Source organism: Tachyglossus aculeatus, chromosome 17 (genome assembly GCF_015852505.1).
Source record: "Tachyglossus aculeatus isolate mTacAcu1 chromosome 17, mTacAcu1.pri, whole genome shotgun sequence".
NCBI lineage: Eukaryota > Metazoa > Chordata > Mammalia > Monotremata > Tachyglossidae > Tachyglossus > Tachyglossus aculeatus.
In genome coordinates, this window is record NC_052082.1 from 44,638,598 (window position 1) to 44,708,578 (window position 69,981).

At 52.4% G+C, this 69,981-nt stretch overlaps 3 protein-coding genes across 10 annotated transcripts in view; 2 read left to right on the forward strand and 1 right to left on the reverse strand.

The window, feature by feature from the left end:
- The window catches only part of BCAS3 (BCAS3 microtubule associated cell migration factor), a 718,088-nt gene extending 704,387 nt beyond the window's left edge, over positions 1-13,701 (forward strand). For 4 of the 7 annotated variants that reach the window (XM_038758926.1, XM_038758925.1, XM_038758928.1 and 1 more), the window contains one exon: positions 12,574-13,701. In XM_038758926.1, the coding sequence (XP_038614854.1) occupies positions 12,574-12,722 (149 nt within the window). In that variant the 3' untranslated portion in view covers positions 12,723-13,701. Of the gene's footprint in view, positions 1-7,681; positions 7,776-12,573 lie in introns of all 7 variants that reach the window. The other 3 variants (XM_038758927.1, XM_038758930.1, XM_038758931.1) reach the window with 1 other exon arrangement.
- Positions 13,702-25,810: 12,109 nt separating this feature from the next.
- Positions 25,811-33,609, reverse strand: LOC119939403 (translation initiation factor IF-2-like). Of its 2 annotated transcripts, none has more exons than XM_038759412.1 (3): positions 33,206-33,609; positions 32,859-33,023; positions 25,811-26,060 (listed from the first exon to the last, which is right to left on the reverse strand). In XM_038759412.1, exons 1-3 carry the CDS (start codon positions 33,571-33,573, stop codon positions 26,006-26,008), a joined length of 588 nt encoding a protein of 195 aa, XP_038615340.1. In that variant the 5' UTR covers positions 33,574-33,609; the 3' UTR covers positions 25,811-26,005. The 2 variants fall into 2 exon arrangements, with proteins under 2 accessions (XP_038615340.1, XP_038615339.1); XM_038759411.1 differs by having other exon boundaries at positions 25,811-26,064.
- A 1,017-nt stretch (positions 33,610-34,626) lies between these two features.
- Positions 34,627-50,221, forward strand: TBX2 (T-box transcription factor 2). The gene is made up of 7 exons (XM_038759177.1): positions 34,627-35,083; positions 37,254-37,521; positions 39,698-39,844; positions 40,722-40,798; positions 41,021-41,193; positions 43,042-43,670; positions 48,525-50,221. Exons 1-7 carry the CDS (start codon positions 34,683-34,685, stop codon positions 48,981-48,983), a joined length of 2,154 nt encoding a protein of 717 aa, XP_038615105.1. The 5' UTR covers positions 34,627-34,682; the 3' UTR covers positions 48,984-50,221.
- The last annotated feature ends 19,760 nt before the right edge of the window (positions 50,222-69,981 follow it).

Here is a 69,981-nt window from a genome sequence, read left to right on the forward strand (position 1 = left end):
GTTGCAAGCCATAGGGTGATGAAAGTTTGAATGAAAGAGTATATTTTGGAGTTTCTCAGGTGAAGGGCCCAAAGCAGATTACCCAAACGTTGCTTTTTGAACTGACAAGTTATCCAAACAGATGCTAATTTGGAAAATCAGAAATAAATCCAGATAACCAAGCAAAATAGAGCAAGATAACCAAACTCAACGTGACTGGATTATCTGAATTAGCCTCGGTCCCAATTACTTTGGATAATTGACTTTCTGCTCCATATAAAAGGGAATGTGTCTGTTTATTGTTGTATTCTCCCAAGCACTTAGCACAGTGCTCTGCACACAGTGAGTGCTCAATAAATATGACTGAGTGGGTGAAAGAATAAATATAAGCCCAGGGAGCCCCCTCCTAAAACAAGGGAGAGAGCCTGGTTCCTAGCAGTGGTAGAATCTGCTTGGCGGCTGCACTTCCTGGGGAGAGTTGAAGGCTAACAGTGAGGTCACCGGTGAGCAATGTGGATCTGTTAGAGCATCTCTCTGTCCATTTCCCTGGCGCCTTCGAACAGGGGATTGTCGGACTCAGACACAGGTATTAAGCCATAACAAAGATAACTGCCCAGAAACTAGAGTCGCCTCTCCCCATCAAGAGCAGAGACCAGAGAGTGGGCCTCGGGTGAACAAAATACAGTTTATTCCATTCCCGAGCTGACTGGTTCATCCAGCTATGCCTGTTACAAAAGACCACTCGATTTCATTTTGTGAAAAACATCTCCAAAAGAGGAGACGAAGATCAGGTCTAGGAAAACCCACTGAGAAGATTTCAGAGCAAATGAAACCTGCTGCGAAGGGGAGGCCATCTCCAGCTACAGTGGTCCCTGACTTTTTTTTTTTTTTTTTTTTTTTCAGAAAACTGCCCCTTCCAGCTGTTAATTCTCCGTAGTGGCCCAAGGCTGCTCAGCCATGACCCCTTATCAGTTTCCCTTGTCAGCTCTTCAGTCTGACTACACACTGCCGCCGGATCCTAGACGGTGCTATGCAGGGAGCAAAGCCCCTAAGAGCCCTTTAGAGATGGTCACAGGTCCTCAGACCTCTCCGGGTGTATGTGTGTGCCCACGATGAAGAGAGCACCACCTCCCACCCCAGCACCTCCTCTATCGGTGGCACCTTTGACCTCCTGTGAAATGCTCAAAGGCTCCATCTGGCTCAGGGCCAACCAGAATAGCATCCTTCAGAGTGAGTCGATGGGGGCTGTGCGGAGAGAGGGAAAAATGACCTGGATTGTTTTAAGGACCCAACCCCTTTCGGAACGAATCCTCAATCCCCCTACCATCAGCAGCTCTGGCTGCGGAGTTGACTCGATCCACAGTAAAAGACAAGACAGTCCTCGCTGTGTGCAAGCTGAGCCCTTCCCTGATATAGAGCTGGGAGGAAGGCTGAGGCAGAGGCTGCAGTCGATCAATCAGTCAATCGTATTTATTGAGCGCTGACTCTGTGCAGAGCACGTTAGGGAGAATATGCCCTGCTGGATAAGCTGAATTTGATGTCCGGCAGCTTCTTGTGGGCCAATTAGATTCTTACAGGGTCTCTGCGTTTCCCAGGTGTTAGGCAATGGTGCTCACCCACCCAGCCGGACCCCTAGCATCGGCCCAGCCGTCTGACCCAGACATTTCCAAGAGAGGCCAGCCCAGCCTGGACCCGGCGGCAAACAGACGACTGGGGCCCTCTGTCCAATCAGAGCCCAGCAGCCGTGAGAGCAGCGTCATGGGGGAAGTTGAGGCTTCCCTCCATGGGGTCAGGCCAAGGGAATTGGGCCCTGAACAGGGCCTGCCGGTCACCCTGTTTATGAATCGCTGCATTTCCTCTTGCATAAGAAGTTTATGGTCTGAGAGGATTGTAACTTTTTACAGCTTCTGAGGCGCCGGGAGTTTGAACAACCTTTCCCACAAATCTAATCGGGGGAAGCATCCTCTGAATTCCAAACATCTTCATCACCGAGGAATTTCCCAAAGAAGAGAGGCGTGTGCTCGGACAGGCCCAGCCAGGAGAGACCAGAGTTGCCGCCTGGCTGACCCTCAGGGAGCAGCTACCAGCCCGGGCAGCTCTCAGCCTCCTGGGCATGCAGCAGGGAGGGAGCAGTTCGAGCCAGAGCCAGGGCCAGGAAAGGAAAGGGGTGGCTGGGGGGACGGGAGAGAGGAAAATCGATGGCTGACGACAGGGGAAGAAATTTATTTTCAAGCTTTGAAGAGGATATTTGCAGAAAAGGAAACTAAGAAAATGAAAAGCTATAAACAAGTGTCTGACACCTCCCTCTCGAGCAATCTCCTGATTAAAAATGAAGCCGCCTGGACCCCCATGGCACCACTGCCAAACCCATTGTAGCAGGGGCCCTGGGCTGTAGCGCCCCCTGCTGGTGAGGGCAGATGCTGAGGAATTGACATGTGCCCACCTGGACACCCACCAACTCCTGTGCCCGACCGATTAGCATGTATACACCCCAGCAGTTAGTAGAGTGCCTGGCACATAGTAAACGCTGAACAAATACCACAATTATTATTATTATTATTCCGGTAGGAGGAAGGAGTGATTTAGCCCTGGGAAATTGTCAGGTGGGAGAAAGGAGGGAGCAGAACTGATGCTGGGGGAGGGGCCCGAGCTTCTATCTGTGGATGAGAGGCCAGAGGCCACAGTCAATCAAATCAATCAGATCAGCCCATCATTCCAATTGATCAATCCATCTTAAACATTTATTGAGTGCCTACTGTGTGTAGAGCATTGTATTAAATGGTTGGGAGAATATAACAGAATTAGTAGACATGATACCTGCCCTCAAGGAGCTTACAATATAATCAGCGAGACCGGCATTAAAGTAAATTACAGCTAGGAGAAATTGTTAGATTTTAGTGATATGTGCATAAGTACTGTGGGGAAGGGACGGCTCAGTATCCAATGACTTAGGAGGCACGGAAGTAGCAGTAGGTATAAGGGGAGATTAAAAATTAATCGCAAAAGGGCCCCTGGAAGTGGTGTGATTTCAGAAGGGCTTTGGAGATGAGGACAGCAGTGGTGTGTTGGATAATAATCATATTAATAATAATCCAGGAGAAGCAGTGTGGCCTAGGGGAAAAGAGCACAAGCCTTGGAGTCAGAGGACCTGGGCTCTTATCCTGGCTCTGCCAATTGCTTGCTGTGTGACCTTAGGCAAATCACTTGACTTCTTCTGTGCCTCAGTTTCCCCAACTGGAAAATGGGGATTCATCCTCCTATTTAGACTGTGAGCTCCATGCAGGACAGGGACTCGATCCGACCTAATTAATCTGTACCTACTCCAGCACTTAGAACGGTGTTTGATCCATGGTAAGCACCTAACAAATGCCATAAAAAAATAACAGTAGTATTTTTTAAGTAATTACTATGGTCCAAGCCCTGTACTAAGTGCTGGATAGATACAAAATAATCAGTTCCCACATGGGGATCACAATCTATGTAGGAGGAAGAACAGGTCTTGAGTCCCCATTTTGCAGATGAGGGAACTGAGTTACAGAAAAGTTAAGTGACTTGCCCAAGGTCACACAGCAGACAAGTGGAAGAGTGAAAAATGGACTGGAGAGATTTGACAAGAAGTCAAGATATGTTTATGCCTGGACCAGCATAGTGGCCATTTGGATGGGGAGGCTTTGGATACATTGTGACGATAGAACCAACAGGTGACTTTGGTGACTATCTGAATATGTGGAATGAAAGAGAGAGATGAGTCAAGGATAATTCCAAGGTTGGAGGCTTCAGGAATGGGGAAGATGTTGGTATTGTTGACTGTGGTGGGACAGTTAGGTGGAGGAAAGGATTTGGGAGGGAAGATGAGTTCAGTTTTGGACATAATAACCTTGAGATGCCGACGGGACATCCAGATAATGATGTCCTGAAGGCAGGAGGAAGTGTGAGATTATGGGGCAGAACAGAAGTCAGGATTTGTGAGGTATATTTGGGAGTTGTCTGTGTAGAGGCCATGAGAGCAGATCGCCATCAACAATGGTATTTATTGAGCGCTTACTTTGTTTAGAGTACTGTACTAAGCTCTTGGGAGATTACACTACAACAGAGTTGGTAGATACGTTCCCTGTCCACAGTGATCTTACGGTCTAGAGAATGAGTTCCCAAAGGAGTGACTGTAAACTGAGAAAAGGATCCAGAACACAAAACAGAGCCTTAGGGAAAACAGAGCCTTAGGGAGCACTCTCAGAGGGAGGTAGAGAAAGAGCAGTTGAAAGACTGAGAATGATCAGCCAGAGAGGTAGGAGGAGAACAAGGAGAAAACCAGAAAAAAACAAGGTTGGATAATGTTTCTAGGAGGAGGGAATGGTCCACAACTTTGAAGGCAGTTGAGAGGTCAAGGACTATTAGGGCAAGGTGAAGTCCATTAGATTTGGCAAGAAGGAGACCATTGGTGACCTTAGAGAGACCAGCTCAGTGCAGCGAAGGGGACAGAAGCCAGATTGTAGAGAGTCAACAAGGGAGTAGAAGGAGAAGAACTGCACCTTGTTCAAGGAGTTTAGACAGGGATTGGAGGAGGGAGATGGGGCGATAGCCGGGTGGTGCAGTGGGGTCCAGAGAAGGTGTTTTTAGAACTGGTGAAGACAAGGACATTCTAAAAGTCCTGGAAGCTGCCTCGTTCTTGGGGCATTGCCCCTCAGTGGAGAAGGAAGAGCCCTACCCCACCCCTGAAGTCTAGGCAGAGTGGGCAGAACCTCAGGTCCCTTGTGCCTTGGGCCAAGGACCCTGCCTATAAAAATGATTCTGCTAATCCCCTTATTGGGCAGAGCAGGAAGGCCATAAATCTCCCCTTAAGAGTGTGTGACGGAAGCCCAACACCTGTCCAGCCCAGCTGAAAGGCAAGGCAGTTGGGCCCTGAGCCCAGGGAAAGGCTCTACTTTGTCACTTTTGCCAGGTCCCGCCTGAGCTCCTCCAAATAGAACAAGTTCCCACACCCCATTGGACAGAGGTGGAACTGGGTTCATTCATTCATTCACTCTCATTTATTGAGCGCTTATTGTGTGCAGATCATTGTACTAAGCACTTGGGAGAGTACATTACAACAATAAATGGACACATTCCCTGCCCACAATGAGCTTACAACCTAAAGGATGGAGGCAGAGGAGTCCTGGACATGATTTCTCAAGGCAAGCTGGAGAAAAGAGAGAGCAGCACCCCCACCCCTACCCCGCCAACACACGCACAAACACACAGAGTCCTGAAAGAAATACTAAGAAGCAGGAAGTGGACAGACATAGGAAAGGGCTGCAGATGTGGTGGATCCACCTGGCCACCATGGCCTGGAGCCCAGGCCCTTAATAATAATTGTGTATTTTTTTAAAGCGCTTACTATGTGCCAGGCACTGTACTAAGCGCTGTGGGGGTATACAAGTAAATCGGGTCGGACACAGTCCCTGTCCCACATCGGGCTCACAGTCTTAACCCCCGTTTTACCGATGAGGTAACTGAGGCCCAAAGAAGTGAAGTGACATGCCCAAGGTCACGCAGCAGACACGTGGCAGAGCTGGAATTAGAACCCGTGACCTTCTGACTCCCAGGCACATGTTCTGTCCACTAGGCCATGAGGCCCCTTGGGTGATGGAACAGAAACCCAGAAAACTTGGCCATCCCACCCTGGGAAGAACGTCTGGTCATTGTGAGCAGCTAGCCACGTGGGGTTCCACTGTCTGAGACTCAGATCCTGGGGGCTCTGCCCCTTTAACACCCATGCCTCTCTGGGAAACTCTTAGCTCAGGGAAGGGGCCGACAAAGAAGGACAAAAGAAATTGCCATCACTTGGGCTGGAAAGAGTTGGTGTTGGGCAGAGTGACTGGTGTGTGAGAAGAGGCCACATTTCATTCTTCCCCCAGCGTTCCTGCGTCGAGCGCAGGGTCCCTCCTGCAGCAGGCTGAGGGCTTGAGAGTAATGTGTTGTGGCAGTGTGAGATGAAGAAAAAGAATTCATATGTTCAGGGTTGCTTCTGCCTTCCTGCTCCCCCGCCCTACCCACCCAGTCCTCCCTGGGTCATTTCCCAGCCAGCCCATGTGGCCCAATCCGTTTGGAGGGCAGGAGGGAGGTACGTGGGCTGGGGGTGGGGTTTGTGTCTCTAACCAGAGGCTCTGAAGACAGGTGAGACAGGGCTACAGGTGTCAACAGGTTTAGTCTTCAGGAGGCCTCGGGGATCAAGTGTTTGAAAGGAAGAGCAAGGATAGGGCCAGCTGGACAGGGCCAGGCAGACCAAGTCCAAGTGAAGGTGGCAGCGGAGGGAGGAAGGAGGGCTCCAGACAGGAGTGGAGGTCAAGAAGCCTTGGAGGGCAACTCCAAATCTCCCCTTCTGTCCTTTTCCTGCCAAAGGCTCCACCCTGTTGTCCCCATGAGAGGGGAGCGGCCCGGCCTGGCAGCAGGGCCAGACGGGCTCAGAAAACTTTCCCAGGAAATCCGGGGTGAATGTGGGTCAGCAGGGGGAGGGGGCTGGGGAAGTGGCTGAGGAGTGGAAGCTCTTTTTTTTCCATCATCCACTCCCCTACCTAATAATAGTCATCATCGAAGTAGTAGTAGTAGTAGTTGTAGTAGTTCTAGTGGTGGTGTTAATTGAACACCCATGAAGTGCAGGGCACTGTATGAGGCACTTGGGAAAAACAGCATAATGACATGATGTGTTCCCTTCCCTTGAGGAACTTACAATCTTAGCAGGGGCTCTGAGAGGATCCCACCATTTCAAAACTCAGAGCACTGAGGGAGCTGTTGGGACCCCGACCCAGCCCCAACCCATCAGGAGTGTCTTGGGGTCAAGCCGACCTGACTGTCCCCTTCACCCAGCCTTGGTTAACCACTCCATTCCATGGTCCTGTCCATCCATCCCTCCACTCTTACCCCACTTTGCCCCACACCAGCCTCACCCAGGGAGCCTCCAGAGGGCAGTGGCAAAGGAGAGACCTGAGGGAATATGCCTTTTCCTCCTCCCATTCCATAGCTGTCCCTTGAGGAGAGAAAGGTTAGACTCAGTTCCCTAATGCTGATCGGCTGTTTGTGGCAGTGCCCCACTCCGGCACAAGAGATGCTGTTAGATACTCATCCAAACTCCTGGGGTCCCCATATCTTTGCCCAGTATTTTGGTAGAGTGGGCTTTTTCTAAACCAGCTTCTTCCTTCAGTCAGACCCCTCCCATCCAGGCCCGAGGTAGGGCCCAAGCAATGGTGGAGAGAGGCCAGGCTCCAGGGCAGGAACTATCCAAGTCCACTTAAGCAGCCCCGTCTGACTGGGGAACATCAAGGTCTCAGGGCCCCTGGTCACCATGACAGGTGAGACTCTCACCCTCTTCTAGGCAGGGAGGACCCATTCTATATCTGGCAACAAATTGTGGCTGCTCTTCTCCTCACCCCACCTTTGCCCCACCTCCTCATTCCATCCCCAGGCTTTGAAACAGGGGCCTCCCCTCCCACCTGCCTCCATGACCACCACTCAGACACACGGGGGCCCAGATCCCACCGCCCCCCACCCCCCATGCAAGTCAGCTCTTTTCCTGAGAAAGGGCAGGGGTGTGCTTCTCCTTTACTCCCGAATCAGACCTCTGTGCCTCCCTCCCCTGCACTCTGCACCTGCTTGCCAAATTCCATGTGCTTCTCGAGCTGTTTACGTGTTGTTCCAAACAGACGCTCAATGCTTTTCTTTTCAAAAGGAAAAAAAAAAGGAAAAAAAAAACAATGCCAACAGCCCAGCGTTCGTGAGCAACCCTACAATAACAAACCATTGTGCGTGCGTGAAGGAGGAAGGTAAGGCAACATTTTTCAGTTTCAAGCTTCCGAGGGAGGGAGGTGGGGACCGGCCTCTCCCCCCGGCAGTAGCTGAAGAGATCTGGGGAGGAGCCGCCGCAGAGAACGCATCAGGGACCCCCTGCCCCCAAATCCCACCCAAGAAAGGTGAGGCCAAGGAGCCGCCCCCAGGAGAACCTCCAGGGGTGCTCTGGGAGCTCTCCCTCCCATCCTGCCAGTGAGTGGAGGGTCCATGCCCTCCCTTGGGACTGGCTCTCTGAGCCTGGGGTAAGCCAACCTCTCCAGCAGTACGACTAGACAAGGCCAGGGCCAGCTTCCCCTCAGGGAAGAGCCGAGCCTGCCATCTCCTGAGGGGAGAGCCTCAATGGATACAAGATGCTGGCACCCGACCCAAAGATGCTGCTGTCCTCCACTTCCATCCAAGAAGGGAAGTGAACAGCCCACATAAGACAGCATGTCATGGCCAATCAATAAAATTCCTAAGGTCAGCCAGTGGCTTTGCTTTGATGGCAAAGGGGAGGCAAGCGCCATTTTGTGGACAATGGGAAGCCTAATTCACCCTCCACTCCCCATAAGGAGGAATGACAGAGAGCATTCCTAGCATTTTGTCCCAACCCACTGTCTCCCAAGGAAGGAAACCCTGCCCATTCGTTCAATTCAGTTGTATTTATTGAGCACTTACTGTGTGTAGAGCCCTGTACTAAGCACATGGGAGAGTACAATATAACAGTGAACATATGCATTCCCTGCCCATTTGCAGAGATACTGTCCTGAAGCCCCTTGCTTCCCTCTGCCTGTCCCGGTATCTGATCTCCGGGACCCTGTCCCAGTGTCTGATCTCCGGGACCCTGTCCTGGTATCTGATCTCCAGGACCCTGCAGTGGGCAGGCTCAGCTCCCAGACCTTGGGCCCCAGGACCAGATCAAGTCAGCACCCAGGCTGTTGGCTGGACTCGAGTCGCGTCCGAGGACCCCACTGATGTCCTGTTCCAAGCAGAAGTGTGAGCCCTGCTGGGCTGACAGAAAGGGGCCCAGGACTCCCTGCCACCACCCAGGGGCTGCTGAGATCAGCAGACCTCAGGGAAGTTGCAGCTGGGCATCCAAGGTCAATCCTGACTAGGCTGGGTTGGTCAAAGGACTTGAGGGAGTCAGTCCCACATCTCCAGCCTGGGCGGGGCTCTGGTTGATGGTCCACCCCCTGATCCACTCCCAGGCCTCCTGGGGACAGAGTTCCCCTCAACAGGAGCCACCTCCTCTGCATCCTCCTTGGACCGGGGGCCTACAGTGGAAGTCCCATGGAGGGAGAAGACAGGAAGTGGGGAAACCCCAACATTAATAAGTAATGGATCCCAGTCCCCAGCCAGCTGACACTGAGAGCACACTGGTGTCTGACTGGGCTCTCCAACATGGCTCTTGGCCGGGCTGCCCATCAGCCTCACCGGCCTGGCCAGCACTCTGCCTAGCCCACAGCGGCCAACCAACAGGGACTCCCTGAAGCAGAGTCCCAAGGTGGAGGTCACTTTGGTGGCAGCTTCCACCAACCCCCGGGGGTGGCTGGGAGCCTTTGAGCCCCTGTCCTGGCTGCACCAGGATTCTCCCAACTCCGTCAGTCTCTGCTTGCCACTCAAAGCTGCTTGCCTCGCTTGCTCTCTCCGTTTTTCCACTGACCTTCTGGCTTCCTTCCTCCAGGCTCATCTTCCCTTCTCCTCCCTTTGGCACCAACACCTGAGGCCCCTCCTTGAGGGGTGGAAGTTAGGGAGTGGGGACAGGACAATTCTAGGCGTGCTCAAGCAGAGGACGGGATTTTTGAGGGAGCCCAGCTACTCCTCCTCCTGCCCTGGGAGTTCTGACCACATCCTGCCCTGGGGCCAAGGGCTTCTCCAGACTAAGAGCCTCCCCAGGACCAGCAGCCTCCCTAGACCCAAGAGCTTCCTTAGGCCCAAGGCCTCCCCACAACCAAGCCCTCTTCCTCCATCCCAAGTGTAAGAGCCTCCCTAGACCCAAGAGCTTCCTTAGGCCCAAGGCCTCCCCACAACCAAGCCCTCTTCCTCCATCCCAAGCGTAAGAGCCTCCCCAGAGCCAACAGCCTCCCCAGGGGCAAGGGTCTCCCCTACTCACCTGGGCGGCCAGCCAGGAACCTCTCCCATTGGGCAGGGGAGGAATCAGAGGCCTCGGAGTGCCTCAGGATTGGCTCAGCCCCCCCGGGCCAGATACCGCAGGTACTTCATTCCCATTCTGACAGCTCCCTGCCCGTTGCCAGGCCCCCCAGCCCTTCTGAACGACAAGCTTGAGTAACGTGTGGAGACTGGCTGGCGGGAGGAAGGCACAGATGCCTCCCTCCCCACCCTCACTGCCCGCTGCCGACAAGCGAGGCAGTAGCATTTGCTGCACAGCAATTCCGCTCTGCCGGGCGGAGGAAGAGAGAGGGCCTGGGCCTGCCTGGAGTCCAGCATCCCTAATGAGGTTTGATTGGCGCCCGACCAGCCTCTATCTGGCTGGGGGTGGCTGGACAGTGAGCAAGGGTCTGGCAGGAGCCTCCTAACCAGGGCCAGCTGTGTGCGAGGGGAGATAAAAGCCCCAAACCAGACAGGCTAAGTACAGCATTAGAGGAGGCCACACCGCTCACTGCTGATTGAAATTACTGTTCTTACTTCCTGAGCTCCTGGCAGAATTAGGGTGGAGAAGCCAAACTGGAGGGGCTCCTCTGAGGCCACCCCCTCCCCAAGCCCTGTAGCCACATGGGGCCTGAGTGCTAAAGGTCATTATGATGACTTTGGAGTGGGGAAGCTGAACTCCTAGCTGGGTGTTTGTTCTGTCTGCTGGGGACCGGGTAAGAACTCACCACCTCCCCAGAAAACGAAAGTAAATTGTAAGGGACATCTGCTTTCTCTCTCTCTCTCTCTCTCTCTCACTCTTTCTCACTGTCTCTCTCTGTCTCTGTCCCCCCCTCCCTCCCTCTTTCTCTTCTCTCTCTCTCTCTCTCTCTCTCTCTCTCTCTCTCTCTCTCTCTCTCTCTCTCTCTCTCTCTCTCTCTCTCTTTCTCTCTTTCCCACCTCTCACCTTGCCCAGGAACTCTTGGGTAGAGAGGCCATGGCTCTGGGCCTGGTGGTAGTTTGGAGAGCAGGGAGAACTAGCATTGAGGACTCAGAGGCATACAGTTGCAGGGTGGCTATGCTAGCAGGAAGTCGACTAAGCTTCCCAGAGTGGGATCTGTGCCTTAGAGCAGAGATTTGAAAATGGGAGAATGAGTACCCCTGGGTCAACTTCTAGGGGTCAGAGCAAATTTAGCAAAGGCTGTAGCAAAGGTAGAGCAGTGGGCAACTTCTTTCTGGGATACCTAATGAGGCTGAAACTTCAGGGAGCCCACCAAGAAGCATAGCCATGGCAGCCGGAGCAGAAGGGAAACCGCTCCACCAGGCTCCTGGGGTTCCTTCCGCCTCCAGGAGAGTTCAGCAGGGAGCGGCCCCTGAGACCATCTGGGTAGAAGTACTTTACCTGTTCTGCCCAACAATCTCTGCTCCAGCTCAGTGAGAATCCCACTCTGGATGTGAGAGTGGCGTGGGGAGGGGGACTTTAGGTGAAGCCCGGGACTACAGCTGGACTGGTTCTAAAACAGGTTGCATGCCCTGCCCTGGAGCAAGTCCAGACCTGGGCATTTGACGCCTTCTTCTTCTCCTCTCCCCAACCCTCCCCCCACTACTCCCACCCAACCCTCCCCCCACTACTCCCACCCAACCCTCCCCCGCTGTGTGTGTGCTGAGGTGGTTTGCCCCAGAGGCACTAGGAGAAACTGAGTCACCCTTAACCCTAGGTGTCTCCCCACCACCTGGAACTCCTCATTGGCTCTCCTGAGTGGAATGGAGGGCAGGGCAGGATCTGGGAAGGGTTAGGCTGCCACTACCCTGATTTGGCCTGAAGGGAGCAACCCTGCAGACAGGAAGCTGGTTGCACCATATGAAGATGCTGAAGGAGAAGGGATGTGCGAGGGAAGAAGAGGGGAAAAGACTCTAGGGGTGCTTGACTGAGGACTAACCCAGTGGCACAGTTTCCCTGAGCCTGACTCGGTCTTGTTCTGGACAGAATCACCCTGGCTTAACACACCGCACCAGGCAGAGATCCCCTGCCCTTACCCACTGCCCTGGGCAGAAACTCCCTGTCCTAACCTATTGCACTGTCCAGAGACACCCTGTCCTAACTGACCACACCAGGCAGAGTCACCCTGTCCTAACCCACTGCACCGGGCAGAGATGCCCTGTCTTAACCCACCACGTCAGGCACTGGAGCCCTTCCGATTCATTGAATGGGTTTTCTCCAAGTTAGGTTTTTTCAAGGATGTCTGTCCATGTCTGTCTATGTCTCTGGTCTCTGTGTGGTCTCTTTGGGCCCAGTGATGGGGGCCCTGCTGGACTAGCCCCACTACAGGGAGCAGAGAGGGAATCCCCTCCCAGAAACCAACCCTCCTCTTTCCCACCATCCCCTCCCTGCATCCCGGGCTGCCGGGCTGCCCCGCTTCAGCCGTCAAGAGAGAACTTCGAGCCTCCCTGCCCTGGGGATGCCACAGGACAGGCAGGCTGGGGCTCCGGCTCGGGGACCCGGTGAAGTGGAGACAGAGGCAGCCAGGCTCAGCTCTCTTTCACACGGCTGCCGTAGACCCTGTCCCAGGCACAACCAATCCCCATGGGCTTCCTGGCTGTTCCCGGTCTGCAGATGGGACGGGCAGCAGCCGGCCACCCGCCTCTCACGCAGGCCCAGCCTTGGGCAGTGGAACTCACCGGAACCATCTCCTTTTTGCCTTGCAGAGCTCCAGCGCGAGGGAAGCATCGAGACTCTGAGTAACAGCTCGGGCTCCACCAGCGGCAGTATTCCCCGCAACTTTGACGGCTACAGAACCCCCCTCCCGACTAACGAGAACCAGCCTCTCAGCCTCTTCCCCACGGTGCTCCCTTAGAACCCTCGGCCACCTGACCTGCTCTGGGGCCTTTCCAGCAGTGTAGGCTCCAATGGGAAGGTGACCCCTGTCCCCCCAGGCTTCCAACTGGTAAGGGGCAGGGTAGGGGGTCAGGCCTCACTCATCCCAGGCCTCCGTTGGGGCCTGAGCATTTCCGTGCCGGGCAGAAAAGAGTGGAGGTTCTGAGCAGGTCCAGAGTAATCCCCAACCCCTGTCGGCTCTGAGCCGGCTGGCTGCCAGAAGCCCACTTGCCGCCCTGAGCCCCAGCCTTCTTGCTGCCCCCTAACCACCCCGCCTAGGGACCCTGCCCCCACAGCGAGTAGTCAGCCCCATGGCCTCCCGCCCTTTGCCAGGGAGCACTAGGCTCGGCTCCCAAGCATCAGCTCATCTTCCTCCCACCGTCTCCCCATCCTGCCTCTGTACGGATGAGCTGTGGATCCTGCTTCCTGTTACAATAGTGAGGGGGAGAAGCAGTCTCTGAGCGAGTCTGAAAGCCGGGTGACTTTTTTCTCTGCTCCTCCCATGCATCGGGGAGAAGACCAGAGCTTGGTGACCGATTTGCACGCGGTGCGAGCCCCCAGACCACCGTGTGTGTTTGTGAAGAGGAGAGAGAGTGAGGCACCCCACAGCCGGGGCCTGGGGAGGACCAAGGGGTCCGGGAGAACTCAGATCCAGCCAGGCCTGACCAGGCAGCCGGCCCATGATCTTCTCTGCTTCCATGTCCTCCTCTCTCCTTCTCCAGACTGTTGATTTTGCTGCTTTTCCTCCCGCCCCCGAGAGGAACTGAAGTTGAAGTGCCATCAGAAGAGGGGACAAAAAGGAGCTGTTGGTTTTGACTAATGGAGAGGATGATCTTTTTTGCTGTCCCTGCTTTCTCCTTACCCTGTATAAGATGCAACTCTCTCCTCTGGTGAAAGAAACCATGTCTGTGGAAACTCTGTCAAGAAATGCACGTCTCATTAAATAAATCGAATTCAAATTGACTTTTCTCTCCCTGTCCAGCAGCAGAATGTGGGATCCATCCAGGCCCAGACAGCCTATAGGGCCATAAACTCCCCCTAGGAGTAAGGGAGGCCTCCATTTGCCCGGGGCATAAGGCAGGAAATGGAGTAGGGGGCTGTGCTTCTGGAGACCCACTGCTCCCCACCCACCACCTGCTTGTAGCAGCCTCAACTGGAGGGTTGAATAATGATAGTGAAGGGCAGAGGAAACTGATAATAATTGTAGTGTTCATTAAGCACCTACTATGTCCCAAACATTGTTCTAAAAACTGGGGTAAATGCAATTGGATCAGACACAATTGATCTTGTGGTCTGCCACAAAGGGCTCACAGCCTAAGGGGAAAGGAGAACAGATATTTTATACCTATTTTACAGATGAAGAAACCGAGGCACAGAGCAGCTAAGAGACTTGCCGGTGGTCACACATCAGGTAAGACGTTGAGCCGGGAATTGAACCGTGGTCTCCTCACTCCCCGGCACCCACCAGGCTGCTCCCTGGAAACAGATCCCCTGAGAGCCCAGGCCCTCCAACCACCACCACTCCAACCATTTTGACATTAGGGAGGGTCATAAAGCACAGCTGGGCAGACTCCTGGCCAGTGTGCTTAGGATTTCATCCAAATGCTGGGATGAAATCCCAGACCACCGGGCTTCCCGGCCCCACAGCCCACTGGGCTTCCACTGAGCTGATCCGGTTCATGATGCCATCTTGGGTGACTGGGGTCGCCCTTCCAGCTGACTGGATCCAGCCAGAGAGGGAGAAATTATTCCCCTCTTGTGGCCTGCCCACCTGAGCCTTTAGCACTGGGCTAGGGGTGGGAGTGGGCCGGGGGAAGGGGGTTGATTTCCAGCATGTTCCCCAGAATGGCAGTGATCTGGCAGGGTGGGGAGAAAAAAAACCCAGAGTCTTTGACTTGAGCCCCACCCAAGCCTAGGGACCAGGCAGCCTTTGACATGCTGATCTGGGCTGGTGGACTGCAGCTTATCTGTGGACATTCCTCTTTTCACCTGGGCCAGGGCAGTAATGGTGCTGGGGTTGGGGAAGGGAGAGGAGGAGTGGGCTTTAAAGTATGCAGCAGTCTCTCCTCAAGTGGAAATCTAAGGGCATGCTTATGTCCCCACCCACTCTGTCCCTTTTACTCTCAAGTTTGGGAGGGGAGGATTTTCATTCCCACCTCCCTGGCTACTTTCCTCCATCTTCTGATTGGTTGGAGGGCTAGGCCCGTTGGGGGAGGGAGGAAGATAGAGTGTCCCTGCACTGGAAGACAACGAGGCCTTTTTGAAGGAAATCACCACACGCTCAATGTTTTTAAGAGAAGTTTAATAGTATGGCCATATACCAAACATCTGAATACATAGGACTTCTAGCCCAACCCAAGTCAGCATCCCCAGTTATTTTTCCCCACCCCTACCCCTCCCCAAAGCAGCAAACAGCAGAGAGAAGACGGGAGTGGATGGACAATAATAATAAATAATTGTGGTATTTGTTAAGCCCTTACTATGTGCCAAGCACTGTTCAAAGAGATAGGGCAGGTAGAAGTTCATCAGGTTGGACACAGTCCCTGTACTACATGGGGCTCACACTCTTAATCCCCATTTTTCAGATGAGACCCAGAGATGTTAAGTGACTTGTCCAAGGTCACACAGCAGACATATGAAAGAGCTGGGATTAGGACCCAGGTCCTTCTGACTCCCAGGGCCGTACTCTATCCACTAGCCCATTATGCTTTTTGTTGTGGGCAGGGAACGTATTTGCAAATTCCTTTGTATTGTACTCCCCCAAGTGTTTAGTATAGTGCTCTGAACATAGTAAGCAGTCAATAAATGCCATTGATTGATTGATTGATTTGCTCATTGCCCAGCTGACCACCATCACCCAGAAACCCAAACCAGGCCCTATGCTTGGGGGGAGAGCTGCCCCCCACTCTCGCCATCCCCTTCCTCCTTTCCTCTGAAGCTGTGGTATTTATTAAGCACTGTGCTAAGCACTGGGGTATATGCAAGATAATTGGATCAGGTCCCTTTACTGTCTCTCACTGGACTCCCTCTGCCTCCCCTCCCTTTTTCTCCATGTAGACAGGTAGAGGAGCCCTAGAACTCAGACCCCAGCTCTCTCTGTCTCTTGAGGTCAGTCTATAGGAACAAGTCCCTTCCAGCAAAAGGGAAAAATGTCCAAACCCACCTCCACTGGCCCACCAGTCCAAGCTAAGCCAGTGCGGCCCCCATGCTGCTGGGTCCATTTTTTCTCCCCCTCTAGTCTGTAAACTCACTGTGGGCAGGGAACTCATCTACCAACTCAGTTATATTGTTATATTGTACTCTCCCAAGCACTTAATGCAGTACTCTTCACACAGTAAGTGCTCAAAAACTATGATTGATTGATTGATTCCAAGACGAAGCAGCATGATGTGGTGTATAGAGCACGGGCCTGTGAGTCAGAAGGTCATGGGTTCTAATCCCGGCTCCATCACTGGCCTGCTGTGTGACCTTGGGCAAGTCGCTTCACTTCTCTGAGCCTCAGTTACCACATCTGTAAAATGGGGATTGAGGCTGTGAGCCCTACGTGGGACAGGGACTGTGTCCAACCCGATTTGTTTGTATTTCATTCATTCATTCAATCGTATTTATTGAACACTTACTGTGTGTAGAGCACTGTACTAAGTGCTTGGGAAGTACAAGTCGGCAACATATAGAGACAGTCCCTACCCAACAATGGGCTCTCTTGTAATCTGTGCTCTCCGAAGTGCTTAGTAGGGTGTTCTGCACACAATAAGTGCTCAATAAATACCAGCGATTGCCTGATAGTTTGGGCTGGGATTTCAAGGAAACAGGCCCAAATGTCACGTCCAATGTATTACCTTCTAGAGACCCGGGAACAGCAGCCTCTGTGGGAAGAGGGGAGCGAACCAGTAGAGTTCAACCATTCAGACCTGCAAAGAAGACAGAGACAGGGAGAGACGGAATTGAGGCCTGTGAACCATTTGGCCAGTCAGTTAGTCAGACAATCCTATTTACTGAGCACTCACTGTGTGTGGAGTACTGTAATAAGCACTTGACACAGTACAATGTAACAATAAACAGACATATTCCCTGGAATCCTGGCTCCACCACTTGCCAGCAGTGTGACCTTGGGCAAGCCACTTAACTTCTCTGTGCCTCAGTTACCTCATCTGTAAAATGGGGATTAAGACTGTGAGCCCCACATGGGACAACCTGATCACCTTGTATCCCCCTAGTGCTTAGAACAGTGCTTCGCACATAGTAAGCGCTTAGGGAGAGCCAGACATTAATATTAATAAATAAATTGCAGATATGGACATAAGTGTTGTGGGGCTGAGGGGGAGTGATGAATGGAGTAAGTCAAGGCAACACAGAAGGGAGTGAGAGAAGAGGAAAGGAGGACTTAGGGAAGGCCTCTTGGAGGAGATGTGCCTTTAATAAGGCTTTGAAGTGGGGGATACTAATTGCTGTTGAATATGAGGAGTGAGGGTGTTCCAAGCCAGAGGCAGGACGTGGGCGGGAGGTCAGCAGCAAGATAGATGAGATGGAGGTACAGTGAGAAGGTTAGCTTTAGAGGAGCGAATTGTGCAGGCTGAGTTGCAATAGGAGAGTAGTGAGGTTAGGTAGGAGGGGACGAGGTGATTGAGTGCTTTAAAGCCAATGGTGAGGTGTTTCTTTTTGATACTGAGATGGATGGGCATCCACTGGAGGTTCTTGAGGAGTGGGGAAACATCTCCTCAATGGCCATCAACCAGCCAGCCCTCAGGCAGTGAGGTTCAGCCCTCACTGCTGCTGCTGGTTGAATCCTGGTTATCAGACGGACCTTGAACTCTGCCAGCAACTCATAATAATAATAATAATAATAATAATAATAATAATAATAATAATAATAATGGCATTTGTTAAGTGCTTACTATGTGCAAAGCACTGTTCTAAGTGCTGGGGGAGATACAAGGTGATCAGGTTGTCCCACAAAGGGCTCACAGTCTTAATCCCCATTTTACAGATGAGGTAACTGAGGCCCAGAGAAGTTAAGCGACTTGCCCAAAGTCACACAGCTGACAAGTGGCGGAGGTGAGATTATAACCCATGACCTCTGGCTCCCAAGCCCGTGCACTTTCCACTGAGCCATGCTGTTTCTCAACTCATCAGGGAGTGGGTGTTAAAAGAGGCCTTGTGACAACCCTGCATGTAGTGGATAGAGCATGGGCCTGAGAGTCAGAAGGTCATGAGTTCTAGTCTCAGCTCTGCCACTTGTCTTCTGTGTGACCTTGGGTAAGTCATTTCACTTCTCTGTGCCTTAGTTATGTCAACTGCTAAATGGGGATTAAGACTGTGAGCTCTGCGTGGGACAGAGACTGTGTCCAACCCGATGAGCTTGTATTTATCTCAGACCTTAGTACAGTCCTGGCACACAGTAAGCACTTAATGAATACCACAATCAGTATTATTATTATTATTATTATAGTCTGTCCCCCCAGGTAATTGCCTGTTAGATCTCTGCTGCTAAATGTCCTCCCCTTTGTAGCTGGAGTTTCCCATGGTCCCTGAGGCTGGTGAGGAGAGCCCAGTCACGAGGAGCCCCTGGTGCTGATCTCAGCTCCGCTTGTGACCTTGGACAAATTGCTTGACCTGTCTGGGCTTCTGGATCTCCACCTCATGTGGAGAGAATGTTACCTGCCCCCACCTCCCTCCCCTGGGATAATGGTGCTGATTAGGAGAGTATCTGAGGAAGTGCTAATGTTGGGAGGGAAGAAGGGGGTGGTTACCGAAGTCCTGGGAGATAGGCTTCAGATTGTCAACAGCTCACACCCTCTCCACAACTGTCTGTTGAGGGTAAACAGCGTTTCCTCCACCCCACTGCAATTATTCACAGTCTGAGCTGCTCTGCCCCATATTATATACACATTAACACACACCCAACTTCACAGGGTGATGTTTGTTAAACACTCACTGTATGCCAAGCACTGCACTAAGTACTGAGGTAGATACAAGATCATCAAGTGTGGGACAACCTGATCACCTTGTAACCTCCCCAGCACTTAGAACAGTGCTTTGCACATAGTAAGCGCTTAATAAATGCTATCATTATTATTGTTATTATTATTATTATCAAGTCAGTCACAGTGCCTGCCCCACAAGGAACTCGCAGTTTAAGTAGGAGGGAGAACACATATTGAATGCCCACTTTACAGATCAGCAAATGAATCACAGAGAAGTGAAGTGACTTGCCCAAGGCCATGCAGCAGACAAATGGGAGAGCTGGGATTAGAACCCAGATCTTCTGACTTCCAGGACTGGGTTCATTCCACTAGACTACACAGTTCTGATTTGGAGGCTACATATTCCCACCCCACCAAACTCTGAAAACCTGGTCCTAGAAGAGTGGAGATGAATGCTCTCTAAGGTGATTGGATGGAGGTTGGTAGAAATGGGTTGATCTTTAAAGCAATTTCTCCAAACTGAGAACCCCCAAGTCTCAGAAAGTCTCTCGGGACTTTATTTCCCCCCTCCCCACCCTATTCATTCATTCAATCCTATTTATTGAGTGCTTACTATGTGCAAAGCACTGAACTAAGCTCTTGGGAGAGTACGATATAACAATAAACATGCACATTCTTTGCCCACAATGAGTTCACAGTCTAGAGGGGGAGACAGACATTAATATAAATGAATAAATAAGTGAATAAATAAATAAATGACAGAGGGCCCTCTGGTGCTGGACATTCTGGAGGTTAGGTGCCTAGGGCAGAAGGGGCAAAGGGTGGAGAAAGGGATAGTGCCAATATTCAGAATAGCTCAAAACACTCAATAAAAACCATTGTTTGACTGATTGCCTGAGACTAAAAAGTCATACTTTTCTTTTTTTGAATGGTGTTTGTTAAGCGCTTACTAATTGCCCAAGACTGTACTATGTGCTGGGGTAGATACAAATTAATCAGGTTGTACATAGTCCCTGTCCCACATCAGGCTCATAGTCTTAATCCCCATTTTACAGATGAGATAACTAAGGCCTAGAGAAATTAATCCCATAGCAGACATGTAGTGGAGCCAGGATTAGAACCCAGGTTCTTCTGACTCTCAGAGCCGTGTTCTATCCACTAAGCCAAACTGCTTCTATCCCGGAGTCCACTCTTGTTGACCACTCCCCAGGGATTATTCAATCGTATTTATTGAGCACTTACTGTGTGCAGAGCACTGTACTAAGCGCTTGGGAAGTACAAATTGGCAACATATAGAGACAGTCCCTACCCAACAGCGGGCTCACAGTCTAGGGATGGAATTGTCCTCACCAATAATAATAATTGTGCTATTTGTTAAGCATTTACTGTGTGCCAAGTGCTGTACTGAGCACTGGGGTAGAGGCAGGGCAGTCAGATCACTAATGACTCCAGATGGGGGGTTGGAACCAGGGCAAGACACAAGGGACAGTGCTGCTCTAATCTGGGAACCTCTGGGGCTAGGAATTCCTGCTCCCACCCTGGCTTCCAGAATCCCACTGGGCCTTCTCCTCCTCTTCCCCACCCCAACACAGGACTACCTACCAGCCTCCAATCAGGTATCCTGAGGGGCAATGAATTGGGGGAGCCCTCTAGAAGCAGCATGGCATAGTTGATCGAGCTCTGCCATTTGTCTGCTGTGTGACCTTGGGCAAGTCATGTCACTTCTCTGGGCTTCGGTTACCTCATTTCTAAAGTGGGGATTGAGACTTGAGCCGCAAGAGGGATAGGGACTATATCCAGCCCGATTTGCTTGTACTCACCCCAGTGCTTAGTACAGTGCCTGGTATATAATAAGAGCTTGACAAATACCATTATTATTACTATTATTTCAGACAGACTTCACCCACCCAGGAGTCGATTTACAGCTTAATCTCCTCCTTCCCCACCCTCCCTGCCACCACACACATTCACTCACACACGTGTACACACACACACACCAAGACTTCTGCCACCCCCTTCCCCTTCCACTTTCCTAGCACAGCCCCCTCCCATGACAGCGAGGGCTGGGGTGGGAGAAAGGAGGCAGTGGGATAATAATAATAATTATGGTATTTCTGAAGCACTTACTACATGCCAGGCACTGTACTGAGCACTGCAAGCAAATGGTGTAACACCACTGTCCTTCCAGCCCTCTCTCCTGGAACTCCCTCCACCTTCATCTCTGATGGACCACCACACTCTCCAGCTTCAGAGCCCTCCTATGCAATCATGGGGCCAAAGATGACTCTTCTCTTATTCACTTCACACATACAGCTGGTTTCTAAACCTTGCCGGTCTGTTTCCAATGTCACCTCTAGACTGTAAGTTCACTGTGGGAAGGGATTGTGTTGTATTGGAGAAGCAGTGTGGCTCAGTGGAAACAGCCCGGGCTTTGGAGTCAAGGGTCATGGGTTTGAATCCCGGCTCCGCCATTTGTCAGCTGTGTGACTTTGGGCAAGTCACTTAACTTCTCTGGGCCTCAGTTCCCTCATATGTAAAATGGGGATGAAGACTGTGAGCCCCCCGTGGGACAACCTGATCTCCTTGTAACCTCCCCAGCGCTTAGAACATTGCTTTGCACATAGCGCTTAATTAATGCCATCATTATTATTGAACTCTTCCAAGTGCTTAGTATGGTGTTTTGTATACAGTAAGCCTTCAATAAATACCATTGATTAATTATAATATTTTATTACTGAGAGAGAGAGAATGAGGGAAAGAGAAAAAGCCTTCATATTCAAAGAAAATGGCATTGATTCTGGCACAGCATGGCCTAGTGGAAAAAGCATGGGCCATGGAGTCAGAGGACCTGGGTTCTAATTCCACTCTGCCATTTGCCTGCTGGATGAACTTGGACAAGTCATTTAACTTCTCTGGGTCTCAGTTTCCTCAACTGTAAAATGGGGTTTCAATACTTGCTCCCCCTCCTACTTAGACAGTGAGCCCCATGTGGGACAGGGACTATGTCTGCCCTGTTTAACTTGTATCCACCTCAGTGCCTGGGGCCTTGGGCAAGTTAAAACTTCTCTGTGTCTCAGTTTCCTTGTCCATAAAATGGGGATGCATACATAGCTATCCTCCATCTCCTCCAGATTGTGAGCCCCGTAAGAATAATAATATTTGTGGTATTTGTTAAGCACATACTATGTACCAAGAACTGAGGTAGATGCAAGATAGTCTGTGAGCCCAATGTGGGACCTGATTAACTAGGAAGGAGACAGGTTTTGAATCCCCATTTTGAAGGAGAGGGAACTAAGACACTGAGAAGTTAAATGACTTGCCCAAGTCACACAGTGGAGCCAGGATTAGAATTAGAACCCAGGTTCTCTCATTCCCAGACTCGCCTCTTTTCACTAGGCCAGACTGCATCTCCATGTGGAAGAGGGACTGCTGTATCTGACTTGATTATTATCTGACTTGATTACCTTGTATCTCCCCAGCGCTTAGAATCAGTGCAGGGCACTTAGTAAACACTTTAAGAATACTACATTTACTCGTATGATTTGTACAGGAATCTCAATGACAGCAGGTCCCTTGCCTCTTCAGAAGTTTCCAATGCTCCCCATTGCTCCTCTACTAAACCCAGAGCTCCTAACCCTTCCTAACCATCTGCTACAAATCTCCTATCCTGACTCCCTGCTGACTCCCTTACCTAGCTGACCCTCTCTTTCATTTTCCTCCAATCAATCAATCAGTGGTGTTTACAGAGTGCTTAGTGTGTGCAGAGCATTGAACTAAGCACTTGAGAGAGTACAATAAATAGAACAACCCCTGCTCACAATACATTTACAATGTAGAGGGGGAGAAAGACATTCAAATCAATTAAGTACCTACCCCTAATTTACATACACATCCTTAATTTATTTTATTAATGTCTGTCCACCGCTCTAGACTGTGATCTCCTTGTGGGCAGAGAGCGAGTCTACCAACTCTCTTGTTTTGTATTCTCCCAAGTGGCTAGTTCAGTGCTCTGCACACAACAAGCATTCAATAAGTGCCATTGATAATTATAGGTAGGGGAGACTGGGAGAGAATAAGGTTATACACATAAGTGTTGTGGGTTGAGGATAGGAAGATGTGATTTTAGGAGGGCTATGAAGGTGGAGAAAGCCATGGTCCATCAGATATGAAGGGGGAGGGAGTTTCAGGAGAGAGGAAGGATGTGAACAAGGGGTTGGAAGTGAAATAGGTGAGATTGAGGTACAGTGAGCAGGTTGGTGTTCCAAGTGTGGAGTTTGCACCATGAGTTGTAGTGGGAGATCAGCAAGATGAGACAGGAGGGGGAGACTTGATTGAGTGCTTTAAAGCCAATGGTAAGGAGTTTCTGTTTGATGTGGATATAGGTGAGCAAACTTTTGAGGAGTTGGGAGACATGGACTAAACATTATTTTAGAAAAATGATCCAGGCAGTAGAATGAAGTGTAGACTGGAGAGGGGAGAGACAGGAAGCAGGAAGGTCAGCGAGGAGGTTGATGCAGTAGTCAAGGTGGGGAATGATAAGTACTTGGATCAGCGTGGTTTGGATGGAGAGGAAAGAATGAATTTTCTCCACCAATCAATGGTATTTATTGAACCATTACTATGTGCAGAGCACTATACTAAGCACTTGGGAGAGTACAATACAACAGAATTGGCAGACATTCCCTGCCCATAATGAGTTTACAGTCTGGAGGGGGAGACAATCATTTACAATATATAATTCAAATATATGTACATAAGTGCTGTGTACATAAACACAATACCATTCTAGCGATGCTGTGAAGTTAGAGCCAACAGGAGTTGGTGGTACATTACATATGCAGGTTGACTGAGAGAAATAAGCCAAGGATAATGCCAAGGTTATGGGCTCATGAGGCAGGGAGGATGGTGGTGCCATCTACTGTGGCAGGAAAGTCAGGGGGAGAACAGTGTTTGGGTGGTAAGATGAGGAGTTCTGTTTGGGACATGTTGCGCTTGAGGTGTCAGCAGGACATCCAAGTAGCAATATTCTAAAGGCAGAAGGAAATGTGAAACAGAAGAGGAGAGGTCAGGGCTGGAGAGAGAGTTTTGGGAACTATCTGCATAGACAGTAGTTGAAGCCATGGGAGTGAATGAGTTCTTCAAAGGAGAGGGTACAGAGGGAGAATAGACGGGGACCCAGAACTGAGAGAGACCCCCACAGTTAGTGGATGGGAGGCAGAGGCGAAACTGGTCTCTGCAACTTGTGCACAAGAGTGGAGAAAGTGTCTGTCCTGTGGAGGTGATCCAGGGTTGCAGGTTAGTGGTACAAGATCAGAAGAGGGAGGGGAATGTGAGGGAGTTGAGATCAGTGGATAGGGTGGTGTTGAGGGTGTGGATTTGTGCAGGGTACGTTAAATATGGAGACCAAATGGGCATGATGACCTAGGAAAATTGAAGAAGATGGAAAAATCAGAGGTCTCTGTGGAAGGCAGATGTGAGGGGTGTTCATTTATTCATTCATTCATTCAATCATATTTATTGAGCACTTTCTGTGTGCAGAGCACTGTACTAAGTACTTGGGAGAATGCAATATAACAATAAACAGACACATTCCTTCCCCACAACAAGCTTAAGGTCTAGAGGGGATGGGGAGGTGGGAGAAGAAGTAAGCCAGGAGGTTGGATCAGAAAGTGGAATTTCCAGAATTGGTTAAATTAAAGATTGTACAGGGATTACAGATGATGGGATCCTGCGTCTGTTCAAATGGGTGAGTTGGTGGAACAGGAGGTTGGTGGAATTGAGGGCTGGGAGGAGACAGAAAGGTCACCTGGAACGTTCACATGGATGTCATCAGTGTAGGGACAGAGAGAAAAGGAATGCAGAAGGAACGTGCTGTTCAAAACCCATTCTCGTTACCCACATTGTCCTGCCAGTTCACTGTAATTTTTTTTTAATGACTGTCTCCCCCACTAGACTCCTTGAGGTAAGCTCCTTGAGACCAGGGATTGTGCCTACTGACACCACTGTACTGTACTTTCTCCAGCCCTTAGTACAGTACGTTATGCTACAGTAAGCGCTCAGTGTCATTAATTGATGGTTTGACCCACATCCACAGATTATGAGCCCCTCGAGGGACAGGATCCATGTCTAATTCCCACCTGCTTATTCTTTTACAGTGTTTAGGACAGTGCTCTGCACACAGCAAGTGTGGAATAAACACTATTACCCTCCTAGAAAGTCACCTCCTCCTTGAGGCCTCCTCCGACTAATCCCCAATCCTTCCCAGGTATGCCGTGCCCTCAGCCACCTCAACAATCTTATCTCAGCCGATATGTATTATCTGTTTATTTGTGGTTGATGAATTCACCCTCTACTTTATTCTTTCTCTCCTTTCTCACATTCTTTGAACTTAGTGTTGGGTATTCATCCAGTTCAGGTGCCCTGCCTCCTCTCCATGCTATTGTAAACTCCTCGAGGGCCAGAATCGGGTCTTTTATTTCTGTTTGTTCTACAAACTGGTTAGTTCAGTACTGAAAGTACATCAATAGATACTGATTCAGATGTAAATGTGGGCCCGGCTGCAGGGAGATGGAGCCTCCTGAAGCCATCGTCGTGACCAGTCAGGGTGTGGGACTGCCTTCCTAAGACCTAAGGGAAATCTTCCTTGTCATTCATTCAATCGTATTTATTGAGCGCTTACTGTATGCAGAGCACTGTACTAAGCACTCCCTCACCCCACCCCCAGCCCCCCAGCACTTATGCCAATATCCTTTTTCTCTGTTCCTTGCCCTCTCTGTAATCTCTCTCCCCCACTAGATTGAAAGTTCCTTGTGGGCAGGGAACGTGTCTACCAGCATCTTGAGAAGCAGCGTGGTGTAGTGGATAAAGCACGCGCCTGGGAGCCAGAAGGTCATGGGTTCTAATTCTGCTCTGCCACCTGTCTTCTGTGTGACCTTGGTCAAGTAACTTCTCCATGCCTCAGTTACCTCATCTGTAAAATGGGGATTGAGACTGTGAGGCCCCCCCCCCCCCCCGTGAGACAGGGACTGTGTCTAACACAATTTGCTTGTATCCACCCCAGCGATTAGTACAATGCCGTGCACGTAGCAAATGATTAACAAATGCCATAATTGTTATTATTACCAACTTTATTATATTGGGTTTTTCCAAGCACTTAGGGCAGTGCTCCATAGGAGCTCAATAAATTCCATCACTGAGGAGCCTCAAGGCCCCAGTGATCCAGGTTTGAATTCCACTCCTCCCAACAGCCCGGTCCCAAGAGTAGGGGAAGGAGAAGGGATGTCTCAGATGAATGGTCCTAGGTGAGCAGCCTCTCCCTCGGCCCCCCAGTCGTTTCGGATTAGGGGTGAGTCGGGGGTAGAAGCGGGTTGTCGAAATCGTTTTCTGATGCGAATCTGGCTGTTATGAAGGCAAAGGGGATTTGATCTGGGTTATTTTGTTATCATTTTTTAGGGTTTTTTTTTTCTTCTCCTTCTCCGCTCTTCCCTTTCAGAAGCGTTCCAGGAGAGGGGAAGAGCAAGGGCCTGCACTCACAAATTGTCCGGATAAAAGTCACCCCGGACCGAATTCGTCCAATCTTTTCAGGCCAAGAAAATTTGTCGGCCCGAAATATCCGGGGCCAAAGCGTAGTTTTGTTGGCATGAGTTGCCCGGATAATTGTGGTGGAGGAGAGGGCTCTCGATCTCTTTGCTCTCTCCTGCGGGGGGCTCCGGGGCGCGGTATCTCCGGGGATGCTCCCGGCTCCCCACGGCGTCCCCCACCCCCGGCTAAACCGCGGAGCTCTATTCCCAGGAGCGGAATTTCGTTCCTGCGGCTCTCCGCGGACCGGCTCCGGACAGATGGTCTCCACAGCTCGTTCCCTTCGCTCGGCTCTCCTCCTTTTCCCCGCGACCCCCGACTCCCGCAGGCCTCCCGCACCGGGGGAGCCCAGACTGAGAACGAATTCGCCACGGAGGGATGCGGGGACAGGTCGGAGGTGCCGGGAAACGGGTGGCGAAGACAAAGTAGCCAAACGCACACACATATAGCACACGTGTACTCAAGCAGACACACTGGCAAACACACGCACGAATGCACACTGGCACACACTAAACGCATGCACACAACACCCGTTCCCGCACACATGTACACACAGACCACACTCCAGCCCAGGCTTCGGGGATCTTAAGAAATACTATTGTTGTTGTTATTATTATTATTATTATTTGCTGAGTTGAGGGAAACCGGACTCATGAGAATTGAGTCGGATAAATCAGGCCAAAAAGGAAATTGATTTTGTGATATCGAGTATTTGGGCCTGAATAATCCAAATAATCATTTCAACTCTCAGTTCGCCTTGCCCACGTAGACAGAAGCTTTTCACATTCTCGTGCGGGGTGCGGGGAGGAGATCCGCGCCGACAAGACGAAACGGAGAATCCAAGTAGTCCCCCCGACCGCATCTTGCGGACAAACGCATTTTGCCTTCGAAAAGAAAAGGCGGATTTTTCTCTCCTTCTCAATTATCCCAAGGGGAATAGTCTACACCCGCCCGCATTCACTGAATCAGTGCCGGGCTCTGCCTCACTCAAGTTTGGGCGGTGAAGACGAGGGCATTTTCAAACTGGTTCGGGAGACGCAGCGCCGCAGCTAAGCCGTTGCAGGCCGGGAGCACTTCCTGGAGGAGGCGGCCGGGTGCGAGAGTCCGCTTTTCAGACGAGGGCTGGCCCGGCCCGGCGCGGGCCCAGGAGTCCGGGATGGAGCCGTGACTTTCCCGCTATTGTCCCGACGACGGTGCGGGACTGGAGGCTCTTCGTTGCCGTGTTGAGCTTCCCCGACTCGTTTTCCCCAGCTCCGGGCGCCTCACGTCCGTAGCTTCCTGGGCACCGAAGGTGCGATCGATTAACCTTTTAATTCGTTTATTCTTTTTTTTCCACAGTTGGATATCTGCTTGCGTCCACCTACCGTGAGAATGTGATGTGTCTCCTCCGTTAAACCACAAACTCTTCGACGGTAGAGACCGTGTCTTCCACTTGGCTATTATTATTGTTATTATTATTATTGTGGTGGTGATGGTTGCTTTTTTAATGGCATTTATTAAGCGCTTACTATGTGCAAAGCGCTGGGGGGGTTACAAGGTGATCAGGTTGTCCCACGGGGGGCTCACAGTCTTAATCCCCATTTTACAGATGAGGTAAGTGAGGCACAGAGACGTTAAGTGACTTGCCCAAAGTCACACAGCTGACAATTGTCAGAGGCGGGATTTGAACCCATGACCTCTGACTCCAGAGCCCGTGCTCTTTTCCACTGAGCCACGCTGCTTCTCTTCTTATTTTATGTCTTCTTTTATTAACTATTGATTGATCGGGCATTCGAGAAATGCTGTTGACACTGAAGCGGCTGGTGACACCAAAGAGTAAATATATCTGTTCCGGAATGACTCTCTCTCTTTCTCTGTCTCTCTCTGGGTGTGTCTCTCCCTCTAGTGTAGTGTTTTGGGGACTCCATCCCAGAGACTGGTGGTGGTTGGCGGTGGGGAGGGGGCGGCTCTGGCATCGATCTGTGATTTTCTCATTTTTCTTAGGGCCGAATAAGGCCCGGACAGGAGCAGCTCTGACCACAGCCTCACCCCTCTCTCTTCGCCCTCCCCTCCGACCCCTCCTCAGCTCAAGAAGCGGGCAGGGGGCAGCGGGGGTTGGGGTTACTCTCTCAGCTTGGGATCCCAGGAGAGCTGGACGGCGTCTATTTCCCACCTGCGTAGTCTTTTCCAGCGCTTAGTACAGGGCTCTGCACAAGAAGTCCTTAATAAATACTGTTCCTAATTGAGCCAGAAAAAAACCCCAAGCACCACAGAGCCCCCTCTTCCCCAACCCAGACAGCACTGACCCCCACACAGAGACCCACCCAAGCGAGGGCGAACCCCGGGCCTGTGCCGGGTTGGAGGCTCTCCGTCTATCTGTCTGTCGGTCGGTCCGTCCGTCCTATCTGCCTGCCTGGGTGTCTATCTCATTCTCCCGGCGTTGGGCTCGGCGCCGAGGGCTGGATCTCGAGGCTAAAAATAGCGCCGGGCTGCTGAGAGGCGAAGGGCAGCGAGAGGAGAAGAGCGGGAGAGGGCGAGATAGCGGAGAGCGGGATAACGGGGGCCTGGGGTGAGGGCCCGGCAGGCCGAGAGGAAATAATAATAATCATAATTATGGGATTTGTTGAGCGCTTACTATGTGCCAAGCACCGTTCTGAGCGCTGGGGTAGATACAAGGTGATTAGGGTGGACACAGCAACGTCCCACAGAGGCGCCGTCAGCACCGGGAGAGAGGGGCGGGGTCTCCGCTGGACCCTCCCTTCCCCTCTCTCCTCCTCTCCCTTCTTCTCTTACCTCTTTTCCCTTCCCCCCTCGCTCGCCCCCTCCCCCAATTTTCCCTCCCCTCTCCCTCCTTTCTCTTCGTCCCCTTTCCTCCCCTCCCTCCTTTTCCCTCTTTTCCATCTCCTTCCTCCCTTTCCCTTCCCTCCTGTCGCCGAGGTGAGGTTTCCGCTCCCGGGGAACTATCCCGACCGGGACGGCTTCCCCGACTATCGGTACCCTCCCCCGACACCCTCCGAGAGGGGAACTGGACCCCGATAATCCTCTCCACCGACTCACACGCCACGGACCCGAATACAAAGATAGATGCGCCCACAAGCATTTGCAAATACAGGGCGTACAATTATTGCACACACCCACAAAATACACGTTCAGATCGACACGGACACACTCGGCCGCCCAGAAGTGTGTGACCAGCATGGTGCAGTGGCTAGAGCACGGGCCTGGGAATCAGGAGGTCGTGGGTTCTAATCCCGCGTCCACCACTTGTCTGCTGCGGGACCTTGGGCAAGTCACTTTACTTCTCTGTGCCTCAGCTGTAAAATGGGGACTGAGTCTGTGAGCCCCACACGGGACAGGGACTGTGTCCAATCCCATTTGCTTGTAACCACCCCAGCGCTTAGTACAGTGCCTGCCACACAGTAAGCGCTTAACAAATGCCACAATTATTATTATTATTATTATTATTATTATTATTATTATCATTACTACACACAAGCGCGTCCACACGCACACAGAGATCCGGCGGGTCGGAGCAGCCCTGGTCTCTGGGAGAGACGCCCCCCATTCATTCATTCATTCATTCAATCGTATTTATTGGGCGCTTACTGTGTGCGGAGCACTGTACTAAGCGCTTGGGAAGTACAAATCGGCAACATATAGAGACGGTCCCTACCCAACAACGGGACACATAACCGTCTCCCAGGACCTCCCAGAGGTGGGGGCGGTGCGGGCAAGTCCGGGGCCCTTGAGTTCGGATTATCCGCAAAAGCGTGAAGCCGATAGGGGCCTGAGAGCGGGACCTAAGGAAGGAGGGCGAAGGAGTGGCGGGAGGGAAAGACGACCCCTGTCCGAGCGGGGCCAGACGGGACCAGCAGAATGGACACGGATCGCCCACCGCCGCGGGGGTGGGGAAGGAGGGGGAGAGGGGTAGGGGGTGCAGGATTCCCGGCCCGAAGCCCCCCGCCTCGCCCCGCAGCCCACCCGGCCTACCCTGCAGGCTCCGCGGGGGGACGAGGGGACGTAGGACGGGTGGCAGTCTCGCCTGTCCCGCCGTCGACCCCCGGCCCACGTCCTTCCCCTGGCCTGGAATGCCCTCCCTCCACACATCCACCAAGCTAGCTCTCTTCCTCCCTTCAGAGCCCTACTGAGAGCTCACCTCCTCCAGGAGGCCTTCCCAGACCGAGCCCCCCCTTTTCCTCTCCTCCTCCCCATCCCCCCCCGCCCTACCTCCTTCCCCTCCCCACAGCACTTGTATATATATTTGTACAGATTTAATACTCTATTGATTTGACCTGTACATATTGACTATTCTATTTATTTTGTTAATGATGTGCATAGAGCTTTAATTCTATTTGTTCTGACAATTTTGACACCTGTCTACATGTTTTGCTTTGTTGTCTGTCTCCCCCTTCCAGACTGTGAGCGCGTTATTGGGTAGGGACCGTCTCTATATGCTGCCGACTTGTACTTCCCAAGCGCTTAGTACAGTGCTCTGCACACAGGAAGCGCTCAATAAATACGATTGGATGAATGAATGAATGAAAGAGGACAAGGAGAGAGGGCGGCAGGGGCTCCGGGCTCGTCCCCCGGCCCGTCAGAGGGTCGCGGTCAAATGCGAAGTGACAGGGGCCGGAGCTTTGCAGAGGAGCAGCAGCCGCCTGGCGCCAGCCGGGCACCCCTCCCCTCGCCCCCTCGCCCCCGGGACCCCAGCCCCCGCTGGCCCCCCGGGACCAGCCCCTCTCACCCGCCCCGCCCGCAGAGTCGATGAGGACGGGGGGCGTCGCGGGGCGGCAGGGAGGGCAGGGCCGGAGATGCAGGGTCGAAGAGGTTGGAGCCAAAGAGGAGGCTGACCCGTCCCTCCCAGAAGCACAGCGGTACGCAAAGGGTTTTGCGCCCTCCTGTGCCGCTCGGACTCTGCTGGACACGTACCGCCCGAGGTGGAGGCGGCATGTCCTGGCAGAACGCGACCTGTACTTCATCCATATTTTCACAGTTTAACATATCCTGTAACTGCCTTTCATGTGGCTTGGGAGTATGAGATACATAAATATCTGTGTGTGTGTATACATATATAGGCATATATAAATGCATATCGATACAGTGCTCTGCACACAGTAAGCGCTCAATAAATACGATTGATGATGATACATATACAAATGTATGCGATTATATATATATAAATCATGTGTAAATGCAATGCCTATGCTGGCTGGCTGTAAGAGTGTAAGTAGCAGTCAGCTCTGAGCGGAGTAGACGAGCGTATATTGTAGACGTTAAACAACTATCCTGAATTTACAAAGCACAGATTGCACAGGCTACATTTAGTGTAGTTAAGCGCTCAGTACAGTGCTTCGCACACGGTAAGAGCTCGATAAATACGATTGAATGAATGAATAATTATGTACAAGCTGCGCATAAGTCCATACACTGTATATGATATGAGTACCACGATAAGAACTAGAGATTATAAATTGTGAAGTGTAGGGCATCTGAAGTGTGCACAGTAGGTGTATTTGAGTGTGCATACAAGACGTATAGAGCATTCAGTACTTTGTATCTGCTGAAGAGACAAAGTCCTGCACGGCACCTATAGGATTGTATACCGCACTTGGCGTATAACATGCATTCTACTAGGGGGATAAAACAAATACTCTCTAGTCTGCGTATAATGCTCTCTCGCGTTCGATTTGGAATAAATGTACAATAATATAATATGTCATTATGAAGTCTGTAATTATTTACTGAACTAGCTCCAAATGTTCTGAGCCGTATCGGCGTATAAAATAGGCTCTGTTCAGGGTATGTTCGGAATGAAGATAAGGAAATATGAATTTCACGAGCTGAATATAATTACATACTGTACGGTCCGTTTGTACAGTTGCTGGATAGGGTGCAGATAAGATGCCATGGGACGAAGTAAAGGCAACATACACTCCACGGTGTGTGTGACAGATTCCTAAACGGATGAACCGTCTAAAATCTGCCCAGATCGAGCCCAGAGAGGTTGTTCGGCACCTGGATGCGGTTGTCTTCGCTGCCCGATCGAAGAGACTTTCCGCGCCCGCGGTGCGGGAGAGGAGGGCGGGAAACAAGAGGCCAAAGCCCCACTGGCTGTGCAAATTGCGGGCCCAGGGGCTCAGACGGACTGTAAGCTGCGGGCCCTAGGGTTCGGATAGACCCCAGTCGACCCCAACGCACATCAGAAATGCGGTTCGACGTGCTGACCAAATAAATACCCGGGTACATCGAGCCCCCCGCAGCCCCCCAAGCTGTAGGTAACACAATCTCCCGGCCTGGAGGCGGGGAGGGGACGGAAAGGAACTGGAACAGTGCTTAGCACATAGTAAGCGCTTAACAAATACCAGAAGTAGCGTGGCTTAGTGGAAAGAGCCCGGGCTCGGGAGTCAAAGGTCGTGAGTTCTAATCCAGCTCCACCACTTGTCAGCTGTGGGACTCTGGGCAAGTCACTTAACATTTCTCTGCTTCAGTTAACCTCATCTGTAAAATGGGGATTAATCAAGACTGTGAGCCCCATGTGGGACCACCTGATTACCTTGTATCTACCCCAGCGCTTTGAACAGTGCTTAGCATATAGTAAGCGCTTAACAAATCCCATCATTATTATAATGAATTACCTCCAGGGCTGGGAATCCCTCATCCCAAGCTGCCTCTCCGCCCGCAGAGGATGAGGGAGGTGTCCCGGTTTCCTGCGGGGCTGCCTTCTGGGGAGTTGCGGGTGGGATGGCGGGAGGGGGGTGGGCGAAGCAGCATCAGGGGTCCCCGCTTGGAGATCCGGAGACCTGCCCAGAGATTTCCGCTTGGATCTTCTCTCCCGGCCCCGGCTGCGATGGGACGCGGGGCGCTGGGGCGGGGCGGGGGGGGGGTGTCCCCCGGCTCCCGGCCCTCACCTCCGCTTCCCCGGGGGTCGGGAGCCATCTAACCCCTCCGCCCCCTCGTCCCTGGGACCCCCGCCGCCACTCACCCGGCTCGGCTCGCTTCGGCTCGACTTCTCCCGGCTCCCTCCGCTTGGCCCGCTGCGCCTCGGCCCTGGCATCCCCGGCCGGGCATCCCTGGCAGGGCATCCCTGGAGGGGCGCGGGGCGCGGGAAGGGCGGGCCCTGGAGGGGGGGGCCCGCGCCCCGCTTTGCCTCGGCCTCCGATCGCACCAATCGGGCTCCCCGCCTCCCCTGCCCGGAGAGGAGATGGGCCCGGGAGGAAAGGCTGACCAGGAAACGAGGGGGGACGGGAGGAGAGGGATACCCCGGGACATCCCATCCTCTCCATCCGGGAGGGTGCGGAGAAGCCGGAGCTCCCTCACTTCCTGGGGAGCCCCCTTCCTCTTTTCTCCCATTCACTCTAATCCTCTATCACGTCTTCCCTTCACCTCCCCTTTGCTCTCCTCTCGCCTCTCTTTTCTCCTATTCACTCTCCCCTCCTCTATCCTCTCTTCTCTCTGCCTCTCCTCTGCTCTCCACTTTTCTCCTATTCGCTCTCCCCTCCTCTATCCTCTCTTCTCTCTACCTCTCCTCTGCTCTCCACTTTCCTCCTATTCACTCTCCCCTCCTCCTCTCTCCTCTCTCCTCTCTGCCTCCCCTTTCCTCTCCTATTCACCCTCCAATAGTCTCCCATCTCTCTTCTCTTCACCTCTCCTTTGCTCTCTTCTCTCCTCCCCTGTCCCGTGCCGTTCTCTTCTGTCCTTTCCTTTCTCCCTCTCTCCTCTTCTCTCTCCGCCCCAGCCCCGGCTGGGCCCCTGGGCCAGTGTGAATGCTTTGGACTTGCGGGGGAGCGATCCGGAGGCTCCAAGGCCCGGATCCCGGTAGCCCCAGCCCAGGGCCGAGGCGCCTTCGCCAGCGCCCCCTTCTTTCTCTAACACCCCCACCCCACTCTTTCTTCCCTCCCCCTCCCTCTCCCCCCGCCCCCTCCTCCAGTCTCCAGTTCCCCGACCCTGCCCGGTCCTCGCCGGGGCGGCTGTGCAGAGAAGAGCCGGGGGGGGCTGGGGGGCTGGGGCGGGGGGTGGGGTCCGGGGGGCCCTGCCGGCCCGTCATTGGTTAATATTTTATTCTGTTGACATGTTTTCTTACCGCCGCTGCTCTCGACACCTTCTCCCGGCGCGGCCCCCTCCCGGCCCGGCTCGGCCGGAGCTGTCAAAACCCCGCCCCCGGAGAGCCACAATTGGTCCAAAAAGCGTAAAATCAGCAATCAAGGGGGCCTGGCTCGTTAGCGCAGGGGGGATCAGAGAAGGAAGGACATGTGAGATCCTCACAGTTTTCCAGAGATCCACGACAAGATCTAACCACTTCTGCGCGGTGGCCGGCGCCGGAGCCGGCCGGTCCTGCCCCGCCGCGCCCCGCCGCGCCCCGCAGCCCGGCTCTCCGCCGGCCGGGACGGGGGCCAGGGCGGTCCACGGCGGGCGGAGAGGAGCCCAGCCCGGAGCCCCGGCCCAGCCCTCCGGATGCCCCGATGAGAGAGACGGCGTTCGCGGGGTCAGTCATGGCTTACCACTCCTTCCACGCTCCCCGGCCCGCCGACTTCCCCATGTCCGCCTTCCTGGCGGCCGCCCAGCCCTCCTTCTTCCCGGCCCTGGCGCTGCCTCCCGCCGCGCTGACCAAGCCGCTGCCGGACCCGGGCCTGGCCGGAGCGGCGGCCGCGGCGGCGGCGGCGGCTGCGGCCGCTGCGGCCGAGGCCGGCCTGCACGTCTCGGCCCTGGGCCACCATCCTCAGGCCGCCCACCTGCGCTCCCTCAAGACCCTGGAGCCCGAGGACGAAGTGGACGATGACCCCAAGGTCACCCTGGAGGCCAAGGAGCTGTGGGACCAGTTCCACAAACTGGGCACCGAGATGGTCATCACCAAGTCCGGGAGGTAGGAGCCCGGGGGGGACGAGGGGGCGGGGACCGGGTGGGGGGAGGTCGGGGCCGATGCGGGACCAGGGCCCCGATTCCATCGTATTTATTCATAACGATCATCATCAATCGTCTTTATTGAGCGCTTACTAGGTACTAAGCGCTTGGGAAGTACAAATTGGCAACACATAGAGACAGTCCCTACCTAACAGTGGGCTCACGGTCTAAAAGGGGGAGACAGAGAACAAAACCAAACAGACTAACAAAATAAAATAAATAGAATAGATATGTACAAATAAAATAGATAGAGTAATAAATATGTACAAACAAATAACGATGGCATTTGCAAAGCGCTGTTGAGCGCCTACTGGGTGCCGAGCACTGGACTAAGCGCTTGGGAAGTACAAACCGGCGGCACATAGAGAGGGTCCCTACCCAACAACGGGCTCACGGAATAGAAGAGCCAGAGGGTCTCCGGGCTCCGCTCTCGCCCCGAGAAGCGTCGCTGTCCCTGCCGCTCTTGTGCCGTCGCTTTTGACTTTGTTGTTTTCAGTTTTCTTGTGTCCGCTGCCGCCGCCGACGCTCCTGCTGCTGTTCGGGAGAAGCCCCTTCCCCGTTCTCGCCTCCTCCCCGCCCCCGTGCCCCCATCCCTACCCGGCTGCTGTCCAGGCCGGCTGTCCGGGTCTGAGCGGCTTCTGTCCAGTCCAAATGCCCGGGCCTTTCCGGCTTCTGTCCAGTCTTGCTGTCCGGGTCTGGAGGCTTCTTTCCAGTCCTGATGCCAGGCTTCTGCCCGGTCCCGCTGCCCGCCTTCGGTCCAGTCCGGTTGCCCGGCTCTTCCTTGCTTCTGTCCAGTCTTGCTATCCGGGCCCTTCCAGCCCGACCGCCCGCGTTTGCCCGGTTTCTGTCCGTCCTCTGCCGGCGCCGGGTTGACCTCTGCCCCTTCCCTGGCCTCCCTTCGCCCCGGTGGGTCCGATTCGTTCCCCGGAGACGGAGCTTGCAAAGCCCTTCCCGGAAACAGAAAGAAAGTTGGGATTTTCTTTTTCCCTTTTTCTTGGGGGAGAGATTTTTAATTTTTTTTTATTTGAAGCAAACGAAAAGAGAAAAAATCAAACCAAATTCGACAAACCAACGACAACAAACCGAGTGTTTCCACCCCAGCCGAAGTCTGAGAGGGGCTCGGAGATGCAGGCCCGGCCGGGAGGGTGGGGGCCCGGACACCGAGGGCCAGGGGGCTGTGGCCTTGGGGGCTGGGCCTGGAACCCGGGGCTGGAGCCTGCGGCTTGGGGGGTGGTGGGCAGGAGGTCGAGGGTCCCTAGAATCGGGGCTGGGGCCGAGGCCGACTCCCACCCGCTCCTTGACCTCTCTGTCCCCATCCCCAGCTCGGCCCGTGTCTCCCTCACTTTTCCTGGGAGACCCGGGCCCTGGAAGGACGCTGCCTCTCCTCGTCGGCCGGGACTCCGGGACTCCGGGGCCAAGTAACCATGGAGTGGGGCGGCCCGGGCCTGATGGAGCCGGGAAGAAAAAAAAAAACCCGGAGAGCGAATTTCTCCGAGCCCGGGGGTTTGTTTCTTCAGGGGCACTAGACCGGATCGGTCGGGACGCTCAAAACAGCCCTGCCGGGGACCCCAAGCCCCTCCCGGGGCCCCGAAACTCATCCGGTTTCCCAAGCGCAGGCTTAGGCCCCCCGATTCCCTCCCCTCCGTCTCCGGCACCGAGAAGACCCAGGCCGGGTCTCCACGAGTAAAGGGAAGCGGAAGACTGAGGTTATACCTGGAGCATTCCAGCCAGAAAGACAGAAAGAAAAAAAGAAAAAAAAAAAGGCTGACACTGCTCTGAATATCTCGTTTGAAAGTCCTCCGCTCACCCGGAATTCTCCGGAGAGTCCCCCCAGTTTGGCCCATGGAAACTCGCCCGTCCATTCCGGGGATTTTCTGCAGAACTCATGGGTGTTTTTGCCTCAGTCGCCCGGGGAACTCGGAAACAGCGGGCCGGCCTTTCTGCTGAAATTACAGATTCCGCCTGCGTAGACCCGGTCAGGCGGGGGGCCCGGTTACCTGGGTTCCAGGCTCCATTCGGGGAAGAGGCCGACGAGGGTGGGAGAGGAGTTAGGGGGTAGTAGGGGGTGAGGGGCGAGTCGCCCCGGCCGCCCCCCGCCCCGTCTCAACCCTCGTGTCTCCCCCCCACCCCAGGCGGATGTTCCCACCGTTCAAGGTGCGGGTCAGCGGCCTGGACAAAAAGGCCAAGTATATCCTGCTCATGGACATCGTGGCCGCCGACGACTGCCGTTATAAGTTCCACAACTCGCGCTGGATGGTGGCGGGCAAGGCGGACCCCGAAATGCCCAAGCGCATGTACATTCACCCGGACAGCCCGGCCACCGGCGAGCAGTGGATGGCCAAGCCCGTGGCCTTCCACAAGCTCAAACTCACCAACAACATCTCGGACAAGCACGGCTTCGTGAGTGCCCGGGGCCGCCGGACCCTGCGCCCGGGGGCGAGGTGGGGGAACGCGGGGAGGAAGGGGACCTCGATGCGGACGAGTTGCTGGATCCCGGAAGGTTTCTGACCTTGGTCTCCCCTTCCGAGCTGACCCCCGCGCTTTAGCCGAACAGCCTTTCCCAGAAAGCCGTGGAGCACAACGCTTGGGGACCCGGGTTTACTTCGGTCCCTTCTCTCCTTCCCCGCCCCCGCAGTAATACTAGCAGTAATAATGATGGCATTTATTAAGCGCTTACTATGTGCAAAGCACTGTTCTAAGCGCTGGGGAGGTTACAAGGTGATCGGGTTGTCCCACGGGGTGCTCACAGTCTTAATCCCCATTTTACAGATGAGGTAACTGAGGCACAGAGAAGTTAAATGACTTGCCCAGAGTCACACAGCTGACAATTGGCGGAGCCTCTCTGACTCCAAAGCCCGTGCTCTTTCCACTGAGCCCTGCTTCTCTAATCGGTAGTAGTACTGTGATATTTGTTAGGTGCTTACTATGTGCTTAGCACTGTTTACCGAGGACTGGGGTAGACACAACAGAGGAGGCGGAGGCCGGGGAAAGGGGTTGGCAGCCGGCGCGTTTTTACCAGTCTGTTCCCCGCCCCTGCCCCTCGTGAAGACCCAGGAGCAGCGTGGCTTAGTGGCGAGAGCACGGGCTTGGGAGTCAAAGGACATGGGTTTCTAATCCCGGCTCCTCCACTTGTCTACTGTGTGACCTTGGGCAAGCCACTGAACTTCTCTGTGCCTCAGTTGCCTCCTCTGGAAAATGGGGATGAAGACTGTGAGCCCCAAGAGGGACAGCGCTTGGCACACAGTAAGCGCTTAAACCAATACCATCATTATCATTATTAAGACCGGGCTTCGGGTGGGATGACCCAAGAGAGGGCTCTCTGGTCCCTCGTCTCGACCTCGGGGCTGATCGTGGACGCCCCCTCCTCTCCGGAGCTCCGGCCCCAATCTCTCCCAGTTTGTCCCAGCCTCTCCCGGTTTTCCCCAGACGTTCCTTATGCCGCGGGCTCCGGGTCTACCGCTTCCAGTTTCCCTCAGCAGAGCTGCGATCCGGCAGGGGTCAAACAGAGTGCGGGCCCGGAGCCTCGCAGGGAAGGCCCGGAGCCCTGCCTTGACCCCAGGCCGCTGCCCCTGGGAATCCGATCGGCCCTTGGCCGAGCAGAGAGGAGCAGGCGGCGCCCTCGGTATACGGCGGGTGGGAATTGGGCGGGGGGGCCTTCTCTTTACTGTCCACAGCTCTCCCTCTTTTCAGCCCTCCCGGGAAAAATCATCTCCGGGAGAGGGGAGGGAGATAAGGTTCGAACTCCGAACTCGGCTGTCTTTTACCGACCACCCTCCCCCAGCCCCAGCCCGGCCAGGGCGGGGGTAAAATAGAAAAGAAGAGGAGCCTGACCCGACCGCGGCCTCTGTCTCGATTCGCCCTCCCCACCGGGCCTCTAATGGTGGTCGCAGTCCTAGACGGTACACCAGCCTGGGCTGGGGGCGTGGGAGACCCCCCTTCCCCCTCCTTTTACTCTCCACGGGGAAAGGCCAGCAGACATCCACCGACTCGTCGGTAGGATGGGGGGAGGAAAAGAGGGGTGAACGCGCTGAGCGCTCCCCCGTCCTCCACCCCAAGGGGAATCAGAGAGGGGAGGCCCCAGGATAATAATAACAATAATAATGGTATTTGTTAAGCGCTTACTATGTTCCAAGCACTGTTCTAAGCTCTGGGGTGGATACGAGGTAATTAGGTTGTCTCACGTGGGGCTCACAGTCTTAATCCCCACTTTACAGAGGAGGTAACTGAGGCCTAGAGTTTGCACGCCGTGCAAACCCTTTCCCATGCAATGGGCCGGGGCAGGCGCCTGAGGAGGTCGGAGGGCGAGGACGGCGGGGGAAAAACCCCGCTATTCCGCTCCACCAGGAGAGAGGGCGAGGACGCAGAGCAGGACTGGGCCTTCTGCCTCCTGGAACCGATCTCACCGGATCTGACTGGGCCGGGGGCGAGGGCCAGCGGAGCCAAGGGTGTCTAGAAGTTAAAGTAGAGCAGGGGGGAAAAAGAAAAGAAAAGAGACAACTCTGGGAGGCCGGGAGGAGGAGAGGAGTGCAATGGCGCGGGGTTGCGGGGGGTCCCTGACTCGCCTCTCTGTCCTCAGACCATCCTGAACTCCATGCATAAATACCAGCCGCGTTTCCACATCGTGCGGGCCAACGATATCTTGAAGCTGCCTTACAGCACCTTCCGCACCTACGTGTTCCCGGAGACAGACTTCATCGCCGTCACCGCCTACCAGAACGACAAGGTGCCAACGTCGGGACGCCCCCCGCCCCTCCGACCCGCAGGCCCCTTCCCCCTCCCGCAGCCCCGGGGAGCCCACGGCCCCCCATTCCCCACGCAAGAGCCGGGTCGTGGGCCTGGGTCTGTCCCTCCTTGAGTCCCGGGATGGGAGAAGGGGATTCAGGACCGCAGACCCGGGGTGGAGGGAGGGTGGGGAAATTGTACCTAAGCGCTTAGTACAGTGCCCTGCACACAGCAAGCGCCCAATAAATATGGATGAAAGAATAAATGGCATCGCGGGGACTCCTGGCCCAGGCTTATTTTAGCGGGAAAACTTGGTGGGCTACGGAAGAAGCGAGACCCCTGCCCCCCTCGCTCCCCGCGGATCATCCATTCATTCATTCAATCGTATTTATTGAGCGCTTACTGTGTGCAGAGCACTGTACTAAGCGCTTGGGAAGTACAAGTTGGCAACATATAGAGACGGTCCCTACCCAACAGCGGGCTCACAGTCTAGAAGGGGGGAGGCAGGCAACAAAACACAACATATTAACAAGATAAAATCAATAGAATAAATATGTACAAGTAAAATAAATAGATTAATAAATATGTACAAACATATATACGTATATACAGGTGCTGTGGGGAGGGGAAGGAGGTAAGGCGGGGGGTAAAATAAATAAATAAAAAGAGTAATAAATATGTACAAACGTATATACATATATACAGGTGCTGTGGGGAGGGGATGCGGAGGGGGAGGAAGGAGGGGGCTCAGTCTGGGACCCAAGGCCGGGGTCTGCCCTGGGAGGGAACAGTGAGTGGGGAGGGGGGCTGCAGAGAGGGCGAGTGTGGTTAACCCTCTAGCCACCGCCCGCCGTGACAACCCCCCGGTGCCCCCGCAGATCACGCAGCTGAAAATTGATAACAACCCCTTCGCCAAGGGCTTCAGGGACACCGGCAACGGCCGACGGGAGAAGAGGTAAGAGGCCAAGGGGGGGAACAAGAGGGGAGGCCGCCGCCTTTCCCGAGGCCCTCCTAGCCCCCCGCCTGGCTGGGGAGGGGGTTCAGCTGCTCCCCGGGTCTTCCCCGTGTCCCGGGCGGGCCCACCGCGGTGCGGGGAGGGCAGGCCTCAGGCTGGGCAGTGGAGAAGGGAAGGGGGCCTCCCCTCTGGATAACGCGGCCTTTCTCTCCCGGCTCCCAGGAAGCAGCTGACGCTCCCGTCGCTGCGGATGTACGAGGAGCAACCGTGCAAAGCGGAGAGGGACGGGGCCGAATCGGACGCCTCGTCCTGCGACCCTCCTCCCCCAGCGGCCCGGGAGCCGCCCCCGTCCCCGGGGACCCAGCCCAGCCCCCTGCGGCTGCACCGCGGCCGAGGTAAGGCTGGACAGGACCGGCCCCCGGAGCCTCGGCGGGGTTGCAGCGGGGCTTAGGGGCAAAGAGACCGGATCTGGGAGTCGGAGGACGTGGGTTCTAATCCCGCCCCCGCCCCTTGTCCGCTGGGGCAGGCCGCTTCACTTCTCCGGGCCTCGGTGACCTCCCCTGGAAAATGGGGATTAAGGCTGGGAGCCCCCCGTGGGACAACCTGATTACCCTGTATCCACCTCGGTGCTTGCCACGTAGTAAGCGCTTAACAAATACTATTATTAGTGGCATTATTCATCTCTGGGCCTCAGTGACCTCATCTGTAAAATGGGGATTGAGACTGTGAGTCCCCCCGTGAGACCACCTGCTTACCTCGTATCTACCTCGACGCTTAGAACAGTGTTTGGCACATAGTAAGCGCTTAACAAATACCGTTACTATTATTCTTCTTCTCTGGGCCTCAGTTACCTCATCTGTTAAATGGGGATTGAGACTGTGAGTCCCCCGTAAGACCACCTGCTTACCTCGTATCTACCTCGACGCTTAGAACAGTATTTGGCACATAGTAAGCGCTTAACAAATACCATTGCCATTACTATTCTTCTTCTTCTCTGGGCCTCAGTTACCTCATCTGTAAAATGAGGATTAAGACTAAGTCCCCGCGGGACAACCTGATCACCTTGTATCTTCCTCAGTGCTTAGAACATTCATTCATTCATTCATCCAATACTATTTATTGAGCGCTTACTGTGTGCAGAGCACTGTAGTAAGCGCTTGGAGAATACAATGCAGCAATAAAGAGAGACAATTCCTGCCCCCAACGGACTTACAGTTTAGAGGGAACAGTGCTTGGCACCTAGTAAGCGCTTAACAAATACCATTACTATTATTATTTTCTGGGCCTCAGTTATCTCATCTGTAAAATGAGGATTAAAGACCGTGAGCCCCCCCGTGGGACCACCTGATGACCTTGTATCTACCCCGGCGCTTAGAACAGTGTTTGGCACATAGTACGTGCTTAACAAATACTATTATTATTATTATTATTTTCTGGGCCTCAGTTATCTCATCTGTAAAATGGGGATTAAAGACCGTGAGCCCCACCGTGGGATCACCTGATGACCTTATATCTACCCCAGCGCTTTGAACAGTGCTTGGCACATAGTAAGCGCTTAACAAATACTATTATTATTATTATTATTTTCTGGGCCTTAGTGACCTCATCTTTAAAATGGGGATGAAGACTGTGAGCCCCCCGTGGGACCACTTGATGACCTTGGATGTACCCCGGCGCTTAGAATAGTGCTTGGCACACAGTAAGCGCTTAACAAATACCATTATTATTATTGTTTTCTGGGCCTCAGTGACCTCATCTTTAAAATGGGGATGAAGACTGTGAGCCCCCCGTGGGACCACCTGATGACCTTGTATCTACCCCGGCGCTTGGAACAGTGCTTGGCACACAGTAAGCGCTTAACAAATACCATTATTATGAGGTCTCTATATGTTGCCAACTTGTACTTTCCAAGCGCTTACTACCACACAGTAAGCGCTCAATAAATACGATTGATTGATTGATTATTTTCTGGGCCTCAGTGACCTCATCTATAAAATGGGGATGAAGACTGTGAGCCCCCCCGTGGGACCACCTGATGACCTTGTACCTACCCCGGCTATGTGCTTGGCACCTAGTAAGCGCTTAACAAATACCCAAATTTGTATTTGACTGAGGCAGGCAGGGCGACCCCCCACCCCTCCAGGAGCCCCGGCCCGGGTCAGCACCCCCCGCCCCTCCCCTCCGGACCCCCGCCGGTCCCTGGCCCGACCCCTGCCCCTGACCGGCGGCCTCCATCTCCGCAGATGACAAGTCGAGCATCGCCGACAGCGAGCCGGAGCCGGAGCGGGCGGGGGTCGCGGCGGGGCGCAGCCCGGGCCCGGAGCCCCCCAGCCCCGTGCTTCTGACCGAGCCCGACCGCGCCCGGGACCGGCGGAGCCCGGACAGGGCCAAGGAGCCGGGTGAAGGCGGAGGAGGAGGAGGTGGAGAAGGCCCCTTTGGCCTCAGGGCTCCGGACAAGGACAAGGCCGAGGCCCGGAGGAAGGACGAGGCCGGAGGCCCCCGCAAGGAGGCCGGCAGCGAGGCCAAGGAGCCCGGCCTGGCACCTCTGGTGGTGCAGACGGACAACGCTGCACCCCTCGGAGCCGGTCACCTGCAGGGCCTGGCCCTCTCCGGACACCTGCACGGCCAGCAGTTCTTCGGACCCCTGGGAGCCGGGCAGCCTCTCTTCCTGCACCCGGGACAGTTCGCCATGGGCCCCGGCGCCTTCTCGGCCATGGGCATGGGCCACCTGTTGGCATCGGTGGCCGGCGGTGGGGCCGCAGGGGCCGCAGGGGCCGGGGGACTGGACGGCGGAGGCCTCGGTTCCTCGCCCGGGGCGGCCAGCGCAGCGCCCTTCCCTTTCCACCTCTCGCAGCACGTGCTGGCACCTCAGGTAAGGCTCCCGCGCCCGGTGGAACGGGGAGGGGTCCTCCCTAGGCCGGGGGGACCGACCTGGGGGAGACTGCGGCTAGGGCTGGGCTGGGGAATCAATCAATCAATCAATCAATCGTATTTATTGAGCGCTTACTATGTGCAGAGCACTGTACTAAGCGCTTGGGAAGTACAAGTTGGCAACACATAGAGACAGTCCCTACCCAACAGTGGGCTCACAGTCTAAAAGGGGGAGACAGAGAACAGAACCAAACATACCAACAAAATAAAATAAATAGGATAGAAATGTACAAGTAAAATAAATAAATAAATAAATAAATAAATAGAGTAATAAATATGTACAACCATATATACATACATATATATGGGGAAGGCTAGGCTGGGCTGGACTGAGTCTCGGATTGGGCCTGACTGCCCTCCTTTAGACTGGGCTGATCTGGGCTGGGTGATTCCGAGGCTAGGGCTGGGCCAAGCTGAGCTTCCTGGGCTGGAGTAGGTTGGGTTGGGAAAGGCTGGACTGGCCTGGACTGGGCAGTACCCGGTTGAGTTTAGGACTGGGCTGAGCTGGGCTGAGGCACGGATTGGGCCGGGCTGCCCTACGCTAGGCTGGGCTGACCTGGGCTGGGTGATTCCCAGGCTAGAGCTGGGCTGGGCAAAATTAGGGTTGGACTGCGCTAGGGTGGAGTGAAGCTTGGCCTCGGTTATGCCGAGGCAAAGGCTGGGCGGGGTTAGGCGGGGCTGAAGCTAGGGATATGTTCGGCTGGCTTGGGCTGGGTAAGGCTGAGGCTATTGGTGGGCTAGGCTAGGCTGAGACTAGACTGGTCTGGGTCAGGCTAAAGCTAGGACAGGCTGGGTTAGGCTGAGGCTAGGCTGGGTTGGGCTCCGTTGAACTGAGGCTTTGAATGGGCTGGGATAATAATAATAATAATAATAGTAATAATAATAATGGCCTTTATTAAGTGCTTACTATGTGTAAAGTAGGCCGAGGCTAGGGCTGGGCTGGATCAGGTTGAGGCTTGAGCTAAACTGTTGCTGGGACTGGGCTAAAGTAGGTTGGGATTCATTCATTCATTCAATCGTATTTATTGAGTGCTTACTATGTGCAGAGCACTGTACTAAGCGCTTGGGAAGTACAATTTGGCATCATATAGAGATGGTCCCTACCCAACAACGGGCTCACAGTCTAGAAGGGGGAGACAGACAACAAAACAAAACATGTGGACAAGTGTCAAGTCATCAAAACAAATAGAAAGCTAGATGCACATCATTAACAAAATAAATAGAATAGTAAATATGGGATGGGTTGGGCTGGGGTTAGGGCTAAAACCGAGGCCAGGTCTGGCCTGAGCTAGGCTTGGCTGGATTAGGCCAATGCTAGGGCCAGGCATCGCTAATGGGTCAGAGACGACTCGGCAGCATAAGGGAAGACAATGGCCAGACTGAAGTTAGGACAGGGCTGAGCAAGGCTGGGCTGGATTAGGCTGAAACTCGGGTTGAGCAAAGGCTAGGGCCAGGCTCGGTTAGGCCGAGGCTAGAGCTGGGCTGAAGCTGCACCCAGGGGACCCGCGGTCTCCTCTCCCCAAGGTAGTTTGAATGGGAGCACCCCTGGCTCTGTATCGTCGAAAGCCCGGGGTCAGGGGAGGGAAGAGCAGAAGCTGTCCGAAGGGGAGATGCTGAGATGGCAGCCGGGAAGGTGGGATGGTAAGGGGAAGGAGTTTACACTTGCACACAGGCCGGGTCTTCTCTGGGCCAAAAGCTCATTTTGAGGATCTTGGAATCTCTTGTTTGTTTTTGATGTCTCCATGGTTAGACTGTTACTCATTCCCAGTGTGAAAGACAGAGACGTTAGGCCTACCCAGACTATTGGTGGAGGGGAATGACTGAATGATTGAGATCTTCACCCAGCTTGTCTTCCCCAGTATAGACCTTGCCTAAAACACACACATAATGATGATATTTATAAGTGATGCCAAGCATCATGCTAGGCACTAGGGTAGATATGAGATAATCAGATTAAACTCAGTCCCTGTCCCACATGGAGCCTGAGGGAGAGAAAATAGGTATTTTTTCCCCATTCTACAGTTGAGGAAACACACTGATAAGTAGTACCATACACTCAGATTCAGTCTTCACTAACAAAAGGGAAACGGTAAGGCCTAGTGGAAAGATCCCGGGCTTTGGAGTCAGAGGACCTGGGTTCTAGTCCTGGCTTTGCAACTTGTCTGCAATGGAACCTTGGGCAAATCACTTCACTTCTCTGTGCCTCAGTTACTTCATCTGTAAAGTGAGGATTGAATTGTACTCCCTTGTACTTAGACTATGGGCCCTGTGTATCTATTGTTTTATTGTATATTAATCTATCCCAGTTCTTAGAATGGTTCTTCACACATAGTAAGCACTAAACAAATACCATAATAAATAAATTAACAAAATAAAAATAAAGAGGTGAATTGATTTCCTGGGAAATGGAACCCAAAGTAACTGAGGTTTTGGAGCCTTCGGCCTTTGGGGAAAAACGTGACACTCACTGCTCACCTTTCTCAGAGCCTCATGTGGGATAGGGACTGTGTCCAACTTAACTTATATCTACCCCAGAGTTTAAAAAGTGCTTGGCACATAGCACTGTTAAATAGCTCCAGCCCTATCTCAGGGCTCCTCCCTTTCTCCTTCACCCCTATCCACCTCTCCCTGTCTAGATCATCAAGGCGAGAGTCAGGGGCATGTTGGTGGCCATTTCCTCCCTTCTGGGTTGGCAAAGCTGACTCCAGTTTGTCAGTCAGGGTCTGGCCTGGAAGTCCTCCACTCCCATCCCATTCCTAGGCCCCAGGGGAGGGGTGGTCATCTTTCTGCCTCCACTCCCCTTTCCTCTTCCCTGCCTCCTCCCCCGTCCCTTTTCCCCAGAGTCAGGTCTGACCTTAGAATTCCCATTAAGTCTTATGAATAATTCCCATTAGCTGGGTAAAGGAGATACAACAAGGGATACCAGAAGTACTAGGCACCTAGTCAGCTTATGCGTCCTGTGGGTGCTCCATAAATGCTTGAGGAAAGAGATGAGTTATAGCCTCAGGGAGTTCTTTGGTTTTGATTCATTTTATTCCCTCTTTCCTCCCAACTCTCCAGGGTCTGTCAGTTCATGCTTCTTTTCCTTCCCTCCCTCTGCCTAGTCTCCTTCCTGCATTCCTCACTCTTCCCACCCCGCCCTAGGGTCTCTCCTCTTCCACTCCCCGCTGCCCCCAGACTTTGGATCCCTTCCCATCGCAGCTGCTCTTCTACACCATCTAGAGCCCGGGCCTAGGAGTCAGAAGGTCATGGGTTCTAATCCCGGCTCCGCCACTTATCGACTGTGTGACCTTGGGCAAGTCACTTCAGTTTTCTGTGCCTGTTACCTCATCTGTAAAATGGTGATTACAACTTTGAGCCCCATGAGGGACAGGGAATGTGTCCAGCCTGATTATCTTGTATCTTCCTCAGCACTTAGAACGGTGCCCAGCACAAAGTAAGTGCTTAACAAATACAACAATTATTATTGTTATTACTTCTGCTATTATAACTACTACTGCTATAACTACTACTACTACAATTACTATTACTATTACAATGCAGGGAATTGCTCTGTCCCCAGCTCCATGCCTAGAAGGACTACCCCAAGAGCCAAATATTGGTTCAGCTTGCATCCTGTAGCTGGTGGCCAAAAAGCTGATAGTAATAATTTTCATATTTGTAGAGTGCTTGCTACGTGCCACGCACCCCCTACAAATCCTGAGGTAGATACAGTATAATCACATCACAGTCCCTGTCCCATATACGACTGAACAACCTAAGGGGGAGGGAGAACAGGTAATGAATCTCCACTTCCAAATGAGGGAACTGTGGCACAGAGAAGTAAAGCAACTTGCCCAAAGTCACCTAGCAGGCAAATGGCAGAGCTGGAATTAGAACACAGGTCCTGTGACTCCAGGGCCTATGCTACCTATTATCTGAACCAGCTGGGCTACAACTAGTTCAGATCACCAGACATGCAGATTATCAAACAAAACTGAGTTGGGGACTCTCAGACAGATAGGAACTTTTTTTAGTTACTTGGATTTTTTTTCTCAATTGATGTGACATTTATTGAGTACTTACTGTGTTCAGAGTATTGTAATAAGCACTTGGGACAGCACAATATATTGGAGTAGATAGACACTATCCCTGCCCACAAGGAGCTTATGGACTAGAGAGGGAAGCAGATATGAAAATATACATAAGTGCTGTAGGGCTCGGGGGGTGGGGGCTCTTAAAGGGGGACAAACCCAAGATCGTAGGAGATGCAGAACACAGAGTCACAAGGGAAGATCTTAGTAATAATTATGGTACTTGTTAAGTGATTACTATACGCCAAGCACTGTTCCAAAACCTGGGTTAGCTACAAGTTAATCAGTTTGGACACAGTCCCTGTCCCACCTGGGGCTCACAGTCTTAATCCTCCTTCTCCAGATGAGGTAACTGAGGCCCAGAGAAGTTAAGTGACTTGCCCAAGGTCACACAACAGGCATGTGGCAGAGCCAGTATTAGAACCTAGTAGGGCTTTGAAGGTGGGGAGAGCGGGGACTGTGGGGAGGGAATTCCTGGCCAGAGGGAGGATGTGGGTGAGGGCTAGCCTCAGTCTAGGTAACCAGGCCTTCAGATAAAGGTTGCAGAAGAAAGCTCTGGGTTACTCTGGGTGTAAGTTGCCCTTACTCTACTGCCCTGACACCCGGCCTAGTGCCCCCAAGCCTTCTGCCTGGGTTGAGGGGAGGCAGGCCCGGTCTCACCATCCATCCCCCGCTCTGGGCCACGGGTGGGTGATGACCTCTCTGCTGTCCTTCTCTCGCAGGGGATCCCGATGCCCACCTTCGGAGGGCTCTTCCCATACCCATACACCTACATGGCAGCTGCCGCCGCCGCCGCCTCAGCCCTGCCAGCCACGAGTGCCGCCGCTGCTGCCGCCGCCGCTGCTGCCGCCACCGGCTCCCTGTCCCGCAGCCCCTTCTTAACCAGTGCCCGGCCCCGCCTGCGCTTCAGCCCCTACCAGATCCCGGTCACCATCCCACCCAGCACCAACCTCCTCACCACCAGCCTGGCCGCAGAGGGTTCCAAGCCGGGCGGTGGCAGCCGGGAGCCCAGCCCCCTCCCTGACCTGCCCCTCCACAAGCTGGGCATCCCCCACCGGGGCACTTTGTCCCCCAAAGTCTCGGCCAAAGAGGCCGCCAGCGAACTGCAGAACATCCAGAGACTGGTGAGCGGGCTGGAGAGCCAGAGAGACCTATCTCCAGGCCGGGAGTCGCCCAAGTGAGGGCGGCCTGGGCTGGCGAGGCCACCATGGACCCCTGCCCCATGGCTCCCGGATTTGTACAGCACAGTGTCGGTATTTATTTAAGTGAGGAGCGAGGGCAGCTGGAGTCCGAGTCTCCCAGCCCCACCTGACCCACGCGGGCACGGCGGAGACGGACCACCCTGGCATTTCCGCTCGGGCGCTCTTGGAGTAGGCCTGAGACAGTCTGGAGTGAATTGGGAGTCTTATCTGGAGTCCACCTGGAGGGAACCAGGGATCCAGCTGTAGACGAGCTAGAGTCCATCTGGAGTCAGTCCAGAGGCCACCTGGGGCCACCTGCAGCGGATCTGGAGTCTCTGGGGAGGGCATCGCCTCCTCCCTGTCTGACTGGCGGCATCGGCGTCAATGTGGGCATCACCGCGGGCTGTGCCCTGCTGGCCTGGCTCTGCCGCTGCCATCTGGGGAAGGGAGGGTCATTACCTCCCCACCCTCTTGCCTAAGCCCCAGCCCATTGGTGGTCCCCAGCTCCAGAGGAGGAAAGGGAGATTTGGGGTTGCCTGTTGATCCCAGGCCACCCAGCATCTCAGGTTGGCACCAAGCTCTGGGCTGGGGGAAGGGTCAGGAATCGGGGAGAGGCAGGGGTGGCATCCTGCCCTGATTCAGCAGCGGGAAGGAGCCAAGGTAGAGTTTAGCCAGCACTTGGCCCACTCTGCCCTACTCCGTCCCAGCTCTTGGGAGAGGGAGCCAGAAGCCCCACCCTCCCAGTCCCCCAGCCTGGGGAGCAGCCATGCCACCCCCAACCCCCGAGCTTCCGAGAGAAAACAGAAATAAGATATTTATGGAATAAATAGTAATTTGTGTAAATAAGCTTTAAGGATCCCAGAATATGCAAATTGGTATTAATTTATTCAGAGGTGTACATTGGCGTGTACATAATATTTAGAGTTTAACTCATGGCATTTAATTTCGTTTGTTTTTTTTTTAATTTTACATGAGCATATATAAATATCTATATATTGTAAATGGGGCTGGGGCAGGTTGGGCCCTGGGATTGGAGGAGACCCGGGGCCGCTCGGCGTTGGGCGATCCTGGGTCAGATCCCCTCCGGGCCGAGCCGAGGAGGGGCGAAGGCTCAGCCAGGGGATCTTGAAGCCCCCTCCCCACCGCCCTTACCCCCGACCCTCCGCGCCCCTGCCCCTTCCGGGGCCCCGGGCTCCACCTCAGGTTTTAATTTTTCACTCCGGAGCAAGAACAATAAAAAAAAAGAGACGAAAATAAAGAACGAGATGCCTTGAGGTGTGAGCCAGGGCCGGGCTCCGACGGGCCCCGTGCCAAGGTACGCGGATCATCTGGCCAGCTGTGCTGGACCACGAAGACACCCCCGGCTGGACACCCACCCCTACAAGCCCGTCTTGGTATTGGACGCCCCCGCCCCCCCCCAGCCCCGTCCCCGTGGCTAGACCCCTTCTGAGCCCCATCCTATGATTGGACCACCCTTCCCCTATGCCTCCCTCCCAGGACTGAACCCTCCTTGGGCCCTGCCCGATGGCTGCCCCCATCCTACTGGACACTCCCCGTTTCCCGCCCACATGTCTGGACCCCCGGCCCGGTGGCATGGCATGGACGCCTTAACTCCGCCCTGACTCCGCTGTTCTTGGCGTCGAGCCTCAACCCTGGCTTCTGCCTCCTCCTCCCTCCGGGCCTCCGCGGTGGCCAGCAGAGCCGGGCCGGAAAGGGCTAGCGACGCTAGCGGTTTAATAACAATGATAATAATAATCATGGGATTTATTAAGCGCTTACTGCGTGCCAAGCACTGTTGTAAGCGCCGGAATAGATACAAGGTAATCAGGTTGTCCCACGTGGGGCTCGCAGTCTTAATTCCCATTTTACAGATGAGGTAACTGAATCACAGAGAAGTTAAGTGGTTTACCCAAGGTCATACAGCAGACAAGTGGCGGAGGGGGATTAGAGCTCCCGTCCTCTGACTCCCAAGCCCGTGCTCTTTCATTCATTCATTCATTCAATCGTTTTTATTGAGCGCTTACTGTGTGCAGAGCACTGTACTGAGAGCTTGGGAAGTACAAGTCGGCAACATATAGAGACGGTCCCTACCCAACAACTGGCTCACAGTCTAGAAGGGGGTGACAAACAATAAAACAAAACATGTAGACAGGTGTCAAAATCGTCAGAACAAATAGAATTAAAGCTATACTGTCATCACATTCATTCATCAGTCGTATTAATTGAGCGCTTACTGTGTGCAGAGCACTGTACTAAGCGCTTGGAGAGTACAATGCAGCAACAAAATCCCTACCCAACAACGGGCTCGCAGTCTAGAAGGGGGGAAAGCTTGTGCAGTGATGCGGGGAGTAAGGAGAGAGCAGACTGATGGAAATTGGGGAGATGGTTCTTGTTTAGGTCTTGGCGTCCCCAGTTCCTGAGGGAGAGCTTCAGGAATATACCCTGAAGGCCCGAGAAGAGGGGTGGGGAGGGACCCCCTGAGCAAAGGCGCCTTGGAGAACGGGATCATGGAGTTCCAGAATGGTGATCCGAGCTCTCCCCCTGTCGACTGGCAGGACCGAACGCAAACTCTCCCGGCCCCAGGGAGGGTCTCTGTTGAAGCATCTCCGCCCTCCTCACTCACTCTGTCGGTGTCTCACGCCCCTGGGTTTGGGAACGGGACCCCACACACCTCTGTCCCTCCCTCCCCCTGCAGGGTGGGGGGACCCTGGGAAACGGCCAAGGCCAGTCCCGGGCTAGGGACTTTTAACCCGGGCTCAGAGAAGGCGTATGCAAATATGTTTACTTCTGAGGGATACTTTGTGTGAGGGTGTATGCAGGAATTTGGCTGTGGGTGTGGGAGCTCACCAGTGTGGGTGTGTGGGTGTGCGCATGACCCCCACCGTTGTGTGTTTGCGTGCCAACATTGTGGACGTGCAACCATCGCTGGGAGTGTGCCAAGATTGTGTGTGTGCGTCCATCACTGTGTGTGTGAGTGTTTGATGATTCAGGCTCAGATCGGAAAGAGGGGCCTCCCTGCTACTGAAATGCCCAGTGGAGTTCAAGCAGTTGTCCCCGCTCCCCCAGGCACTACTGTTATTCTGTCCCCAAGACTTCCTCAGGCCTTCCATTCTCCCTCCGTTCCTAGGAAGGGCCGTGGAGGGGGAGGTCCCCCTTGGGTCTGGGGTCATCCCCACGGAGTCCTAAGCCCCGGCAGTCCTCCCGGAAGGACTCAGCAATCCTGCCCCTCGAATGACCAGACGAAGGGGCCTCTGCCCTCCCTACGCTGCAGGGGTTAAGTTTAGCTGGGAAGGGGCCAAGTAGACACACTGACGCCTCCCCCCGCCCCATAAAGGGCAGGGAGCTCCCCCCCACCCAGCGCCCAATTAAGCCTCCCCCCACCCGTGCTCTGCCCTAGCTGCCTCCATTGTCCAAGGCTTCTCGCCAATTAGCCCCCTCTCCCCAGCATCCCCTCCCTCCTTCTCTCTCTCTCTCCCTCTCCCCCCTCTGCTCCCTTTCTCCCTCTCTCCCCCTTCCCCCCCCCTCCCCCCTTCCCAAATGGCCACAGGGTCTGGGGGCTCCTTAACCCTTCCAAGGCCAGGACCTGGGGGCTGGATGACTTGAGGTGATGAAGTGACAGTATGTGTGTATATGTGTTGTGTGTTTGTGTATGCGAGTGTGATCTGCAGGAGTGTCCAGCTGCTGGACGGTGGGAAAGTCCAGAGAAGGGATGATGGGGGCCCCTTGTGGTTGACCAGTAGCTTATCCTCTACGCCCCCTCCCAATACCCCTCACCCTCACTTTCTTCTTTTCTGAAAAGTTTGCACATCTGTGGTGTACCACACACACTCACCGAGCAGGATGTGCTCAAGCCCCCAACATCTACAAGAACGCACACCTGCAAACACAGACAACTGTAGTGTGTTTATAGCGACAGAGTCTCTCTGAGGTGTAGGCCACCTTTATCCTGCTTTTCAGTTTGCTCTCTTCCCACTACATCACAGTCTATGAAAATGAGGTGGGTGGGGGAGTGGGGGTGCACACAAGAAACGGGGCGATGTGGGGAAGGGGCAACGAATCAACGAAATTACCAAGTTCTTGCTGCGACTAAGCTTCTCACCCCTCCTGGAAGAGCCTGGTAAGAGGGTTAATAGTAATAATAGTGTTTGTTAAGCGCTTTCTATGTGACAAGCTCTGTTCTGAGAGCTGGGGGAGAAATACGGTAATCAGGTTGTCCCATGTGGGGCTCATATTCTTAATCAGGGAAGCAGCGTGGCTCAATGGAAAGAGCCCGGGCTTTGGAGTCAGAGGTCATGGGTTCTAATCCTGACTCCGCCACTTTTCTGTTGCGTGACCTTGGGCAAGCCACTTAACTTTCTGGGCCTCGGTTACCTCATCTGTCAAATGGGGATTAAGACTGTGAGCCCCCGGTGGGACAACCTGATCACCTTGTAAATTCTCCAGCGCTTAGAACAGTGCTTTGCACATAGTAAGCGCTTAATAAATACCATCATTATCATTATTATTAATCTCCATTTTATAATAATAATAATGGTATTTGTTAAGCGCTTACTATGTGCCAGACATTGTACTGAGTGCTGAAGTGGATACAAACAAATCGGGTTGGACACAGTCCCTGTCCCACGTGGGGCTCACAGTCTGGATCCCCATTTTACAGATGAGGTAACTGAGGCACAGAGAAGTTAAGTGGCTTGCCCAAGGTTACGCAGCAGAAAAGTGGCGGAGTCAAGATTAGTACCCATGTCCTCCGACTCAAGCTCATTCCACTAAACCACGTTTCTTCTCTAACCAGGTAAGTGGGCACACACAGTCAAGGGGACACCCAGTTAAGGCTACACATACAGGAACAAGGGTACACACAGACAGGTGTACATACAATGGACAGGGACACACACACACACCCACAGGTAGGTGTCCCCAAGGGTGGAGTCGCATACACACGGGCAAGGGCACACAAACAGAACCAAGAGCACACCCCAGGCAGGTGTGCATACATGGGAAGGGACCACATATAAACAGGTGTGCGTATGTCTTCGGGACACACCCAAAGGCAGGTGTGCATACATGGACAGGGTCACATATGCAGGCAGGTGTACTCGCAGGCAGAGGTATACATACTGGCAGGTGTGCACACAAGGGAAGGGACACACCTACAGTTTCAAACCACCCACACTCCTTAGATGTGCTTACAAAAAAAAATGCGTCTCTAGGGATACAAGAACAGACACCCCGCCCCCTGCCCCGCATCCCCTGTTTTTTTCCTCAGGGGTCAGGGGTGGAGGGAAGGGGCAGGTTGCGGGGGGGGGGGGGGTCCCCACTACTTTCCACAATCTCCTGCGTAATTGAGACTGGGGGCTAGGAAGCAGGGTGGCATAGTGGATAGAGCACGGGCCTGAGAGTTCAGAAGGTCATGAGTTCTAATCCTAACTCCGCCACTTGTCTACTGGGTGACTTTGGGTAAGTCACTTCACTTCTCCATTCCTCAGTTACCTCATCTGTCAAATGGGGATTGAGACTGTGAGCCCTATTTGGGACAGGGACTGTGTCCAACCCGATTTGCTTGCATCCACCCCAGCGCTTAGTACAGTGCCTGGTAATAAAAATAATAGCATTTATTAAGCACTTACTATGTGCAAAGCACTGTTCTAAGCGTTGGGGAGGTTACAAGGTGATCATGTTGTCCCATAGGGGGCTCACAGTGTTAATCTCCATTTTACAGATGAGGTAACTAAGGCACAGAGAAGTTAAATGACTTCCCAAAGTCACACAGCTGACAATTGGCAGAGTGGGATTTGAACCCATGACCTCTGACTCCAAAGCCCGTGGTCTTTCCACTGAGCCACGCTGCTTCTCTAAAGTAGGTGTTTAACAAATGTCATAAGGATTATTATTACTATTATTAGAATGGAATATTTCACCCCTCCCGCCTTCAGTCCCTCCTTCCAACTTGGAGCTCAGTATTTGGGGGTGAAAACCTCGGGTCCTGGGCCCGATGGAGGGAGAGATTATTTCCGCGCCCCTTCCTTCCTCTCCCCCTCGTCCCCCTCTCCATCCCCCCCATCTTACCTCCTTCCCTTCCCCACAGCACCTGTTTATGTGTATATATGTTTGTACATATTTGTTACTGTATTTATTTATTTATTTTACTTGTACATATCTATTTTATTTATTTTATTTTGTTAGTATGTTTGGTTTTGTTCTCTGTCTCCCCCTTTTAGACTGTGAGCCCACTGTTGGGTAGGGACTGTCTCTATATGTTGCCAACTTGTACTTCCCAAGCGCTTAGTACAGTGCTCTGCACACAGTAAGCGCTCAATAAATACGATTGATGATGATGATGATAACGGAAAGAAGGAGGGCTCTGGGTGTCTCCTTTTCTCGGCGCAGCGCTTCGGCTCAGGCCTGCGGACCCCAAAGGGAATGGTTCTTTCGCGGGGGCTCAGGAGCCGCGGATGGACAGGCGGAGACACTGGGCTGGCGGATCAATCAATCAATTAATCAACCAAACAGTGGCAATTACTAAGTGCTTGCGGTGTATCCCACTACGGTCCTAAAGGGAGGGAGGGGGAAAGGGGCGGGAAGAGAGAGGTGGGGAAGGGGGAGAGGGAGAAGGGGAAAGGGGAAGGAGTTACTCTATTTCATTAATGATGTGTACATATCTATAATTCGATTTATCCATTTTGATGGTATTGACGCCTGTCGACTTGTTTTGTTGTCTGTCTCTTGTTGCCAGCTTGTACTTCCCAAGCGCTTAGTACAGTGCTCTGCATACAGTAAGCGCTCAATAAATACGGTTGATTGATTGTCTCCCCCTTCTTGACTGTGAGCCCGTTGTTGGGTAGGGATCGTCTCTATCTGTGCCGAATTGTACTTTCCAAGCGCTTAGTACAGTGCTCTGCACACAGTAAGTGCTCAGTAAATATGATTGAATGAATGAAAGGGGAAAGGAGATGGAGAAGGGGAAGGGGAGGAAGAAGGGGGAGAGAGGGAAAAAGAATGGAGACGGGGCGGGGTGGGGGGGAGAAGAGGGAGGGTAGTCCTGCAGTTCTCAAGACCCTAGTGTGTCTTGTGTTTGAAGTGTGAGCTGGCTCTGAGCGTGCGGGGGTGAGGGTGTGTGTGTGTGTGTAGAAGCAGCTTGGCTCAGTGGAAAGAGCACGGGCTTTGAAGTCAGAGGTCATGGGTTCAAATCCCACTTCGCCAATTGTCAGCTGTTTGACTTTGGGAAAGTCATTTAACTTCACTGTGCCTCAGTTACCTCATCTGTAAAATGGGGATTAAGACTGTGAGCCCCCCGTGGGACAACCTGATCACCCTTCCTCTCCCCCTCGTCCCCCTCTTCATCCCCCCCATCTTACCTCCTTTCTTCCCCACAGCGCCTGTATATATGTATATATGTTTGTACATATTTATTACTCTATTTATTTATCTATTTTTTTTTACTTGTACATAGCTATTCTATTTATTTTATTTTGTTAGCATGTTTGGTTTTGTTCAATGTCTCCCCCTTTTAGACTGTGAGCCCACTGTTGGGTAGGGACTGTCTCTATATGTTGCCAATATGTACTTCCCAAGCGCTTAGTACAGTGCTCTGCACATAGTAAGCGCTCAATAAATACGATTGATGATGATGATAGTAAGCGCTTAATAAATGCCATGATTATTATTATTCTCTGTGCCTCAGTTACCCCACCTGTAAAATAGGGTTTAGGACTGTGAACCCCATGTGGGACAACCTGATTGCCTTGTATCTACCCCACCACTTAGAACAGTGCTTGGAACATAGTAAACGCATAACAAATACCATAATTATTATATGCATGTGTTCATGTGCGTGAGTGTGTGCATGCATAGGTTTGCCCAGGACTATAAACATTCCCCAGGTTGACACTAAAAACAAGCCTCTCTCTCTTCTCTCTCTCCTCCTCGCTCCGTCTCTTAAACATATCTCCTTGTGAGAGAGGAACGTGTCTACCAACTCTGTTGTATTGTGCTCTCTCAAGCACTTAGAACAGTACTCTGCACACGGTAAGTGCTCAATAAATACGACTAATCGGTTGATTGATTGAATGATTGATCTGATTTCTCCTTCCTTCCCGTCCCGGCTCGCTTCCACTCTTTCCTCCCCTCCTGCTGCTCTACTCTGCTCCCGGGTACCGGGGAAGCGCTTAGTACAGTGCTCTGTAAAGTACAGTACAGTGCTTAGTACAGTAAGTGTTCAATAAATACGATTTTATGAATGGGGAAGGTGGGGAAGCAGAAGAATCTGGGGAGACCTTGGGGAAAGTTCTCTGCCTCTTACTAAAACAAGAAGGATTCCCTTTCATCCTGAAATCAAGGTTCGCCTCATTCCGCGGGGGCAGAAAGCGCTTTATATCATTCCTCTTCATTGAACTGAATAATCCGGACTTAAATGATCGAGTCTTCTCCTCCTTCTGTCCGGAAAAACCGGAGTGCTCTGCACATAGTAAACGCTTAATAATAAATTGAGAAGCAGCGTGGCTCAGTGGAAAGAGCCCGGGTTTGGGAGTCAGAGGTCGTGGGTTCTAATGTCGGTTCCGCCACTTAGCCGTGTGATTTTGGGCAAATCACGTAACTTCTCTGGGCCTCAGTTCTCTCATCTGTAAAATGGGGATTAAGACTGTGAGCCCCACGTTGGGACAACCTGATCACCTTGTATTCCCCCAGCGCTTAGAACAGTGCTTTGCGCATAGTAAGCGCTTAACAAATACCATAATACCAGTCTTCTAGACTGTGAGCCCACTGTTGGGTAGGGACTGTCTCTATATGTTGCCAGCTTGTACTTCCCAAGCGCTTAGTACAGTGCTCTGCACACAGTAAGCGCTCAATAAATACGATTGATTGATTGATAATAATAATAATGAATCCTCCGCTGCAACGGGGGAAAAGGGATGCTGCGGACCATTCCCCGCTTCACCACCAGGTGTCGCCCCAGATCAGAGTCCCGGAGAGCCCGAAACCAGCGCCACCGCAGCAGTGTCTCTGCAGAGACGGCGAGACAAAGAGGCAAAATAATAATAATAAATACTAATAATAACAATAATGACATTTGTTAAGGACTTACTATGTGCCAAGCACTGTTCTAAGCGCTGGGGAGTACAAGGTAGGTTGTCCCACGTGGGGCTCACACTTTTAATCCCCATTTTTGAGATGGAGCTAACTGAAGCACAGAAAAGTTGTGACCTACCCAAAGTCACACACACAAAAGGCAAAGAGACGCCCTAGGGAGAGGTTGAGGAAGTGTGTTGGGACGTAGGAGAATTGGACGTAGGAGAATGGGAAGCAGCGTGGCTCAGTGGAAAGAGCCCGGGCTTTGGAGTCAGAGGTCATGGGTTCGAATTCCAGCTCCGCCACTTGTCAGCTGTGTGACTTTGGGCAAGTCACTTAACTTCTCTGGGTCTCAATTACCTCATCTGTAAAATGGGTATTAAGACTGTGAGCCCCCCGTGGGACAACCTGATCACCTTGTAACCTCCCCAGCGCTTAGAATCAATCACTCAATCGTATTTATTGAGTGCTTACTGTGTGCAGAGCACTGTACTAAGAGCTTGAAACAGTGCTTTGCACATAGTAAGCGCTTAATAAATGTCATTATTATTATTATTATTAATTGAGAAATAACGTGGCCCAGTGGAAAGAACACCGGCCTCGGACTCATTTTCATTCATTCAATCAATTGTATTTATTGAGCGCTTACTGTGTGCAGAGCACTGTACTAAGCGCTTGGGAAGTACAAGTCGGCAACATATAGAGACGGTCCCTACCCAACAACAGGCTTACAGTCTAGAAGGGGGACAAAGACAACAAAACAAAATATGTAGACAGGTGTCAAAATCGTAGAATTAAAGAATTAAAGCTATAATAGAGGACCTGGATTCTAATCCCGGCTCAATCACCTTCATGCATTCAATCGTATTTATTGACCGCTCACTGTGTGCAGAGCACTGTACTAAGCGCTTGGGAAGTACAGTTCAGCAACAATATGTCTGCTGTGTGACCTTGGGCAAGTCGCTTAACTTCTCTGGGCCTTAGTTACCTCATCTGTAAAATGGAGATGAAGACTGTGAACCCCATGTGGGACGGGGACTATGTCCAGCTTTATTAATAATAATATTAATACTAATTGTAGCATTAGTTTAACGCTTACTGTGTGCCAGGCACTGTACTAAGCACCGGGGTTGGATACAAGCAAACCGAGTTGGACACAGCTCCAGTCCCATGTGGGGCTCACAGTCTCAATCCCCATTTTACAGATGCGATAACTGAAGCCCAGAGAAGTGAAGTGACTTGTCCAAGGTCACACAGCAGACAAGTGGGGAAGTCGGTATTAGAACCCATGACCTTCTGACTCCCAGGGCCGTGCTCTAGGTACTATGTCATGCTGCTACCCCTGCCTCTGCCGAAATCAGTACGCCGCGAAACACTCAACATCCTTGCCCCCTGTTGACATCCGAAATCTGGGGACACAGGGCTTGGAAGAGGGAGAGGGGAGAGTTCCATGGCTGATCAGGGAACATAGGCAGGGAATCCATCTATCTACCAACTCTGTTATATTGTATTCTCCCAAGTATTCAATAAATACCACTGATGGTGATAACAATAAAAGCAATAAAAATGATACCTCCTGAGGTTTGTTTCGCACTTTATCAAAAGTGTTTTCACATCAGTTATGGCTTTTTATCCTATTCTAATCCCGGCTCCACCACTTGTCTGCTCTGTGATTTTGGGCAAGTCACAACTTTGCTGTGCCTCAGTTCCCTCAGCTGTAAAATGGGGATTAAGACTGTGAGCCCCATGTGGGACAACCTGATTACCTTGTATCTACCCCAGTGTTTAGAACAGTGTTTGGCACATAGTAAGCGCTTAACAAATACCATTATTATTATTGTTATCCTCCCAACATCTCTAAGTGGTCAAGAGACAGGTATTATTATACCTATTTTACAGGTGAAGAAACTGTGGTGCAATAACTTTCCCATCGTCACACTACAACCTCATGATAGAATTTGGACTAGAACCCAAGGCCCGTGTGACTCCGTGCTCTTTCCATGCTGTTTCCTAATTAATAAGATTATTTTTCCCCGTAGTTTTATTTCTTTCCGCACTACCTTCCCCCCCCACTTCCCACCCCGAATTTCCTCAACAGCCATATTTAGACCTGGCTGTTTACAGACTCCTGCTGTCTTCCTAACCAGGTTAGGTGGCAGGAGGATGATGATGTATATAGCTATAATTCTATTTATTCTGATGGTATTGACACATGTCTACTTATTGTCTGTCTCCCCCTTCTAGACTGTGAGCCCGTTGTTGGGTAGGGACCATCTCTATATGTTGCCGATTTGTACTTCCCAAGCGCTTAGTACAGTGCTCTGCACACAGTAAGCGCTCAATAAATACAATTGAATGAATGAATGATGACGATGAGGAGGATTGCTGTTGTCATTATTATTATCATCACTATAATAATTATTATTGTTTTTGTTGTTACTGTCGTCATTATCATCAGTGTCGTTAATCACGTGCTGAAATTCATTCATTCAGTCGTACTCACTGAGCGCTTGCTGTGTCCAGAGCACTGTACTAAGCGCTTAGGAAGTACAAATCGTCAACATATGGACACGGTTCCTACCCAACATCGGGCTCACAGTCTAGAAGGGGGAGACAGACAACCAAACCAAACAAGTAGACAGGTGTCAAGACCGTCAGAATAAATAGAATTATAGCTATATGCACTTCATTAATAAAAGAAATAGAGTAGTAAATATGTACAAGAACTATGCAAGCACTGTACAGGTCTAAGTTCTGGGGGTGATTACACATGAAGCAGTAGATACCATTGATTGGTTTATGGACTGACTGATTGAGAGTGGGGCAGAAGGAATTAGTGATGGGTGGGGGAACATTGTCTTTCATTTGAGGAAATCTCCATGGATCAGGTAAGCTCTGGGCCCCCTCCTCCCAGACTGAGCCCCCTCCTTCCTCTCCCCCTCCTCCCCCTCCTCCCCCTCCCCCCTTACCTCCTTCCCCTCCCCACAGCACCTGTATATATGTTTGTACATATTTATTACTCTATTTTACTTGTACATATTTATTCTATTTACTTTATTTGGTTTATATGTTTTGTTGTCCGTCTCCCCCTTGCAGACTGTGAGCCCGCTGTTGGGTAGGGACCGTCTCTATATGTTGCTAACTTGTACTTCCCAAGCTGTTAGTACAGTGCTCTGCACACAGTAAGCGCTCAATAAATACGATTGAATGAATGAAGCAGTAAAATAGGGGGTCGGCCCTCCAGGGGCTCTGAGTGTCCCATCCCCCCGGGCTCCCACGGGCACGGGGAGGGAGGTGGCCAGAGCTCAGCCCTGAGGACCCTCCTCCTTTTCCCTCCCTTCCTTCCTTCCTTCCTTTCCTTCCTTTCTTTCCTTTTCTTCCTTCCTTTCTTCCTTCCTTTCTTCCTTCCTTTCTTCCTTCCTTCCTTTCTTCCTTCCTTCCTTTCTTCCTTCCTTCCTTTCTTTCTTCCTTCCTTCCTTTCCTTCCTTCCTTTCCTTCCTTCCCTTCCTTCCCTTCCTTCCCTTCCTTCCTTCCTTCCTTCCTCCCTTCCTCCCTTCCTCCCTCCCTCCCTCCCTTCCTTCCTTCCTTCCATCCTTCCTTCCTTCCTTCCTTCCTTTCTCTCTCTCTTTCTTTCTTTCTCTCTCTTTCTTTCTTTCTCTCTCTTTCTTTCTTTCTTTCTTTCTTTCTTTCTCTCTATCTTTCTCTCTTTCTCTCTTTCTTTCTCTTTCTTTCTCTCTTTCTTTCTTTCTCTCTTTCTCTCTTTCTCTTCCTTCCTTCCTTCCTTCTTTTCTTTTCTTTTCTTCTCTTTTCTTTTCTTTTCTTTTCTTCTCTTTTCTTTTCTTTTCTTTTCTTTTCTTTTCTTTTCTTTTCTTTTCTTTTCTTTTCTTTTCTTTCCTTCTCTCTCTCTTTTTCTTTCCTTTTCTTTTTCTTCTTCTCCCGTGCCCTCCGTCTCTCCTCCCCACCCTCCTCCTCGGCCGGGCTGGGGAGAGCGACCTCCAGCCCGGTGGTCCAAGGGCAGGCAGGACCTGCCGAGGCAACATCTGGCCACTAGGTGGGGCTGTTGAGCGCGCGGCTTCTGGGGCCTTTCGCGGCTGCTGCTGCTGCTGCGGCGGCGGCTGCTTATCCCGGCCCTGAGAGAGCCGGGATGGGGAGATGTGGAGGGATGGGGAGGAGAGGGGAAGGATGAAGATGAGATGGGGTGGGGTGGAAAGGGGTAGGGAGGGGTGAGGACCGGCAGGGAGGGGTGGGGAGGGGCGGGGTATGGAGAGGTGAGGAAAGGCGGGGATGGGTGAGGAAGGATTAGGAGGGGTGAGGAGGGATATGGAGAAGCACAGAGATGCAGCGTGGCTCCATGAAAAGAGCTCGGGCTTTGAAGTCAGTGGTCATGGGTTCAAATCCCAGCTCCGCCAACTGTCAGCTGTGTGACCTTGGGCTTCTCTGTGCCTGTTACCGTCTCTATGTGTTGCCAACTTGTGCTTCCCAAGCGCTTAGTACAGTGCTCTGCACACAGTAAGCGCTCAATAAATACGATTGATTGATTGTTACCTCGTCTGTAAAATGGGGATTTAAGACTGTGAGCCCCACACGGGACAATCTGATCACCTTGTATCCTCCCCGGCGCTCAGAACAGTGCTTTGCACATAGTAAGCGCTTAACAAATGCCATCGTTATTATAAGGAGGGACAGGGACGGGTGGGGAGGGGTGAGGAAGGGCAGGGAGGGGAGGGGAGGGGTATGGAGAGGTGAGGAAAGGCGGGGAGGGGTGAGGAAGGGTAAGGAGGGGTGGGGAGGAGAGGGATATGGAGGGGTTGGGAGGGATGAGGAAGGGCGGGGAGCAGAGGGATATGGAGAAGCATAGAGAAGCAGCGTGGCTCAATGAAAAGAGCCCGGGCTTTGGAGTCAGTGGTCATGGGTTCAAATGCCAGCTCCGCCAATTGTCAGCTGTGTGACCTTGGGCAAGTCACTTAGCTTCTCTGTGCCTCAGTTACCTCATCTGTAAAATGGGGATTAAGACTGTGAGCCCCACACGGGACAATCTGATCACCTTGTATCCTCCCCAGCGCTCAGAACAGTGCTTTGCACATAGTAAGCGCTTAACAAATGTCATCGTTATTATATGGAGGGACAGGGACGGGTGGGGAGGGGTGAGGAAGGGCAGGGAGAGGAGGGGAAGGGAGGGATATGAAGGATGGGGAGGAGAGGGATATGGAATGGCAGGGAGGGAGGAGTGGGAAGGGGCAGAGGCGAGTGGGGAGGGACAGAGTGGGATGTGGAGGGACAGGGAGAGGTGGGGAGGGATGGGGAAGTGCAGGGGTGTGGGGGGGGGACACGGGAACCCTCTGCTCGTCCTGTTCAAACCGAGAGCCTCGAGCTCAGGCCCCAGCCCCACGCCCGCGGGACCTGGTCCTGCAGTCCTGAAGGGGTCCCGCCTCCGCAGGGGGGCCTGCCCGGCTCTGCCTCAGCCTTCCAGGGGCTCCACGAGATGTCCATAGCTTCTTCATTCATTCAATCCTATCGATTGAGCTCTTACTGTGTGCAGAGCCCTGTGCTAACCGCTTGGGAGGGTACAATAAGACAATAAACATATAGAGGGGGAGACAGACATTCATGAAAATAAATTAATTACAGATACGGACATCAGTGGTGTGGAGCTGGGAGGGGGGATGAAGAAAGGAAGCTAAGATGACGCAGAAGGGAGTGGGAGAAGAGGAAAGGGGGGATTAGTCAGGGAAGGCCTCTTGGAGGAGATGTGCCCTCAACAAGGCTTTGAAGTGGGAGAAGAGTAATTGTCTGTTGAATATGAAGAGGGAGGGTGTTCTAAGCCAGGGGAGGGACGTGGGCAAGGGGTTAGGGGTGAGATAGACGAGACGGGGTACAGTAAGAAGGTTAGCATTAGAGGAGCAAAATGTGCAGGCTGGGTTGTAGTAGGAGAGTAGCGAGCTGAGGTAGGAGGGAGCAAGGGGATTGAGTGCTTTAAAGCCAAAGGTGAGGCCTTTTTGTTTGATGTGGAGGTGGATGGGCAACCACTGCAGGTTCTTGAGGAGTGGGGAAATAACGGCTTGAACGTTTTTGTAGAAAAATGATCCGGGCAGCAGAGTGAAGTATGGACTGGAGTCGAGAGAGACAGGAAGCTGGGAGGTCAGCAAGAAGGCTGATGTTGTAATCCAGGAGGGATAGGATGAGTGCTTGGACAACAAGGTAGCAGCGTGGATGGCAAAAGACACTTTCGGAGAGGGAAAGTGGAGGGAAGCAGTGTGCCCTAGTGGATAAAACACGGGCCTGGAGGTCAGAAGGACCTGGGTTCTAGTCCCAGCTGCACTACTTGTCTGCTTTGTGATCTTGGACAAGTCACTTAACTTCTCTGTGCCTCAGTTACCTCATCCATAAAATGGGGATTAAGCCTGTGAGCCCCGTGTGGGACAGGGACTGTGTCCAACCTGGTTACCTTGCATCTACCCCAGCGCTCAGTATAGTGCCTGATATATAATAAACACTTAACAAATAGCATAAAAAAGATATAGAGGAAGGGAAGGAAGGGGAAGAGAGGTAGGGCAGAGGTATAAGGATGGGAGGGGGAGAAAGAAAGGAGGCAGGAAGAAGGAGAGATCGAAGGAACAGAGGGAAGAAGGGGAAGAGAGGCCTGCAGTGTTCAGTGCACCGGGCAAATAAGTTTGCATCAGACTGAGCTTCCGGGTCTCCGGACGAGACAGGCAGATGAAAAGGCACTAATCTAGTGGCATTGGATAATCTAAAACTCGGAGACCCGGAAAACCAGCTCCGGGCTCCGGGAAGAGGAGGGAGGGAGTGTGGAAAGGAGTTTACTCACCGCGCCTCTCAAGTCAGTTTACTCACCATGCCTTTTTCTAGCTTCCAGTTACCAACCTCCTACTCACATCCACCGTCCTGCTTGGAACTCCCTCCTTCTTCACACCTAGCAGATCACTGCTTTCCCCAACTTCAAGACCCTTATGAAATCACATCTTCTCCAGGAAGTCTTCCCTGACTAATATGTCATCTCCCCATCCTATTCTTCACTGCGACTTCAGCACTCCCTGACACCTAAGCACTTGGGTACTCATTCTCCTCTGCCCTCCTGGCAACCTCTAGCACTTAGGTTTATTTATTCCATGTTTTCCTGGCACCTCTTTTTCCATAATGAATTTGGGCAGCTCCAGTAAACCAAATATTCTTTTCAGTGTGACAGATTTTATAAGTTTGCATTTATCAAGCATGGAAACTTAAGTGGTCCATTCCTGATTGCAGCCTTGCATTTTCAAAAATAAATTTTAAGTCAAGTTGCATCAAAAAGGAATAATGCCTGGAGTCAGTGACCACAAAGCAAGTCAATATTCAGAGATCTCCGGAACAAAAAGGATTGAGATGTCTTTGAGCCAAATCCACCCATATTTCTTCTTTGGCCTCTGAAAGAAAAGGGAAAGCTTGCAAATCAGCAAGGTGGAACCACCTTACTGTATCAGTTGTGAAAGAAAAAAAATAGGAAAGTTGCAGGGAAAACTAGAGACTCTGGGACACTGGACCCCAGTACAGGGACCCAGAAATTGAGAAACTTGATTGGAGGGAAGGCAAAGGGGAAGGTAGACAACCATTCCTGGTTACATTTACTTCTTTTCCATTGCCTATCACATTCTCTGAGGGACTGGAGTTGGGTCAAGCCTGCCTCAGCCATTCTGGCTCCTGTAGGTGCTGACGGGGGCCCTGAAAATGGCTCTGGCAGAGGCTGCTGAGAGATGCACATGATCAGGTCTTAGAAAGGAAATCCAAATCAGGTCGATGAGGACGACCTTTCTATTGCCTCCCTGCACCTCCGCTGCCTGCCCCACTTTATCAGAGGACTCTAGGCCCACTCCCATCCAGAGAGGAGATGCTGAATCAGAGAGGACGTGGCTTCATAATGGCACTTGACGGTAGAGTGTGCCATGAGACCACTCTGAGGGAAAATGCCAACCTCAGGAAGGAGGAAAAAGTTAGTGGCTCAGTTCTGAACTGCGTGGCTCTCTTCTAACTCTGTTGTCTTTTGTTAGCTCTTCGTTCCCACCACTTCCCTCTTTCCCACCAAGGAGGAACTAACTTTTGAACTCCTAGGAAGGTTGATCCTCTTGGGCCCCCAGCAGGACACCTTGTTCCCGGTTTAGGTCACATCCCCGGGACAACTTGGGCAACCCGGATAAGTGGCAGGAGTAGAACCAGCGTGGTTAGTAGGACGAGCGTGGGCCTCAGAGTCAGAAGGACCTGGGTTCCAATCCCAGCTCCACCATTTGCTGTGCGACCTTGCACAAGTCACTTCACTTATGTGCGCCTCAGTTACCTCATCTGTAAAAGGGGGATTGAGACTGATCACCACGTGGGACAAGGACCGTGTCTGACCTGATTTGCTTGTATCCACTCTAGCGCTTAGTACAGTGCTTGGCACATAGTTGGCATTTAACAAATGCCATTATTATTATTATTTGACTCACCGAATCTGAGCCGCACTGCCCTTACACCACGGGGCTTATGAACTGAGGGAAGAGGCAACCGACTGGTTTAGCGGCTCCGGTCAGATCAAGTACAATGAGCACCAGAGAAGCAGTGTGGCTCAGTGGAAAGAGTGCAGGCTAGGGAGTCAGAGGTCATGGGTTTGAATCCCGGCTCCGCCACTTTCCAGCTGTGTGACCTTGAGCAAGTCACTTAACTTCTCTGGGCCTCAGTTCCCTCATCTATAAAATGGGGATTAAGACTGTGAGCCCTGTTTGGGACAACCTGATCACCTTGTATCACCCCCAGCGCTTAGAGCAGTGCTTCGCACATAGTAAGTGCTTAATCAATCAATCAATCAATCAATCGTATTTATTGAGCGCTTACTGTGTGCAGAGCACTGTACTAAGCGCTTGGGAAGTCCCAGTTGGCAACATATAGAGACAGTCCCTACCCAACAGTGTGCTCACAGTCTAAAAGGGGAAGACAGAGAACAAAACCAAACATACTAACAAAATAAAATAAATAGAATAGATATGTACAAGTAAAATAAATAAATAAATAAATAAATAAATAAATAAATAAATAAATAAATAAATAAATAGAGTAATAAGTATGTACAAACATATATACATATATACAGGTGCTGTGGGGAAGGAAAGGAGGTAAGATGGGGGATGGAGAGGGGGATGAGGGGGAGAGGAAGGAGGTGGCTCAGTCTGGGAAGGCCTCCTGGAGGAGGTGAGCTCTCAGTAGGGCCTTGAAGGAAGGAAGAGAGCTAGCTTGGCGGATGGGCAGAGGGAGGGCATTCCAGGCCCGGGGGATGACGTGGGCCGGGGGTCGATGGCGGGACAGGCGAGAACGAGGTACGGTGAGGAGATTAGCGGCAGAGGAGCGGAGAGTGCGGGGTGGGCTGTAGAAGGAGAGAAAGGAGGTGAGGTAGGAGGGGGCGAGGTGATGGACAGCCTTGAAGCCCAGGGTGAGGAGTTTCTGCCTGCCAATTTGTACTTCCCAAGCGCTTAGTACAGTGCTCTGCACACAGCAAGCGCTCAATAAATACGATTGATGATTGATTGGTAGCCATTGGAGACAAATACCATCATTATTATTAGTAGTATCTGTTGATTTGGAGTCACAGAGAGGGCGCTCTTGGCCGCAGGCCTTGAGCGTTGACCCCGAGGGCCAAGGTCCAGCGTCCGTCTTCAGCCAGACTGAGGGAGGGTCGCGTGGCTGCAGGGGCGGGCCGAAGCCGGCAGGGGGCGACCAGTCCCCTCTGGTCCAGCTCGGCGACCCTCCCATCCCTGGGAGAGGCCCGGGCCCAACTGGGGAGGGCACTGGGGCGCTGGGCCCAACTGGGGAGACGGGGGCACTGGGAGATGCCTGATTTTTGCCCCCATATCCGGGGACAAAACCGGTGGCCTGTATCCGGGGGCTTGAAGCATTGGATGGAAGGGGAGGGAGAGGAGTTTCCAGGAACCAGCAGGGAGAAAGGAGACAAAGAACCTGCCGAAAGGAAAGAGAGAGAGTATCAATCAATCAATCAATCGTATTTATTGAGCGCTTACTGTGTGCAGAGCACTGTACTAAGCGCTTGGAAAGTACAAGCTGGCAACATATAGAGACAGTCCCTACCCAACAGTGGGCTCACAGTCTAGAAGGGGGAGACAGAGAACAAAACCAAACATATTAACAAAATAAAATAAATAGAATAGATATGTACAAGTAAAATAAATAGAGTAATAAATATGTACAAACATATATACATATATACAGGGGCTGTGGGGAAGGGAAGGAGGTAAGACGGGGGGGTGGAGAGTATGAGGGTGTTTGTGTGTTGTCTGCCTGTGTGTCTGTGTGAGAGTCAGGTTGTGTGCATGTGTTTTGTATTTCGGGATAGGGTAGTGGAGGGAGGGTCCAACCGGGGTTCCCAGGGGCTCTGAAGTTCCAAGCTGCGCTTAACCAATACCACAGTTATCATTATTATTTATTATTATGACAATGTTCTGCATACAGTAAGTGCTCCATACCACGGATGGATTGACAGGACTCATTTGCCTCTCCCCCTGTTTCTCTCCCCTCTTGCCCCAACCCCCTCCCTGTTTTTCGAAGACGGGTTTTGTGTTTGGTTTGGGTTTTTTTGCAGGGGGTGGGGGGGCGGGGGGAAGCGACGAGGAAGATGGTTGCACGGTGAGGGCGTATGAGGGGGCCGGTGTTGGCAAGGACTTCACAGACTAAGCCTCTTTTCCTCTGTTCCTCATCCCATCCCCATCGCCCCAACTCACTCCCTTTGCTCTACCCCCTCCCTGCCCCACAGCATTTGGGTATATATGTACACATTTATAATTCTATTTATTAATGATGTGTATATATCTATAATTCTATTTATTTATAATGATGCTACTGATGCCTGTTTACTTGTTTTGATGTCTGTCTCCCCCCTTCTAGACTGTGAGCCCGTTGTGGGCAGGGATTGTCACTATTTGTTGCTGAATTGTACTTCCCAAGCACTTAGTACAGTGTTCTGCCCACAGTAAGCGCTCAATAAATACGATTGAATGAACGAATACCCCAGGGCCGTCAAGGCAGAAACCGAGAGGGCCTCCCCCCGCCCCCCCGCCACACACACAAATGCCCCAAACCCAGAGCACAAAACTCAACGGTACTTGGAGCAAATCCCAGCCAGGAAGAGGCCACCCCTGAGGGAGCGGAGAAGAACCTGAGCGAAGGAGAGGAGAGGGGATTACTTTCTATTCACCCTTGATATCACTCCCCCACCCCACTCAATCAGTCAATCAATCAATCAATCGTATTTATTGAGCGCTTACTGTGTGCAGAGCACTGTACTTAGCGCTTGGGAAGTACAAGTTGACAACATATAGAGACAGTCCCTACCCAACAGTGGGCTCACAGTCTAGAAAGGGGAGACAGAGAACAAAACATATTAACAAAATACAATAAATAGAATAAATATGTACAAGTAAAATAAATAAATAATAGAGTAATAAATATGTACAAACATATATACATATATACAGGTGCTGTGGGGAAGGGAAGGAGGTAAGGTGGGGGGGAGGGATGGAGAGGGGGAGGAGGGGGAGAGGAAGGAGGGTGCTCAGTCTGGGCAACAACCCCCAAATACCCCTTCAACATTTCTGCGCATTTATGTACCCATAAACTCCAGTTGTATAAAACTCCCATATAGCCTGCTAAAGTGCTAATTATTACACATAATCCCTTTCCCTTCTTTCTATCCTTAAATTACTTTAGTGGATACTCTTTAAGGGCAGGAAGCACGACTACTAACTCTATTGTATTCTTCCAAGCCCTTAGTACAGTGCTCTGCACTAACTGAAGTATGGGTTCAGAGGGGAGAGGCAAAGGTGGGGAAAGGTAAGAGGGGGCCTTCTCTGTGCTTTAGTTACCTCACCTGTAAAATGGGGATTAAAAGTGTGAGCCC

Excerpts from the sequence above, each read along its gene's own strand:
- LOC119939403 (XM_038759411.1), bottom strand. The coding sequence starts at position 33,573 with ATGGGAGAAAAGAGGAAGGGGGCTCCCCAGGAAGTGAGGGAGCTCCGG. Across the intron at positions 33,024-33,205 it reads GCCGAAGCGAGCCGAGCCGG|GTCTCCGGATCTCCAAGCGG; the intron begins GTGAGTGGCGGC and ends ATCTCTGGGCAG. Across the intron at positions 26,065-32,858 it reads AGGGATTCCCAGCCCTGGAG|CCAGATTCGCATCAGAAAAC; the intron begins GTAATTCATTAT and ends CCTTCATAACAG.
- TBX2 (XM_038759177.1), top strand. The coding sequence starts at position 34,683 with ATGAGAGAGACGGCGTTCGCGGGGTCAGTCATGGCTTACCACTCCTTC. Across the intron at positions 35,084-37,253 it reads GTCATCACCAAGTCCGGGAG|GCGGATGTTCCCACCGTTCA; the intron begins GTAGGAGCCCGG and ends CCCCCACCCCAG. Across the intron at positions 43,671-48,524 it reads AGCACGTGCTGGCACCTCAG|GGGATCCCGATGCCCACCTT; the intron begins GTAAGGCTCCCG and ends CTTCTCTCGCAG.